Source organism: Amblyomma americanum, chromosome 8, assembly GCF_052857255.1.
Source record: "Amblyomma americanum isolate KBUSLIRL-KWMA chromosome 8, ASM5285725v1, whole genome shotgun sequence".
Taxonomy (NCBI): Eukaryota; Metazoa; Arthropoda; class Arachnida; order Ixodida; family Ixodidae; genus Amblyomma; species Amblyomma americanum.
Window position 1 is genome coordinate 21,605,705 of NC_135504.1, and position 71,095 is coordinate 21,676,799.

The following is a 71,095-nucleotide window of genomic DNA, read 5'->3' on the forward strand; positions in this document are numbered from 1 at the left end:
CATTCATTTCTGTTGACGATCGTCTCATTCGGGTCTTTAGACGAAACTGGCGCTAAGGTCTTTTTCTGTGTCAGATTCTTGCTGTTTCACAGAACAGGTAAGCTATCCCGTTTTACATCGCCCACAAGCAATTCCTGTTAATTGCTCAAATATGTTTACGGTACCTCTCGCCTTGAATGCGCAGCGTCATTTCTACTTGCTAATGTCAATGTATAAACCGCTGTATAATATCCTTTTTTATTTTACATATTGCTGTTAAACTATATAGTGTGAATGTTGCGATTATATTAGTATTAGTTTTTTCTTACCTATGTACCGTGTTATGGCGGAACTTATCCTTTGCCGACTGCAGAGGGACACAGACCTTTTTCGGGCGCCATAGCCTTTAGCCTCTGTTCCTACTCTTCTCGAATTTTTGAAATCAATAACGCTGCATATATTTGTAAAAGAACAGCCGGCTTCGGCGAACGCTGGCTAAAAAGTGCCAGTGAATGAAAGATGAGGAAGCCCTTGTGAATGAAAATGAAAATTGGTTTTAGGGAAAGGAAATGGCGCAGTGTCTCACATATCGGCGGACACCTGGACCGCGCGGTAAGGGAAGGGATAAAGGGGGGAGTGAAAGAAGAAAGGAAGAAAGATGGCATAGTGCAGGGCTCCGGAATAATTTCGACCACCTAGTGATCTTTAACGTGCACTGACATCGCACAGCACACGGGTGCCTTAGCGTTTTGCCTCCGTAAAAACGCAGCCGCCGTGGTCGGGTTCGAGCCCGGGAACTCCGGATCAGTAGCCGAGCGCCCTAACCACTCAGCCACCGGGGAAGGTAAGCCCTTGTGCAACAACTAACTTTTTATTAGAGCACTTCTTGCAACCCATACAAAAAGAAGAAAACGACGTTTGACGTCCAGCCTCTTGGGATCGCACACGGGAAAGCGAACCAGAAAGGTATTTGCCTTTGAAACCTGGAAGAACAAGAGATGCGGAGGTTGGCATACATCCCCTCTAAATGGCCGTCGTATGTAATAGACGACGAACGAATGCTTAATCACAAAAAAAAATTGAACAGATTGACGGACAAACAGCTTAAATATTGTCATGGCTTGACGTAGAAACGAGACGGCAGGAAACAGGGAACATACTAGGCATGCGCAGGTACGAACTATGGGCATGCGCAGGTAGAAACTAGGGAGACATTCGTGCGCCGTATCTTCTAGGCGCTAAATAAAAAAAAATCCCGCTTTTTTTATAACACTCCGAAAGTGATTGAACAAGCACCGATTGATTTCGAAACAACGGGATAAACTAGATTTTCTCCCTTGAAATGTAGCGCCAATATGCATTCGAATGCTGGAAACAGTGAAGAGAGCGACTGCGTACCATGAGCTAATTAATCTCAGTCAGCTGCAACTAAATGGCCTCAGATTCGCGCGATGGCATATCCGCGAAAAATCCGCTGACAACTTTAAAACCGGATATCACGAATGCAGCGGCGCTTGTGTTTCTGGAACGAAGTGCTGTCCTCAAGACGACACAAGGCCAGACTATTCTGTATACCTGTTCCTTTCTGCAACGTATCTGGGAGTACTGTCAGTCCCGCAATAATCACGCGGACAGCAAACGCGGAAATTAGCGCCGTGCAGTTTTTTTTTGGGAGCTGGAATGCGATGAGGAGCATTGAAATTTTGCCGAAAAGTACGAGAGTGCTCTCAGATGGTATGAGGTTATATTTTCCGTGTTCAAGCAAGTGCCGCTTGTCGCAATAGCAACAGACGTCGGCGACCCATCAGCGGAGAGACTAGTAGCAAATATCTCGGGCACTGCGCGAGCGACCTCCACTAGATGCTGATCGATTTTTATGGCGCAAGGGCATTTGTGACCAGAGCGCCATTGCACAAGGTATTTTTCTTCTACTCAAGGCGGGGTGAACGACCCATTTCCCAAGCATTTCATCGCAGATAAGCCGAGGACCAGACCACGGGGAAGCTGTACCCATTGTATCACCAGTGGGTACCCGGCGGCACTGGGGATCGAACCCCGCACCTCCCGCATGCGAGGCGGGTGCTCAGACCACTGGGCCACCACTGCGGTCATCCGCTAGATGCGGCCGCTGCGATTCGCCACAAGTAGGGTCTGCCACACGCTCGCGCCTCCCCTTTCATAATGGTGACGACAGTACACTGACAACGCACGGCACACGGGCGCCTTTTTGGCCTCCACTGAAACTCGGCTAAACTAAGCAGGAAGAGTGGCACGTGGGAGGGCGAGACGGAATTTTTCAACTCGAAGAGGGAACAGCTTAGTCAATAAGGTTTTACGGGGCTTAACATCCCAAAGCCACTCAGGCTATGGGGCAACGCTGTAGTAAACGGCTCTGGATTATTTCTACCACCTGGGGTTCTTTAACGCGCACTCAACATCGCACAGTACACGGGCTTCCAGCACTTCACCTCCATCAAAATGCGAGCGCCGCGCTGCAGGATCGAGACGAGTCTTTCATAACCACTGAGCCACAGCGGATGCTGCTTAGGTAGCAGGTTCACGTGAAGCCCTAAATAAATAGATCCGATCTACTCCACTTCCGGCAAATCCCCTTAAACCCACTGAATGAAAGCCGCAACACGACAGCGCAACACTAAGTGGGACTTGACAAGACGTGCACTCTGTCCCGTATATCTTTGACCTGTACATGTTCACATTTCCATCGTTTCGCAGGACCACCACGTTCATGGTCAGTCTACAGACTCACCGGGACAATGAGAAAGCAGCAGGGGAGCATTCTCCTCAGACGAAGTACATGGACGTCTGCATCGACTCTAGCACCTTGACTGCCTCCACGTACTGGCTGGTGGACAAGGTGTCCCCGCTGCCCCCAGACGACCCGCTGGACGAGCTAGACACGTCCAGCTTGCTGGCGATGTGATCCTTCGCGCGGAACGCGGCCAGGTGCGCGTAGTACACGGGCGCCGGGATGCTCACGCTTCTTGCACACCGGGCGTACGTGTGGCAGAGGTAGAAGCTCAGCTTCTGCAGCTCGTCCGCTGTGAAGTTGGAGTCGTCCCACACGACGTAGTAGTGGGCCGGCCGACTGGTGCCCTGCGGTCGCAGGAACCGTGCCGTTAGTAGAGGTTAGCTTGCTGCGCGCTCTAATTTTGAAGGACGCGCACGAGTCCCTGTGCGTGCCAACCGAGCACACGTTAATCTGGTATCCCGCGCCTGCCGCGGAAAGCAGCCGCCAATGCACGCGTGCAGATGGCGCCACATGCCGGCAGCTGTCCTGTCGGCGGCATCTGCGCATGCGCTCTGGCGGCCTACAAACGAGCAGACATCGTGGAATAGCAGCGCTGGCAGACAAGGACACAGAGAACACACGCATACAATTCCGCACATACAATTACACGTGCGCTACGTGGGAACTGCGTCGGAAGGGGCGTGTTCAGGCGTATACAAAGCGTCCAGCCACTAATTAAAGGTACGATGACTCGCGGCGAGCACGACTGCATGCAATTTGTGTTCTTTGTGAAAACATTCTGTGTCTCTGTGGCTACGTTGTTGTTGTTTGCCGGGATACAGAAGTCTCATTTAATGCCGGATTTAAAAACAAAACGTTTCTTCTCCCCGCAACCTGATCGGAACTGGTCACGTCATTTTAGCATTTTAGAAGTGAAGGGCAGCGTAGCCTATCCTCCCGCATCCGCGCACAAATACGTTTTGACACCATCGCAATTTGCTTCGGAAACCGGCTAGTGGCAGCGATACGTGCTTCTTTTAATTATTTAGCTCGGAAAGTCTCCGTTTTCAGAGAAAACAGCCTCCGAGGGGTTTCGAGTGCGGTAAGATATCGACACAGGTTTTTTACCTCTAGCAGTAGCGGAGAAGAGGACGCCTACCTGGATGCCGAAGTGGCTGCAGAGGAAGAAGTCGAAGTCCAGCGGGTGCGTGACCACCGAGTCTACGGTCGTGCCTGGTGGGACGTTGCGACACTTGCCCACGCCGTCGCGGTCGTTGGCGGGCATGAACCTCGTGTGGTGTCGCTTCTGGACCACGATGAACGTCAGCGCTGGCTCGTAGGTCTCGTTGGGAGACAGTTCCTTGCACGCTAGCCGGATGGCGCTCACCTGCGAGATTTGAAAGCCGAAACAAAAAAATGTCGGTCAAGGCTGAAAGGCCATTCGAATAATCACAATATCTACGTAGTTCAGGATGTGAACCAAACACTTTGGACTTCGGGAAATGTGCCGTAATTTACCTGATGCAACTGTCGATGGATCACATTGACGAAGAGATTACTTTTTAACAATGCCGCTATTAATTAATCCTCATGTGGGACAGAGGTAAGCACAAACTCCAACCACAAGCTTCTGTGTGGGTGTTTACAGCACTCGGGGAAAAAATGTCAAGCACATGCTCGAAACAGTGATATGATAAACCGCAACAAATATTCAGGGGTATCTTCAGTAAAGTTGTTTCTTTCAAATGAAGATTGAAGACGAGGCAAAAGACCTGCTTTAAGAACTGAAGGTTGACAACTGCACGTCCTAAAACCAAACGTGCTTTGCTCCGGATGTCTGTTTGGTACTGCGGCATACATACACAGCTAGTTACATCGCATTAATACCATAATCATCATCCTGACTAAGCCCACTGCAGCACAATGGCCTCTCATATATCTCCAATCAACCCTTACCTGTGCCTGCCGCGGCCAGCTTATTCCCACAAACTTTCCAATATCATCCGCAATCTGCGACATTTGCCTTCTCTTGGAATTGACCGATTATACTTAAAAACGATATTGAGCTTCCCATTCTGTTTCACTTTCGACAGAATACACATGAACTCGCTTACCTCACGGTTGCGAACTTCCAAGAACTGCCCTTCGCTCACGCCGTCTCTGTAGAAGATTATCCGCTCGGGCTTCTTTCGTGTAGCCCGGTAGAAAGCCTTTAGCATGTCTTTTATCATGTCCTTCAGGTCTGTGATGATCTCCACGCGCGCCTTAGCCTCAGAGTCTTCAATCTGTACTCGAACGGTGGAGTGATACTTGGACGGGATGGAGTCGATGCTTCCGACGCACGCGGCGATGGATGGCCTGATCTTGTCTCCAGGCGAAGGATGTGACACGTCTGCTCCGATGATGATTACGGGCTTCTGGAACAGCGTCGGCTTCTCCTTTGGGAGCAGACTATTGTTGGTGCCGCCCAACTTCGCGTTTATCTTTTGGCACAGGTTCTGGACGAGCGCTGCGCTGCACTTTTTGACCACGTTGTTGTCCAAGATGCACTGTGTGCGAAGAGCGAGCTCAGTCTCTGCCACCTGCTTGATCTCAGCGTAGTTCGTGGCTTTTGGGATCACAATTACAACCATCTGCAAGCCTTTGTGCTGCTGCTGTTGCTCCGAGAGAATGGACCGCACGGTCTTGCGGTTTGTGTCGGCGGAGCTGATCGCAAGCGGCTGCCCTATGCGCATGCCCAGTTCGTAACCGATGCGGATCAGCATCTTGACGAAGATGTCCAGGCTATCCTTCTGCGCAAAGCGGCTCAGATTGAGAACCGTCCAGCTGGCCATGGTAGCCGCCTTGTAGAAGCGCTGCCCTCGGAGGTCCCACGACCCTTCGCGCGGCTTGCTCACGGCGTTCTCAAAAACCAGAGATGGCGGGTCGAGCACTCTGCCCGTGAGCTGAACCGGTTCGGTGTTGATCTTGATGCCGAACTCTCGCAGGTACCCGTCCGCGCTGCTGACCAAGTCGCGCACAGACGTACGAATCTCCTCGAAACGCTTAGCTGGCGGCTTCGCCGTGCGCTTGATCATCTCGGCAGTCTGATTTTCGTCGAGCTTCTTCCGACAGTGCTGGCCTGCGACCAACACGCACACCTCCAGAGGAATGTAGACCGGATGCGTCGGGCTGCCACTTTGCACGCAAGGGAAGTGCGGGTAGGACAAGCGCTTGTACCGGCTCTGGAAGTAGTCGGCGACGGAGGTCTCTCGGCCTTCCTCCAACTCAAAACGGATGTCCTTCGCAGCTTTCTTCGTGATCCGGACCACTTTGTACTTGCGCGGGTACGGAAGGTGAGTCACTGTAACGCGGAGTCCCTTGAGCTCCTTGTTGAGTCGCACATGCTGGTTGTCGCGTAGGACCCGGAAATCTGCGGGCGTCATCTCACGCCGGCTGTCACTGAACAACCTGCACATGAAGGTGACCAGTGGAAGCGACTCGTAGAATGCTGTTGCCGACACGTCGACGTTAAGCATGGGTTTCCACTGGGCGGGCCGGACGCTAGTGTAGTAGCCGAACCACACCTCCCGGCCTCCTCCGAGGGCATTGTGGTCGTTGGGTCCCGGCGGTTTGAAGAAAGACCGGCCAATCGGTGCCAACTTGATCGAGGGGCTGTGGCGCAAGACGATGTCGATGGCCTGGAGGACTTCCTGGGGTACAATGGTGACGCGGTTTTGGAAGACGGCATGTAGAGTGTCCAAGTTCACGGTGGCCGCGTATTGGATCTTGATGATGAACTTTTGGATTCTCTTGTCTTCCTCCAAGTCGACTGTGAATGTCCGCTCGCGGAAGTTGAGCTGGCGGCGCGTGTAGAGGTTCTTGCGGCCATCGAAAGCCGGGATGCAGCCGGCAAGGTCCAGCCGGTACTTCTTTACAAGGAGATCGATGACTATCCTGTTGATCTTTGTGCTGAGGCATCGGTACCTTTTCTGCTCCGGGAGCTTTGTCTCCTTGGCCGCTTCCGAGAAGATGTCAACATCGTAGTGGTAGACGTTGCCATTCGGTATCTCGATGCTGAAGTGGTTGGCAATAAGTTGGATGGACCGGCCCAAGTGGCCCTCGGAGGGCCGCCGTGGGAAGTGAGAGGGTAGGGTTCGCATGAGCTCCTGCGCCGAAGTAGGTGGAAATGAGAATAAGGCACGGACCAGAAAGCGCGAATTGCCGCGAATGTTTGTCCCCACTAATTTTTGGCAGAATGGCCTTCATTCTGGACTGCAACGCACAAGTTGTTCAGCTATTTCTAGGAAAAGCCCGGCTGCACCTCATGTGCTCCATACCATCTCTATAAAGGTGTTCCGAAGTGTTTGAAAAGATTTTACGTAACACTGCCATTTGATGCATTTTGTTTTGCCCTGTAGAACGCGAATATCATGCACGAACCGAGGAAAATGACAGGAAAACACATTAAAGTCTCGAAAAATGTGCGCCCGCAGCTCCGCAAACCCAGCGGCTCCGGCTGCCGCCTACAATTGGCTTCCGCAGCAATGACGTCAGTACTGGGATCCGTTGCAGCGACTAGCAAACGACAAGCCATCACTGCGTTGCATTGGCGGCTGTACTGTCTAAAAACACAGCTGTTATGGACCGCTTCTGATGCCCTGCAAAAGCGCCTGGAGTTTTTCGGTACCCTCCTGATCCATAGCATTCTAAGGCGCCGCGATAAATGAGGCAGCAGCACAGCCGTAATGCCGCAATGAAAATGATTTAAAATACCGGAGGAGGCACTTTAAGGACTCCGCTGTATTGGTATAAAGCGATGGCGTTCATGGTTTAATGTTCATATATGCGAAATTGGTCGTGCTCCACTTTACATTCAGAGAACCGGTGGGAAACCCGATACCACCCCTAGCGCAGTGGTGGAGCGGTTATGCGATGCGGCGCTGTTCCAGCAGCTGCCTGTTTAAAATAGCCAATGGTGGGGCCTGTGAGACCCAGGTTGCTCTTGTGGAAGAACCTCTCGCGACCAATCGATTTCACTGCCACCTCTCTCTGTGGGCAGGTACTGACGTCACATGGTCACGTGACCTAGGTACCACACCTGCCACCTAGAATCGTTCTATGGGGATTTTTTTGTGGTTCTATTGCCCACGACCAGCGACGCCGGATTTTCTGCTACACAGAGGTTTTAGCGCTATTGCGTTAATATATAGCATTGCTCGTCGGTAGGCGCAGTTAATGCGTGTGCGTGCTTTTGGTAATCTCCGAGCAGTATTAGGGGCTTGAAAAAGAATGCTGCTTAAGAAAATGGTCATACGGCGGACAAGGAACGGGGACAGCCTATTAGGCGACAGCGCGTGTTTCAACCATCGGAGAGACACTGTAAAAGGTTGATACTCAGCAATTCCTTTCTTGAAGGCTGTATGCATGTGGCGGAATAGCAATGCGCTAATCCGTCCCTGGCTCTCAGATGCGCGCGGCCGGGCATTCACGTGTTCACCCTAACAGTGGACTACCCACGATTATCAGCCTGGATGCGCCCACTGCAGGGCAAATGCCTCTCCCATGTCTCTGCAATTAGCCCTGTCTTGCCAGCTGCGCCCACCGTATGCCCGCAAACATCTTAATCTCACCCACTCACCTAACTTTCTGCCGCCCCTGCTACGCTTGCCTTCTCTTGGAATCCACTACGTTGCCTTTAAGGACCAGCGGTTAACTTGCCTTCGCATTAACCTGTACATTGTAACTTGGCTATTGACTGGATTTCCTTTCCCGCTCCTAGAGCACTGCACACTCCAAGTACTACCATGAGACTTGCCACGAATGTCAGCTGAACTCACCTTTATCTTGAGCTCGTCGCTGGGCGAGGACTTGTAGCCGGCTTCGGGGCTCTGCTGTGCCGCCATGGGTGGAGTGTAGGGCGGCGACGGCGGTAGAACAGCTGCCACGGGCAGGTTACAGTTCACGGTGACAGCTGTGGACGCCGTCCGGGTGCTGCTGGCGCTGATGGTAGTGGCGGGAGCATAGATACTGATGATGCTAGTGGACGTCGTGCAGGGCGTCGCGGCACGGGTCGGACCTGTTAAGAGTTGTGAGAGTAAGGCCACATTCTCACAGCCGGTTTTTTCACTTGCTCCGTCGCCTCCGTCGCGCCCGCAGCCGACGGAGGGGGATGTTTTTGGACTGGTCCCCCCCCCCCCCAAATCGGGCGGCCAATAGCCCTGCTCTACGTTACCGTCGAGCGGCGGCGACGATGGAGCACCGCCCCACAAAAAACGTGCCAGTCACAGCGCGAGCCCGCCTCGCGTGACCCACGGCTTGCTTGCTGCGACCAAGAGATGGCGCTGGCGAGCGTCGTGACATCGGCGGCGGTGCGCCGGTGCATGGGTGCGCGGGAACGAAAAAAAAAAAATTTTCCCCGTCGTGAGATGCACATGTCTTGCGCCCCGAAAAGCGCCCGCTGCCAGGGGACAGAGAGCGGATGACGGTTTTATTTCATTTGACAACATGCAAGATGTTCCAGCTGAGTTTTATGTTTGCACTGAGCACGGGATAGACGATAAGAGAATTTTGATCTGGTGCGCTCAAGTAGCACTATTCATGCCGAGTATTTTTAATTCCTCGCGTTTTCTTTTCGATTTTAAAGAAAGCTGCTCATGTGGTGCCTTCTTAAATAGACTGTAGCCGGCTGTTTTTCAAGGTGACCTACAAGATTTGAAATGAACTTTTTGCCGAAGCCAATATTTAAATAGCTACCGAATCAATTTCAACTAATTAACCTGCTATCCACTACGAAATAAAAGTACTGCAGAATATGCTACGCGACCATCAGCAGCACTGAGTTTGTTTTAAACACCTAGGACGGACCGCCCTTTTTAAATACGTGGTTACATCTGGACACCTGCTGTATGTATACATATAAGATGTAGGTGTAAGGAAAAGAATAACCAAAAACATTTCAAAGGTAAAACATTACCAGAAAGGCGCAACCTACAGGCCAAGCAGACCACTTTTTGACGTTTTCCGTGATTAAAGCTGCGATGAAACAGTTCACTCGTTGCTAGCATTTAAGGGTGCATTGCTTCCAGTAGCCGATACTAGTGAAATATTTGAATTGTCTTGTAATCTTAATTCTTGATTTGTTGTATGAAGATCAATTTCGCAAATACCTGAGAACCATTCCTATATTGATAACAAAGTTCATTACATCCCTAGATATCTTCGATTTCGCTGACTGACCAGAATAATTCGAGTGTAGTGCGCATTTTTGTACCGCTAGAATAATAGCTTGCTATATTCGTATCCACCAGTTTTAGCGCCGTACGCGTGGTGTTCTTCGGAGCCCGCCGCAGATGCGCTTTTTTTCACGCAGGAAAGGAAATAAACACTGACGTAGAGTCAGTTGGTAGAAGCGAGCACCCGCCCAAAGTTGCCGGTGTCCGGCGCCTCTTTCGATTAGAACACCGCGCCCCTCCGTTGATGCCGCGGTTTTCGCCTCCATTGCCGCCGCGCCGTAGAGGAGACCGACAGTGAGAATGCGGCTTAAGGGCGGACCGCGACGCGCTGCTTGAGAGCTTGCGCAAACAAACTCTGGGCGGGCGGGTCGACGTGATTGCCGAAGTATTTGGTCACCTTTCTGGCTCTGTTTTTATGTCTAAGGCCCCATAACCAGGCAGTAAAATTTTAAAGCTCGTGGTGCAAGTAGTGATTTATTTGCAGGTATGGTGTCAAAATATGTCATCGTGGCTGTGAAAGGGAGCGCTTTGGTTACTGCAATTCACAAAGTGAACGAAAAGTGGCTCAGTGGGTGTGAAATGCAAAAAGGAGTGATTTGGTTGCCGCAATTCACAAAAGAGCGAACGAAAAGTGGCTCAGTGGGTGTGAAATGCAAAAAGGAGTGCTTTGGTTACCGCAATTCACAAAAGAGTAAACTAAAGGTGGCTCTGTGGGTGTAAAATTCGAAAGGGAGCCCTTTGGTTACCGCAATTCACACCAAAGTGAACGAAAAAGTTATTTTGGAATGTCGAGAACTCTAAAGATGCGATTTTTTTTACTTTGTAAAGGATAGACGGATCTTACAGCTCGCCTCAAAATACGCCGCTCTCCAGTTTACCTGGCGTTTTGTATAATTTCTCCTCGTCTTTGTTGGTGACGAGCGTGTTTTAAAGCTGATAGTACTATCATGAGCAAAATTCAGACCCCTGCCAGCGCGTGCCGATCCAGGCCAAACTAACGTTACTAACCTAGTCCAGTAACGTTTGCCAAACTGCACGCAAGCGCCGCCTGACGAAGCATTCCTGGTGCCAATACCGACGTAACGTTACTGGACTAGGTTAGTAACGTTGGTTTGGCCTGGATCGGCACGCGCTGGCAGGGGTCTGAATTTTGCTCATGATAGTGCGTCACGTGAACAACACATGTTAAAAACTTGCATAGCCTTCCCGAAAGACGGCTGTGGACAGGATTCAGGCTTTTCACAAATATGTAACGCCCTCTTAACCATAGCATCAACTCAATTGTGGGTCACTCTCTGCCCGCTCACGTTTGATTCCGCCTCGAAGCGATCGAAACAGCGGTGATTCGAGCGCCGTACGGTCGTGGCAGCGGAGACATGGGTGCTGTATACCAACGCGCCAAATCAGCGATAACGACTGAAGGATCACTCATCTCGGCTGATATCTGTAGCGCGTGTGCTTTTGGTTGACAAGAAAGATGTTGCCACTGGAATTTCGCAGCGGCAGTACTGCGGCACTATAGACGGTTAAAAACACACACACCATAACGTAACATTACATAACCAAACCTAGCGCAACCAAACCTAACGCAACCAAGCCTAACAACCCATAACCTAACGCAACCAAGCCTAACAACCCATAACCTAACGCAACCAAGCCTAACAACCCACAACCTAAAAACCCACAACCAAACAACCCACAACCAAACAACCCACAACCAAACAACCCACAACCAAACAACCCACAACCAAACAACCCACAACCAAACAACCCACAACCAAACAACCCACAACCAAACGACCCACAACCAAACGACCCACAACCAAACGACCCACAACCAAACGACCCACAACCAAACGACCCACAACCAAACGACCCACAACCAAACAACCCACAACCAAACAACCCATAACCAAACGCACTATAGTCTAGCCTGACAACCTAGCCTAAGAACCTGACTTTCCCAACAGCCCACAACCAAGACGACTAGCGAGTTCGATACCGGGTAGACAGCTGCAACGGCCGGAGCGTGCGGACTCGGACGCGTTAAAACGGCCACGGATGCGACACGACCGCACGCACACGTGCTTCTATGTAAAAGTTGAGTATACACGCTGCAGACGAAACGCGCCGTTCATGGCGGTATACGAACCGGTGGTGACCGTGCCGTTCCCCGAAGCGTCCCACTGCAGCACAGGTACGCGATTCACGTAGCACAGCGTGAACATGTGGGCTATTTTTTTACCAAGATTTCTACCCGACCAATTTTCGCCACCTCGTCAAGGCTGAGCACATGGGGATCGTATTAAAGTGCTTATCAGCACGGAAACCGGGTACAAATGCGGAGTGCACCAAACTGCGAGCAGAAGACCGCAGTAATTAAACCGGCAATAAAGGTGATAAGAGCCACTTTCAGACCCTCCAGCTTGCCCAAATGTGGTCGAACTTTAGGTGGGTCCGCGGCGGCAGCTTTTTCATTTTTGAAGGGAAGGAAATGAAGGGGAGGAAATGAAGCGGACAAATTTTTTCGCCCAAACTTCACTAGCCAAAGAAATCACATTCTCGAGCGTGTCCACTACCGTTGCGGGTAAGGCTTGGCTTCGTAACACGACTCACCTTACAGTATAATTGAATTTGTCTCCTGCGACGTACCGCACCGTTATTTTATACCTTACTCGTAAGTGCACTGAAGCATTACATAAACCATTACAAAACAGCGTGTGCTCACCGCCACGGCCTCGGGAGCTCCTCATATCCAGACGAGGGGCGGTGTTCAACGGTCGGCCACAGGTACTACGGAACGACCGGTCAAAGTGGGGCCGTGCGAGCGCTATCCGTGGTGGCGAAGAACTGAGCAACAGCAACAACTCGCGCACTACGGCTCTACGCCGCCTCTCGCAGGATCTCGTCCCACGAATGCGATCAGCGCTGGCCCAATCAACGAACGCGTCAGGTGGCGCTCACGTACAGAAACCGATCTACGCAGCCTTGCACTACGTCGTACTGATTTGACGATGGCGCAGTTCTTTTTTTTTTCTTAATTTCTACTGCGCCGCTGTCATCGAGCAAGATCTCGGGCCTCCTCCGTGGCTCGGACCGGCTGGCAGCAAAAGCGCCATACTATCAATGCTTCACGTTCGGCGAGGCGTGCTATCTTAGCCTCTCGCTTGACGCGATGACGCGGATCCGGCGTAATGTGCAAAATCGGCGTTCGTCGACTTTCACGCACACCGAAGAAGCGATTACAGCAGCAATATGTTCCGGCGCCGCATGGCGCTAAGCCTCGTACAATAAGACTCACCACCAAGCATCTATCCGAACTCGTAAAATAATGCTCGTTCGTGTCGGTTCGTTCGCCGATATAGAAATGCACATTGCCGCTTCTCGTAGCAAAAGCGATAAGCGACAACCAATGACTACGACTTTCGGAAGCCTGCCAAATCAAATGAATTGGAGGCGCATACGTGAGCGTCCGCTGTTGAATTAGAAAAAAAATACGGACGTCCACCAGCTAAGGGATGAGTTTAGGATTCCAGTACGGAGAGATTAAACAAGGCTGCGTGCAGGAAGCCTAAACGTCATTATAACTCAGTTGGTGCACGTTCATGTCTTTTGTAGCGAGAGCTACATTTCCCGCAGTCTCGCCGTTTCGCTGTGCGAGTATCCGAGTGACGTCAGAGTTGCACAGCTGCCAGCGCGGCGCGCTGACCGCGGAGCAGACGCCGCTCTCCTCAAGCCAAGGTGACTGCGCATGCGCGAGGAGCCGAGCGACGCTAGTGCCAATTTTTTCTAGTGTATATATCTCTGGCCTGTGTGTATCCTTTCATACCCTCTACTCAATCGAACGTTCCATTTATTTCTCTCGAAAAATGTCGCGTCGCTTTTAATTCGGATGACTTGTTATGAATTGAAAATTGGTTTTTGGGGAAAGGAAATGGCGCAGTATCTGTCTCACATATCGCCATACACCTGAACCGCGTCGTAAGGTGGGGGGTTAAAGGGGGACTGAAAGAAGAAGGGAAGAAGGAGGTGCCGTAGTGGAGGGCTCCGGAATAATTTCGACCACCTGGGGATCTTTAACGTGCACTGACATCGCACAGCACACGGACACCTTTGCTTTTCTCCTCCGTCAGTATTGCATTTTTGACCTTCCCTCTATTGGACATAAAAAATACGTCGTTCTGAGCGAACAAAAAAAAACAATACCGGCGAGATCTGGAGCTCTTTGTCGTCGACTCCCCTCTAGTCCGTCCCCAGTGTTTTGTTTGTGAAAACTGAACGTACTTTAAAGATCCTGTCAAGGCAGGAGTAATCTTGAGCCCTTCACTGTGGCGATGCTTTCTCTCCTCCCTCTCTCACTACTTATAATGAAAATGAAAATTTGCTATCGCTCCAGACCCGCGGCGGTGGCTCACTGGTTAGGGCGCTCGGCTACTGATCCGGAGTACCCGGGTTCGAACCCAACCACGGCGGCCGCGTTTCAATGGAGGCGAAACGCGAAGGCGCCCGTGTGCTGTGCGATGTCAGTGCACGTTAAAGATCTCCAGGTGGTCGAAATTATTCCGCAGCCCTTCAATACGGTACCTCTTCCTTTCTTCTCTTAGTCCCTCCTTTATCCCTTCCCTTACGGCGCGGTTCAGGTGTCCAACGATATATGAGACAGATACTGCGCCATTTCCTTTCCCCCAAAAACCAATTTTCAATTTCGTCGCTCCCGTGCTAAATAATAATAATAATAACAATTGGTTTTGAGGAAAGGAATTGGCGCAGTATAAATAAATAAATAATTGGTTTTTTGGGAAAGGAAATGGCGCAGTATCTGTCTCTCATTTCGTTGGACACCTAAACCGTGCCGTAAGAGAAGGAATAAAGGAGGGAGTGAAAGAAGAAAGGAAGAAAGAGGTGCCGTAGTGGACGGCTCCGGAATAATTTCGACTATCTGGGGATATTTAACGTGCACCGACATCGCACAGCACACGGGCGCCTTAGCGTTCTGCCTCCATAAAAACGCAGCCGCCACAGTCGGGTTCGAACCCGGGAACTCCGGATCAGTAGCCGAGCGCCCTAACCAGTGAGCCACCGCGGCAGGTCTCGTGCTTCATCATGAACTGATCACGCGCGCAACCTGTACATATTTCTTATTGTATCAATTGTTTGTATATATTACCTCTCTTCCTGTACCCTCGCCTCATTTTATTTCTCCATTCTGCTTGCTATCCTGCATTTCCGCAGCCTCAGATCAGGTGCATGCTTCAGTATCGATGGCAGGTGCCGGGGCTAGCAAAGACCTTATCCTTCCTTTTTATTATTTTAATAAACCACTACTAATATTACTATCGCTCCCCCCTATACTGCTCCTCGCTATCCCCTCACTTTCCCTCTCACCTCTACAGGCTGCAGCTGCGGTGCTTAAGATATTAGCACTTGCCACAACATTCTTTTCCTTCATATTTTTCTCTTTTCCTCCTTTAAAATAAACAACTACCACCAGGAAAGGAAAGCGCGCAGTAACCGTCTTACTCATCGGTTGACACCTTGACCACGTCGTGAGGGAAAGGAGGAGGGTGGGAGTGAAAAAGAACAGAGAAAAAGTAACCGCAGTGGAGTGCTTCGGAATCGTTCCGACCACCTGTGAGGCCAACAACACTGTTGTTCGTGAACGTGAAAGCACACAGGCCTGCCTTCTGCTTTTCGCGTTCACCAAAACGCGGCCGTGATCGAACCATGGAGTGCCCTATGGTTCAGCAGCCGAATCCCCCCAAAATACCGCGGTTGGCGCCCCGTGCAGGGATGTAGGGCGTATACAATATGATAAGTGGTGAAACCCTCCACTCTCCCCTGAAATCCACCCCAGTGCACCAAACAAAAGTTTTTGCCACCGCCACCTTGAATGCGGTAGAGTCATTTGACAAGGCCACGTTGAAGATAAGGGACAGCACTCAGCACTGCGGGTTGCCTTCGTTGGGCACCGCTATAGCTTCTTCGACCTCAATTCTCCTAATTCGATGGTTGCTGTTGTCCGTTAGCAAGGCTCTAATACAGTGTTGTGCGTTTTTATCGCTGACACTTTCAAAAAATTCCCCGCCTCAACCGCTGGCTCGTTTGCGGTGAAACTGCACACAGAGCTTGCGTATTATGGTAACTTTTGTATCGTAGCAAGTTTGACAATGGTACTAACTTAGTTCAGGCGCGGATGATGCGAAAACGTAAGCGTCTACGAGAGATCGGCGAGCCAAAACCCGCAGACGACGCTTTTTCGCTGAATGGCGGCTGTGGCGCCATCTGTTTTCGGCAGTGGAAAGCGTACGACAAGGCCGCCGAGACCAACGTTACTAGATGGCCGAGACGAGCGTTGCAAACAATAATCTTATTAAGGTAAAGCCTCTTTAAATCAGTTGTTTTGATATTTTTCCGCTCAATTAGCCGAAAATGTTGTAAGCGCTTCAGTTGAAGCAGACGCAAATGCCGAACGGCATATTCAAAGGGGCCCCGCCGCGGTGGCTCAGTGGTTAGGGCGCTCGACTACTGATCCGGAGTTCCCGGGTTCGAACCCGACCGCGGCGGCTGCGTTTTTATGGAGGAAAAACGCCAAGGCGCCAGTGTGCTGTGCGATGTCAGTGCACGTTAAAGATCCCCAGGAGGTCGAAATTATTCCGGAGCCCTCCACTACGGACCTATTCGTTCCTATCTTCTTTCACTCCCTCCTTTATCCCTTCCCTTACGGCGCGGTTCAGGTGTCCAACGATATATGAGACAGATACTGCGCCATTTCCATTCCACCAAAAACCAATTATTATTATTATTATTATTATTCAAAGGGCCCGCGCTCTGAAAACAGATGGCGCCACTGCCGGTTCTCAGCGAAAAAGCGTCGTCTGCAGGTTTTGGCTCGCCGATCTCTCGTAGACGCTTACGTTTTCGCATCATGCGCGCCTGAACTAAGTAAGTACCATTGTCAAACTTGCTACGATACAAAAGTTACCATAATACGCAAGCTCTGTGTGCAGTTTCACCGCAAACGAGCCAGCGGTTCAGGCGGGGAAATTTTTGCAAGTGTCAGCGATAAAAACGCACAATACTGTATAATCGAATATTCCCGGCAAACCATGCGTCACATTCTCACAAGCGTAACACCAATTTCGCTTCATCAATTTCAACCACACGTGTTATCCGCGTTGCATGGATCAAGAAACCCGTACGGATTCCGAAACACCCTTCATATTTACTTCGCCCAGCGCATGCAAGTCGTCCTTTTCCATTTCTAATCACTGAAGAGTAGAATTTTCTTCCGATTCTTCACCACGCTTTGACAGCTGTGGGAGTATAATGTGCGCCCTTTGTACTCTTAGAAGGGTGTCAGGATGACATCACCGGTGGTGCTCAGTATTCCAGAAATAGGAACCCTCGGGCATTGACTGCAGCGGGGGCCATGTGGTTTGAGCCTTCGCCTTGCATGCAAAAGGTGTGGGGCTCGATCCCCTGTGCCGTCAAGTACTCACCGGTGACACGATGGGTACAAGCTTCCCCTGAATGGTGCTCGGCTTCCTTAGGGGTGGGCGTAGTTAGGCTGGGGATGATGATGACGATGAGTTGGGAAATGGGTCTTTGGCTCAACCCCGAGTAGAGAAAAAAATTTTATTCTCCAAAGAGAAGGTGCGCCCCCCAACACCCTCGGCCGCAGATCAAGGATGTCAGGGGGAACGCTGCCTTGGATGCTGGCCGGGATATCTTGTTCCTCGGCGGCCTAATCAGCCAATAATAATAATAATTGGTTTTTGGTGGAAAGGAAATGGCGCAGTATCTGTCTCATATATCGTTGGACACCTGAACCGCGCCGTAAGGGAAGGGATAAAGGAGGGAGTGAAAGAACAGAGGAACAAATAGGTCCGTAGTGGAGGGCTCCGGAATAATTTCGACCACCTGGGGATCTTTAACGTGCACTGACATCGCACAGCACACGGGCGCCTTAGCGTTTTTCCTCCATAAAAACGCAGCCGACGCGGTCGGGTTCGAACCCGGGAACTCCGGATCAATCAGCCAGTCGGACGAGTTTCCGCTGGGTCTCGCGGTCAGAGCACCGCAGCAGGGAAAGGGACAGCGGGTGGGGAGAGGTCCTTGTGTCTAACGATATTCTCAGCAGGTTTATTTATTTTATTTATTTATACATACTGCTAATCCCATTTGGGATGGTTTCAGGATGCCCCGCCGCGGTGGCTCAGTGGTTAGGGCGCTCGACTACTGATCCGGAGTTCCCGGGCTCGAACCCGACCGCGGCGGCTGCGTTTTTATGGAGGAAAAACGCTAAGGCGCGCGTGTGCTGTTCGATGTCAGTGCACGTTAAAGATCCCCAGGTGGTCGAAATTATTCCGGAGCCCTCCACTACGGCACTTCTCTCTTCCTTTCTTCTTTCACTCCCTCCTTTATCCCTTCCCTTACGGCGCGGTTAAGGTGTCCAACGATATATGAGACAGATACTGCGCCCTTTCCTTCCCCCCCCCCCCCCCCAAAACCAGACCAATTGGTTGCAGGAGGGAAAAATAGGGTTAGTAATAACAGTTCAAAAAATACATAAGGAATGAGTGAGGTCTGCTTTACTTGCCTTCAATGCATATTTGAAGCTTCGTTTCTGACAAGTGGTATTCTCAGTATGTCCAATAAGGAATGAATTGAGCTCCGCTTCACTTGCCATGTAGCTGATTAAATTTCTATTTCCCTACGGGCGAGTACAACAAGGATATGAAGTGGATGCAGTGTTTGCACTTCCCAACCTATTCTCGCTTTTTGTGCGCTTGCACAAAGTACTGCGTCAACTAGCTGAAACAGTCGTTCAGTCTGCGGGTAGCTGCGAGACTTCGGCATTAGGATCAACAGCAAACCGACGCAGCTCGCGGACACAGTGCTCGACCCTCCATTGTTTGGTAACGTCATGAGGAAGCCGCAAGTAGGCACTTGTGAACTCCAGGGCCAGCGTTTCTACAAGGCAGCTACCACGAGACCCGCTGAAGGGTTCTCAATCTGAGCCGGTTTGCACAGAAGGAAAGCTACTTCAACTATATCAAGATGCTGATACGCACCGTCCAGGAACTGGACATGCGCATCCAGCAGCCGCTTCCGGTTAGCTTGGACGACCGACACAGCAGGATAAGTATTTAAACGTTGACCTTTTAGCGAAAATTGAGCGTTTTTATCTTTCGTCTGGCGCATGATCGTATTAGCTCCATAGCGCAAAACATATCAGAATTTACCACGCTTTCATATCCAATAATTTCAGTTCGAATAACCGCCGAGTCGGATAATTAAATGGCAGCCGGGGTTTGGTTCGTCAAAGTTCCCACTTGTTGCAACTAGCAGCGTTTTAGTGCGAACCTCGCCAGCACAACTAATCGGCCCAATATTGGAAATATATTGGCAAATTATTGACACCAGAGTGATACCAGTCATTCCCAAGAGTGGCCCGATTGCCTGCGCAGCTTGGGAAGGCACTAGTTCACGAAGTCTAATCGGCTGACCCAGTTTGCGCGGAGCTTGGCTTTTAGAGTAATCTCGGAGCATAAAAAAATAAAATACAAGTATTGCCGTGACTGGGCGATGTACCCACGGCGGGCGAACAGATCAGCTTCGCTCGCCACTGCACGAGAGCGCTATGCTATCGCCGCTACCGATCACACTTCACGTCAAAAACCCACACACACTCGTGCTGTGCATTGCACATCGCCGTCTACATCAACTACCATCTGCGGCGCGAACAGATCAAATCAGCTTAACCTCGGTCAGAGCTTAACGTGAGTCCAATATCCCAGCAAAGCAAAACCCATCCAGGAAAGCAAAACCATGAGCCAACCAAGCTTAACACATGTTTTCGCACGTCCACTCGGCTTAACTACGTCTCAAAACCCTATCACTTTTTTAGCATGTGTTGTAGCAGAACAGACTGGCTTCGGTCAACGCATGGCCAATGCAAGCGCCAGTGACTGCAAAACAAGGAAACCTCATGTGACGGCCACCTTTTCTTGCACATTTTTTTTATTGCAACTTATTCAAAGGCACACAAACAACCAACAGCGTATGGCGCCCGCACTCTTCGTACAGCCCATGAAACAACAAAAACAAGGAAATCCTTCACCTTTGCGAGCCTGCAAGAGAAAAAAAAAAGTAACAATTAGTGGCAGCTTGGCAGACTTACGCTCACCTTGAAATTGTTTCGTCGAATTTGAATCAAAGGCATCCCGAGCCTCTTACAACGAGCACCACCGATTAGTAATTGCTTATAACAGGCTCGCGGAGCTACAACTGAAATATACTGATCATGCATTTCTTGCAAGAAAATAAAGCCCTTATTTCATTGTTTCCAATTGTTTGCGATTGTTTTCGATCGCAAAGAACGGTTTTTGATCTCTATGTTCATCACATTGGTGTCCATAGAGAGTGGTGCAAAAAACAGTGACATGTGGCACATACAGCGATCTCATAGAACAGACTACGACATCCATGCTTCCACTCGAAAAGGCGAATTTCGTCTAAATAGGCAAATAGAAAACAACTCACCGCTATGAATTGAACTCTCACCATTATACACTATTCATGCAGTGAACACTGTCAGCCCCTTTGGAGGACATACTGCGCTTCACCATTTAATATCTTGTAGCATTACTTGTCATTGCACTTCAGCCCAAATTAGCTGCCCATTTATGCCTTGATCACATTTATTGTATTTTTTTGTTCTTTTACTCAAATAACGACATTTTCTGCGCTTCTCTCCTCGCGACTTTCTCACCCCAATTCCCTTCACCACGCAGAGTATACTCTAAACAGAAAAGAGTAAAAAGGGAGTACGAAAGGGGAGTAATCTGTCCTGTGCGCTAAGGGCAGCTTACTCTCTTTTTTACTCCCATATGGGTGTATATTTGTGTTTAGAGTGTAGCATGCCAGCTAAGATCTCTGGTTTAATTCAAAGGGTTCTCCCTCTATCGCAAAGGGACACCCGCAGGGCTTGACAACTATCTATCGGCTATGCAGTCTAACGTCGCGAAGGCTGCGGTTTACTAAGTTGAATTGTATTTTTGTGCAGCCATGAAATGCTCTCAAGAAGCGCGAATCCAGTTAATTTTAGTTCAGGTTCTTCTCTGCCTGCCCTATATACAGCATATATGAGTATAGTAAGCAGGGGCACAGGCCCCGAGAAAAAAGAGAATATCGCCGGACAGACTTAAGTCTGTAATAGAAAACCAACGAGGAACGCTTCGGACGGTAGCAAAAACATTAAAAGCAAAAAAAATGCAAGCCTGCAGGCGGGAGGTTGCAGATATATTGATCGTTGTAGTAGAATCTTGCAATATATGAAGAAAACTGCGCTCATAATACCCTCCCTATACCCTATGTAATACCCTCCCTGCACTGGCCTTTAAACGTTTTCCCATTCAAAAATGCTTTTCTCCAGAACTGTTGGGTTTGATGTCAGTGGAACGCCTCTAGGCTCACCGTAACCGGAATGCAGGGGCAGCGGAGAACCTCCTCCATTACACGAAGTACATGGAGGCCTGCAGTTCCTGCAGCACCTTGACGGCCTCCACGTATTGGGCAGTGGTCAACACTGCGTCCCCGCCGCCCTCAGACGACTGGCTGACCACGCCAGACGTCTCCAGCTTGCTGGCGATGTGGTGTTTTGCGCGGAAGGCGGCCAGGTGCGCGTAGTACACAGGGGCCGGGATGCTCACGCTCCTTGCACACCGGGAGTATGTGTGGCACAGGTAGAAGCTGAGCTTCTGCAGGTCGTCCGCGCTGAACTTGGAGTCATCCCACACGATATAGTAGTGGGCCGGCCGGCTGGTGCCCTGCGGGTGCGCCGAGGTGTACATTTATTCACATGCCCAGATTCCGAGTCCCCTGTCGGGTTGGGTCGCTTCGTATCTTGGTGTGTGGTGGTGCGGTGTGGTCCTGGTTGTGGTGCGATGAGATGTGGCGTGGTGTGCGCGCTTGAACTACGCTTATTTTATTAGCACACATTGCGTGGAAGGAGAGTGTTTAAACGGAATATACAAAAACTGGCAGTGCGTATGAGCACAGCACGTGTTCGCCTTACTCTTAATGCTGCATGCACAACATGTTTCTCTTTATTTGGCCTTAGATGCCCTCGCACCAATAAATACCATGAATAACTAATATTTCCTGGCTGGCTCTCATCAGCACATTGGTCGGTCATCGTCACCTCTGTCACTGTCCCGACTTCGGGACCGCAAAAAAACGAGGCATACAAGCTGACATGACTATTGGAAAAATTTTTGACGGTTTTTTGAGACTTCAAGGTCGCGTCCCGCTTTAAAGTACGAGCAACCAGGCCCCAGCCGAACATCAAGCGCTTCTCTTTTCACCCAAGCCTATGCATTCATTGTCTCAGCAGACGCCACCCCGAAAAGAAAAACTAATGACCACACACACATGACAGCATCATTCCGCACTGGCCCTAGAGGCCCCCCCCTGCGCAACCTCCGATACCGCTTCCTCAAGGCGGAACGATGACGTCTTAGTCACACACAGCGCTCCTGGTGGCCTCAACGTAAAGTGGAAAGCTTCCGTCATGGTTCGCAAATTCATAAACGAAAACACCGCCAACCATTTCTTCCCGCTGACAATAGCAACAAGAGTGGAGAAGAGGTCGCCTACCTGGATGCCGAAGTGGCTGCAGAGGAAGAAGTCGAAGTCCAGCGGGTGCGTGACCACCGAGTCTACGGTCGTGCCTGGTGGGACGTTGCGACACTTGCCCACGCCGTCGCGGTCGTTGGCGGGCATGAACCGCGTGTGATGCCGCTTCTGGACCACGATGAACGTCAGCGGTGGCTCGTAGGTCTCGGTGGGACACATTTCCGCACACGCCAGCCGGATAGCGCTCACCTGAGAGATCCGACAGCGGGAACAAAAAAACTTGTTCAGGGTTTAAAGGCCATTCGACAAATCACGATATATACTTGGTTCACAATGTAAACAAAGCACTTTGGACCTTCACGAACTATGCTGTCCTATATTATACAATTGTCCTTTGAGAAAAACTGTATGGCGAAGAGCAGCGTTTTTTTTTTAGGAATGCTGCTATGGGTGATACTCTGGTTAAACGAGCAGTTTCAGCTACCGTTCAGTTCAACAGAAGTGCAGCTTTTCCAACCGACGCTGAAATGAATAGCAGTCGGCTGCAGTTACACAGCACACTCGGCAGAATTGAGTTCACGCAGTTCACATTCTGGATCACGTTATCGGTTTATACATAACTCTAAGCATTGACTCTCTACTTGACTTCACTCAACTAAAATTTCTGTGCAAGCTTGGCGTTTGAGTGTGCCTGTAGTGAACAACCACACAGAGCCGAAAAAATTCAGTACAGGAAAGTCCGGCTTCACCGGTCAGCCGTTGTTTTCCTGGTGCCACTTCACAGGATTTTTTTTTTCTGGCTACGCTAATTCGAATATAGTCGGATACAACTCAAGAATGAAACCGCTTTTCCTCGTAAAAGGACCCCCTTCCAGCCAATGGCATCGGCTTATTCTCACAAAACGGCAAGGTTGAGAATGCATCGAGCACCGTTACAATGACAACAGTGACAATAGTCTCCCTTGTGAGGGGGGAGACTAACCCCTTTTATCTACCACTCCCTACATGGTTACCCGAGCTGGCTCATGTGATTTGGTCTACGCCATTGGCTGCAAGAGAGTCCTTTCAGGGAGAAAAGCTGCTGGGTTCTTGAGTTGTATCAGACTATAATGGAAGTTATTTAGTTGTATATATAGCCAGGATAGCAAAATGTGGCAGCCGGAAATGCCGCCGACTCGGCCGATGCAGCGGGTCAGTAGACAGATCTAACTGCGACCCCCTACTGAGCTCAGATCTCGACAGCAGGTGGCGCTGCCTTTTATTGCCCGTGCCACACGCACACTAGAAATAACCGCAGATATTTGTAGCGTTAAGTTTGCCTATGCCACTATTTTCGGCGCTGGCGCTACACATCCAGATTTAATGACATTTATTAACAGATGTATTGACATCACAGATATGCGACTATAACAGAGGAGATTACAATCGAATAAATGACGAACTTCAAGTGTTTTCTGATAATATCCTGATGCCCTCTTTTCAATATAGGTCCGTAGAAGATAACCGCGGGTTCAATTTAGAGACAAGCTCACAGAACTTGTAGCCAAACATGCCCCGCTCATCACGCTATCAAATCATAAATCTAACCCTTGGTTTACAGGAAAGCATGAACACATGAGAAATAAAAAAAAGATTGTACAAATATGTAAAGCACTATGTACGCCTTGCGCGCGAGGTAAATATAAAGCCTATATAAGACTGTATTGTCCCGCCTGTTGTGACGAAAAAAATATATATTTTTCAAAAGCCTATCCTGCGCTACTTAGCAATAATCCAAGCAAGTCCTTCAAAACAATACGTCAGAATAGTATCAGTAATGATATATCAATACATGACGTTCACAGCACCCCCTACTTCGATGCTGACTGCCCTAAAGCATTTAAGTCGTTTTTCGCATATGTTTTCCGCCAAGAATATAATTCTAACATCCACTATGTGCAAGATTTCGGGTACTCCTACACGGCACCGGTTGGCATTACACTTGATGGCTTAGCACACCTGACAAATAACCTAGAATCCTCTTCCTCTGGTGTTGATGAAATTAATTCAAAATACTAAAATATACCATTTCTGTCTCCAACATCCTCTTACTTCATATCTTTAAGCAGTCGATATCTACAGGTGAGCTTTCCACAGGTTGAAAAATAGGAAAAGTTGTACCAGTTTTCAAAAGTGGCAACAACCACTTGCACGAAGACTACCGATCTGGCCCTTTTCAGACTTTGCCAAAGCATTTGATCGGGTAGCACATTGCCAACTAATATCTAAGCGTTGTGCGCTCAAATTAAATTCTTAACTCTGTCATGGGCTTGTAATGTTCTTTGTAATCGCCAGCAGTTCACCTTCGTTAACAATTATTAATTTCCTCTCTATGATGTTACATCGGGCGTGGCGCAACGAAGCCTCCTCGGTCCATTACTATTCTTAATTTACATTACTGACCTGCCAGCAACAATCTCATCTTAAATACGCATATTTGCTGACGACTCCATTATTTATTGACCAATAACAATTACTAATAGCCACCTTGCACTTTAAAGTGACCTCGATCGCATTAACGACTGGTGTAAAACGTGTCTAATGACTTTAAACACTTCGAAGTGTAAGATAATTTTTTTAGCCGAAAATCAGTCAATTCGCATTTTCCCTACCACAATAATAACGATAAATTGGCTCGGACTACGCAGTATAAGCATCTAGGCATCCATATTTCACCAAACCTTTCTTGAGCTAAACACATAACCACCACTTTCGCTAATTCTTCCCTGTCACTAGTTTTCCTTCGCCGTAACCTGCAATGCACTACCCCTGATATGCGTGAACAAGCCTACATTACTTTTGTAACACCGCAGCTAGAGTACGCTTCATCCATCTGGTCACCTCATCGGAAATATCTAATAGACAAGTTGGAAGCTGTCCAGAATCGGGCTTGTCGTCACATTTCGCAAAATTACAGTTATCAGTCCAGTGTAACCCAACTAAAGATCGAACTTTCGCTCCATCTGTTGCAAATTCGTCGCGATATTGCCCTTTTATCTATCTTTCACAAATACGTCCATGCCACTGATTCACCGCCAGCACATCTGCAACGTCCCTCCTACTTATACCATAGATTACATAATAACTACAGCTATGCCGCATTTATAGCAACACACATGTTTTCCACTTCTCGTCACTCCCGCGTGCCAACCGTCTCTGGAAGGATCTTCCGGACTGCATCGCCCTGCAGGGTAATCATAACACATTTCGCGAACAGCTACTCAACCTCTTCGTTGATAACGCTCAGCACGTCATTTATATTCTCAGGATTCGTATAACTTCGTTTTCAGCAGGTTGAGACTATTGCCTTTTTGGTTCCGTGGATGCGCAGCTTTGCTCATTTATGCCTGATATGTTTTCTTTTGCTTTTGTATAACTCTTCGTGAATTAGCACCTATTTGTTCCATGACGCAGAGTTGTTTTATAGGTTTATCCCTTTTTATGAATTGCGATATCTGAACTCACCTGTCTTTTTGTGTGTGTTTTGCTGTACTTTTACTATGATCTTTTCACTTCTACGCTATTTTGAACAAACTTCTGTATTCCCCCCCCTTACAAAATCCCTCTCCGGAGGCCTGTAAGGTATCTGTAAATAAATTAATGATTAAATAAATAATTTAATAAGTCAAGGTGCCAATAAAGCCTTCAAGGTAGTAAAAAAATCATCTGAATATAAAGAGTGTTAATGAGCCAATATCTCAGCACTGTCATTCAAATATAATATGAAAATTAATTTGTAGAAAATGCCACTGTTTTTGCTTGACAAGTCGTACATGTAGAAATCGAGTGCCAGCTCACAGGCTAACAGTGCTTCAGAATTGTTGGTAAAAACTGTGCTCTTTATGAATAAACCATTATCCACTAGATAGTAACTTCTCACAAATAAAGTTGCATGTTTTTCTTCATGCGGAATGGGGAAAAGAGTATACAGTGCTCGGGCGAATGAGTTGTGGCGAACTCAGTAGGCTCCAAACGGCAGTTAGTCCGTCTAATGCCATTCAATACGAATGCGTGACAATGTTCCGATGGCGTTAAAACTTTATCACAAGTAATTAATGACATTAAGCATGACCTTGTGGCACTGGTATAACACCTCTAACTGTCGTTCAGTTCAACGGATGGTCAACTGCATAGCCATTAATATTGGCCGTGCGTAAAAGGGGTGAGACACAGAGCAAGCAAACACAAAACCCAACCACAAGCCTCAGTTTTGGATGTTTACCACCTTTTGATGTTTACCACGATCAAGCTGACGTCAACTAACACCGAGAAGACGTCTCCAGAAATGAATGTCCCGAATGTCCTGAAATTATTGCACTGTGGAGATCTATTCGGTGTCGTTACGTATATGCACAGCAAGTCCGCTTGTCATAAGACAAAAGGTTACCCAATGACGCTAGCGGCATTGAATGCGGTATAGCTGTCTTAACAAGATGAGAGTTTACTGGACACAGTATTGTAGTAGGCGCAGTTGCTTACCTCATGGTTACGGACTTCCAAGAACTGCCCCTCGCTCACTCCGTCTCTGTAGAAGACTATCCGCTGGGGCTTGTACCTGGTGGTGCGGTAGAAAACCATTAGCAATTCCTTAATCATGTCCTTCAGGTCCTTGATAATTTCCACACGCGCCTTAGCCTTGGAGTCTTCAATCTGTACCCGAATGGTGGCGTGAAACTTGGACGGTACAGGGTCTAGACTTCCGACGCACGCGGCGATGGATGGCCTCACCTTGTCTCCAGGCGATGGGTGCGACACGTCTGCTCCGATGACGATCACGGGACAATGTAATAGCTTTGGCTTCTCCTGCATCAGGAGACTATTGTTGGTTCCGCCCATCTTGGCGTTGATCTTTTGGCACAGGTTTTGGATGAGCGCTGCGTTACACTTTTGGACCACGTTGTTGTCCAAGATGCATTGTGTGCGCAGGGAGAGCTCAGTCTCTGCCACCTGCTTGATCTCAGCGTAGTTCGTGGCTTTAGTGATCACAGCCACAACCATCTCCAACTGCGGATACTGCTGGCGCTGCTCCGTGAGAACGGTCCTCATGGGCTGGCGGTTTGTGTCGAACGTGATGACCGCAAGCGGCTGCGCAATGCGCATGCCCAGTTCTTGGCCGATGCGGATCAGCATCTTGATGAAGTTGTCCAGGCAGTCTTTGTGCGCGAAGCGGCTCACGTTGAGAACAATCCACTGTGTCATGGACATCGCCTTGTAGAAGCGCTGCCCTCGGAGATCCCACGTACCGTCGCGTGGCTTGCACATGGTGTTGTTCTCAAAAACCAGAGATGGCGGGTCGAGCACTCTGCCCACAACCTGAGTGGGTTCGGTGTTGATCTTGACGCCGAACTCTCGCAGGTACTTGTCCGAGGTCCTGACCATGTCGCACACAGACTGACGAATCTCCAGGAAGCGCTTGGCTGGGGGCTTGGCCGTGCGCTTGATCATCTCGGCGGTCTGACGCTCCTCGAGTTTCTTCCGACAGTGCTGGCCTTCGGCCAGCTCGCACACCTCCAGAGGAATGTAGACTGGATGCGTCGGGCTGCCACTCTGCACGCAAGGGAAGTTCGGGTACGACAAGCGCCTGTAGCGGCTCTGGAAGTAGTCGGCGACGGAGATCTCACTACCTTCTGATTCAAAATAGATGTCCTTCGCAGCTTCCCTCGTGATCTTGACCACTTTGTACTTGCGCGGGTACGGAAGGTGCGTCACTTTTACACGCAGTCCTTTAAGCTCCCTATTCAGCCGCACGTACTGGTTGTCGCGCAATGACCGTAAGTCCGCGGGTGTCAACGCACGCTGGCTGTCGCTGAAGAACCTGCACATGAAGTCTACTAGAGGAAGCGACTCGTAGAAGGCTGTTGCTGACATGTCGACGTTAAGCATGGGCTTCCATTGGGCGGGTCGAACACTCGTGTAGTAGCCAAACCACACCTCCCGGCCTCCTCCAAGGTCATTGTGCTCGTTGGGTCCTGGCGGTCTGAAGAACGAGCGTCCAACCGGCGCAAGGTTGATCGAGGGGCCGTGCCTCAAGACGATGTCGATGGCCTGGAGGACTTCCTGGGGCACGGTTTGTACGCGCTTTTGGTAGACGCCATGCAGGGCGTCCAGGTTCACGGTGGCCGCTAACTGGATCTTGATGATAAACTTCTGGGTTCTCTGGTCTTCCTCCAGGTCGACTGTGAATGTCCGCTCGCGGAAGTTGAGCTGGCGGCGCGTGTACAGGTTCTTGCGGCCATCGAAAGCCGGGATGCAGTTGGCCAGGTCTTGCCGGTACTTCTTTACTAGGAGCTCGATGACTATCCTGTTGATCTTTGTACTGAGGCATCGGTACTTTTTCTGCTCAGGAACCTTGGTCTCCTGGGCAGTCTCCGACGAGATATCGACGTCGTAGTGGTAGACGCTGCCGGTCGGTATCTCAATGCTGAAGTGGTTGGCAAGAAGTTGTATGGTCCGGCCCAGCTGGCCGTGGGCAGGCCTCCGCGGGAAGTGAGAGGGTAGGGTTCGCTCGAGCTCCTGCGCCGTGATTGGTGGTAATTAGAGCAGGGCATGAAGTATGCACGCACTCTTTTGTGTGTTGAGCGTCCCATAAGTTTGGCCAAATGATCATCGATCTACACTACAATGCAGGACCGGTTCCGGTGAGTCTTAATGGAAAAAGCCTCCTGCACCCCGTGCATTGTAGCGAGCCCATTAAAGGACGGCGCTTGAACAAGAATATCCTCCAGTGAGAATGTTTAATATGTTTTGTGCAAGCGAAGTTATGTGCAGTCAAAATTTAAATTTCAGCGTCTTCGAGCCTTTCTATCTCTTTTCATCACTTTTTTAATGCTCACAGGTCGGCGCTCTTCAGCCAGCCCTACCCACTCGACCCCACCGCCGGTTGCCGACGCGTTCGGGAATTCCCCCCGGTAGAATGGGGTCAGGGAGGCTTCCTGAACCGCCGAAGCGACGCTTATTACTGGCAGCGGCCATAGCAGCTGCCTTACTTCTGAATCTAACCGACAGACATATCTGAACAAAAATGCGCAGGAGTGCGAGGCGGAGAAATGCGCGGGCATGAAAAAGTCACTGGAAAGAGCTCACCAACCTTCGCTCGGGATTATGGGTTCTGAATATTTGGTTCAGATGTTTATGACGAGAGAACGTAGTGATTGAGCGAGGTTATGTACCCGGTTGGTCAAAAGTTCCAGGGCCAGAGGGCTTGCTTCTTCCATCGGTATATCGTGGCATTTAAGATGCGAATAAAGCTATCAAGGTTCGCAGAGCATGGAACGATACCTCTTCCGCCCTCTACAGATATTTTGAGTCTTTGGTGGTGTCATGTCTGCCTGATAATACAGCTCAAAAGCAGACCCTTTGGCCTGAGAACTTTTAACTGACCCTGTACTTTCCTCGGATTATATTTCAGAGCCTTGTGCTATCTTGAGCGCATATGATAGGGACGATCGGGATGATTGCAAAATCAAGGAACCGCACTACGTAATCGCGGTGTTCATCAAAAGAGAGACATTAATTACTTGTTCTTTTTCTGCCTTAAATTTTTTTCTGCCTTACATTATCTATACAGTGAACCAAGGCCATGATGGTGCCACAGCTGTAGAAGCATTTCTTGCAAGGTTTCTGAATCACTCAAAGGGAAAATGTGGGCTATTTTGAATATGTTTAGACGTGGCATAGTGTTCCCATTCGCAACACATTTCTTAAGAGTCCCTTCTCTGTGCCTCAAAAACCGTTTTTCAGAATCCTGAGTAGAAGCCCTTTAAAACAGCAAAAACAAAGAATGCCAAAACCAAAACTCGGTTTCTCCCAAAATATGACGTCAAGATCGAGGCTTGTCGTCATGCATACTGTCACAGAACCTCTTGGTGCGTTGACTAAACTGGAGACTGTAAGCGACAGACCACTGTTTGTGTGAAATGGCCAAAAACAAAGGTCTTATTTTTTTCCGTCTTGACCAAACTCCGCGCAAATATCGACGGGCATGCAGCTGGTGACGTCACATGTCCAAGGTCGCCCACAGAAATGGTCCCGATTGGGGTGAAAAAATTGGAACAATTTAATTATTCATGATGAACAAAACTGGCGCCCGGCAGCGAAGCTCGGCACAAGGAACTACCGTAAAAATTTCGTCATTCGTGGAGGTCGGAAAGACGCCCCAGCCGCTCATTAACAGCAAAAGATGAGCAACATACGGGAATCTTTCTATGAATAGAGAATGTGCAGACGCGTAATTTATAAGAATCAACAGCTACAGCCCAAGGAAACATCAGTTTGCCAGAGTGGATGTTTGGGCTCGACGGTGCAACGTTTTGCTTGGAGTAAAAGCGCATTTAACGCGTGAATAAAAAAGACAATACACTCACTGCGGTGGCTCAGTGCTTAGTGCGCTCGGCTGCTGACCCGGTGTTCGCAGGTTTGAACCCGACCGCGGCGGCTGTGTTTTGATGGAGGCGAAAGGCGCCCGTGTGCTGTTTGATGTCAGTGCACGTTAAAGATCCCCAGGAGGTCAAAATTATTCCTCAGCCCTCCACTATGGCACTACATCATTTCTTCTTTCACTCCCCCCCACCCTTGTCCCTTCCCTTATGAGGGCGGTAGGGGGCACTGCACCATTTCCTTCCGCCCCCCCCCCCAGAAAAAAATTAATGTGAATTATCCCATTAATAATATTAATAGGAATAATAATAATAATTGCTTTTTGGGATAAGGAAATGACGCAGCATCTGTCTCATATATCCCTGCACACCTGAACCCCGCTGTAAAGGAAGGGATAGAGGGAGTGAAAGAAGAAAGGAAGAAAGTGGTGCTGTAGTGGAGGGCTCCGGAATAATATCTTTAATGTGCACTGACATCGCACAGCACACGGGCGCCTTAGTGTTTTGACTCCATAAAAACGCAGCCGCCGCGGTCGGGTTCGAACCCAGGAACTCCGGATCAGTAGCAGAGCACGCTAACCACTGACCCACTGCGGCGGGTTGGATTATTAGCCCAGCTAATCCAGGATATACAAAGCAAAAGCCTGATGACCCCCCCCCCCCCCCCTCCGGAGCCGGTTGTGCGCCTTTCCCTTTGTGAAAATGAATGGTCCTTGCAAAGTTGTCAACACCAATGAACTCTATGAACGCCTTCAGCTAACTTGTTTTGTTTGGTTTTTGAGGAAAGGAAATCGCACAGTAACCATCTCACATATCTCAGTGGACACATGAACCACCCCCAGAAGGAAGTGATAAAGGAGGGAGGGAAAGAGGAAAGAGAAAAAATTGAAAGTTGGATTTTGAGGAAAGGCAGGTGGAACACCTGTGGCTCAGTGCTACTAGTGGTGCATGCTCAGTAGTGGGTAGGGAGCGAAAGAGAGAGAAATGCCATGTGTCATCACTGCTCCACGTGCTCTCCAAGAATCATGCAAAATTGCTCAACCTGTGGCCAGTAAAGCTTTCACTTTAAAAACAATATTTCATATGCCGCCAGCAACACAACACTCGGCTGCCAGCATATAAGTACTGAACTCAAAGGCAAAACCTGAGGACGCACCAATTGCTTGAGCCACCCTTTATTCCAGGGGACGACTGAGGCCCTGAACCTCACAGAAGAAACTGAAAATTGATTTTCGGGGAAAGGAAATGGGCTTGTATCTTTCTCACATATTGGCAGACACATGAAACGCCCTATAAGGGAAGGGAAAGGAAGGGAAAAACCAAGGGAGTGAAAAAGGAAAGGAAGAAAGGTGCTGTAGTGGAGGGCTCCGGAATAATTTCAATCACCTGGGGATCTTTAATGTACACTGACATCGCATAGCACAGGGGTGCTTTAGCGCTCGGATTCGAACCACTCATTTAAATACGGTCTTTACGTCACAAACTTCGGTTTTAAATTTCAGCCACTCACCTTGTCCTCCTCATTGTTGACCAAGGAACCCGTAGCGGTTCCGAAACGTTGTTCTCGATCTTGGCATTGTCAGCAGCTAAATCTTATGTTTCACTTCCAGAGCGCCCTATACGTCATGCACTACCACGATGCTTGCTACCCATAGCACTTTTCAGCAGTAAAAACTAAGCCCTGCATAGTCGGCTGGAACTCCAGAAAGAAGCGACGGATGCACTTCAAAGGACGCCTTGCAGCCTACGGCGTCGGCCGATTCTCCGGACGCCGCTGTCGATCTGATCAAACGGTGGTTCATCTCCTTTCATATGCCACTCCCTGAGATGTCACACAGGTCCAAGAGGATTGACTAACCATGACGTCATGGGAACCAGTCGACGCCATTGGCTGGAGGGCCTCTTTCGAGAGGCACATGCCGCTTCTTTCTTGAGTTGTATTATACCGGAGTTCGGTTCTCGTACCGTCCGCTTAAGTCGATGTTTTGGAGAGGTGAGGTTTCCTCTTGCCTTGAACCTAACAGTTTAACCTCTTTGTAATGAAGCGGTTTCATACAAAACAACTGATATAACGAAGAAATTATGATTGCACGTGTAACCTTGTCCCACAGGGGCTATAACGAAGCTACAGCTATAACGAAGTAACCGCCGGAAACCTTCAACTTCGTTGTAAAGAGGTTCAACTGTATTTGGACCGCTGGCATAACGAGATGCACAGCATGGTTTAAAACGAAATAATGGATATAACGAAGGAATTACGATTCCCCTCGGGAGCTCCTTCAACAGTGCATATAACGAAGCAACAGCCGGGAACGAACTTTCAACTTCGTTATAACGAGGTTAAACGAGCTACATGACATGGCTCAAGATGAAGCCCTTTTCGAAAAACAGTACGCACCTTGATCCTGACATCGTCGCCTGGAGTGGCCTGGTCGCCAGCTTCGGGGGTTTGCTGTGTCACCGCAACGGGCGGCGTGCATGGTGGCGACGGTGGTAGGGCAGCTGCTGCCGACTGACTGCCACTCACGGCGGCTGCTGCGGATGCAGGCAGGGGGCTGCTGGAAGCTATGTTGGCGGAACCCGCAGCGGCGGCGGCCCCGTAGCTGGGACGGTAGGCGCTGGGCTGAGCGGGGGGCTGAGCGGTGGGCTGAGCTCTGGGCTCCGCGGCAGGGGTCGGGCCGCGGCTGACGGCGCGCTGCTGCGGGCTGGGCGCAGCGCCCTGCTGTAGTGCTTGCGCGAACGAAACCCGCGGCGGACCAGCGGGCGACGGAGCAGGAGCGGTGGCACCGGCGGGCGACGGAGCAGGAGCGGTGGCTTGGTTTCCACCGCTGGCCGAAGGCACCGCTGCGAGCCGAAAATGCCCATTTAACGTCGGCTTGATATATCGGCTGCGTTTCCGATCATAGCGATCGTTACGACACGCATATATACACTGCCGAAAGCAGAAGACTGGACAGGCGTCGCCGGAGCTCCGTTGGTAGAGCACCGGACGCGAAATTCAGAGGTCGTGGGTTTCGGATCCCACCGGCGGCATGTGATTGTTTTTCTTCTGCTTTCTAATGAATTATATTTAAAAAGTTCCGCTTTTTATGGGGGTTTAACGTTGCAAAGAGACTATTTAAAAAGGCATTGCCCTATTAAGCCCCCCATGATGAACACCACAAATTTTTGAAAAAACATCCCTTATCCTTCTTGGTTCGGTCACTGTTGGCTTGCGTCATGTATTTCTTAACGAGCCCCTCTCGTCCCTTCCCTTGTCTGCTCAACGGGAAAATACAGCTGGTATAGAGTACTTAGTCGATGGTTTGATAGAATGCCGTCTGGCCAGGTCAGCAGAATGAATCTTCGGTTTACTGAGCATGTGAAAGTGGTCAGCTGACTGCAGTTAACATATTTGGCATGGTCAGTGACCAAAAACTCAGTATACTGTGGTCGAGAGCTGAGGTCGGAACAGCCGTCCCAACTCAGACAGCTGTGCAAGCCGATAATGGCATGCTCCGTGACTAAACGCGACTAAACATGCAGCTCCCCCAAACAGCGTCGTATAGCCCTTGCACTGAAGAACTTAGTGCGAGGCAATAGCTGTCGCGCAGGGTCTTAATTTTCACACAAATGTGATCGGCCCTCCCACCACAGCAACGAAGAAGCGGCAAACGACAAGCCCCGCCGCGCATTCAATATACTTGCGACACACGCGCACGCTTTTCGTCTAGTTGTATACGTGAGAATAAAAAAAAACAGTTTTCTAAAACAACAACAAAAAAACAACTTGGCTAACCCTGGAATTCAGCAAAAAGCAAGGACGCTTGCAAAGTGCCTCAGGCTCGTCCATGGCAGCGCCTGCATTCACGGCCGTTCTATAGTATATACACACACGACATGGCTTAGACGTAGTATCACCCAATGTCAAAGATCAGAGGTCAACTAAAGGTCATGGGTCAAGGGTCAAGAGCGACGCCATAACTGTACCACGTACGCTCATACACGGCTAACGTGGTTGGGCTGAAGGTCGCCCAAGGTTATTCTCCGGCCTATGCGACGAATGCTTTACCAAACGTGGTGAAGCTTTTCACTTCGTGTTCAACTGCAGTGACTTCTTCAGTTTCATTCCGTTTAGGACGCAGCTCGCCCGTTCCTGCGTTCCACGTCGTAGTCGCTGTAACATGTTACCTGACAGATGACGTGTCACGGAGTGTGACAGGTGACGTGTGTGCAGGTAGCAGCAGAGCGAAGCGCCACCTGACACGGCGAGAGGAATGGACAGCCGGAAGGCGGCTGCTACGGGACGATGCCAGAGGGTGGCTAGCAACGTAACACGACACCTGCCAAGCGGTAGCTGGCGGCTTGCGAAAGACCTGGGCTGAACTTTCGAATTACCGTCTGTCCAATCAGCCTTCAATTTTTTTCATTTATATATCGGGCGTAAAGAACGCACCTTTCTTACCGCGGAAAACGCTTGAGAATGTCAGCACATGCTGGTTGTGGGAAATGCGCTTCCCCAATTCCCTTCCTTTCCTCAAAATCGACGAAGTCCACAACATCGTGAACGCCAATGCCAATGATCACAACGAACGCGACGGTGGCGGCTGAGTGACGTCATAGCTCTCACGTGGTTTCTCCTCGCTTCAAGGTCAAACTCGTCAAGCTGTTAATCCGCCTTGAATTCACCCGGCAGCCCCCCCCCCCCCCCCCCCCCCAAAAAAAAACGCAGTCGCGAGAAATAGCGACCACAATCCGGGGAGCGGTATTTTTTGAAAATTGGTTTTTGAGGAAAGAAAATAACGCAGTAACCGTCTTGCATATCTCGGTGGACACCTGTACCACGCCGGAAGGGAAAAGATAGAAGGAGCGATTGAAAAAAGAAAGGAAGAAAGAGGTGCTGTAGTGGGGGTCTCCGAAATAATTTTGACCACCTGGAGATCTTTAACCTGCACTGACATCGCACAACACTCGGGCGCCTTTGCGTTTCGCCTCCATCGAAACGCGGCCGCCGCGGTCGGGTTCGAACCCGGGTACTCCGGAACAGTAGCCGAGCGCTCTAATCACTGAGCCACTGTGGCGGGTAATGCGGATAGCCCAAGCCAAAAATGCGGCGGTAACAAAGTAATGAAGCAGAAACACGATACCCGAAAGACGCGGGTTCGATCCTGGCCGCGGCGGTCGAATTTCGATGGAGGCGAAATTCAAGAGGCCCGTGTTCTGTGCGATGTCAGGGCATGTTAAGGAACCCCAACGTGGTCGAAATTTCCGGAGCCCTTCACTACGGCGGCTCTCATGGACTAAGTCGCTTTGGGACGTTAAACCCAAATAAACCATAAAGAAATCGTAAATGCGCTTAGGGGATTAGGGTGCGGAGCTACGGAGGTGTTGCTATGCACCAAGAACGGACTAAAACGAGACGGCAGCGCTCGGAAACGTGCCGTGGATCAAGGCACTCATCAAGCGGAAGAGCGTTCCACAGCACCTGCTCCGTGTCAGGTCAGCAGCATGGCCGGAACACACAGGCGCACGGGAGACGCGTGCAGAAGCACAGTGCGCGTGCGCAAGGCGAACGTTCGGCAAGGCATTCTCGGCAGGAACGCGCCGCCGGTCACAAATGCGCGGCTCGGCTGGACCCCGTTTTATTGGTTCTATAAAAAAAAACGACGTGAAGCGAAGCGACGCGATCCTTTGTATTGGGTTACGCGTTTCGGTTAGGTATTTCACATAACCTGTTAGCGCTGACGTTCGTAGCATCCCTGGAATTTGGTAATTTTGTTCATTCCGCATACATTCTATCGTACAGCAATCCTACCGCTACATCAAGTATTCCCGAGACTGCATCATTAATGCAAAACGTTCGTTGTCCTAACAAGAGGGACTAATATTAATGATATCGAAAGAGTGCATTGTCCACAACGCGGGTTGGAGCTTGAGCAAGCTGAAGGCTTCGCCATTTCACTGAGCGTCGGGGCTTTGTTCGAACAAAGCAAGGCTCTTCACAGCCCGAGGGCATCGCGCCCAATACCGGCGTTGCATATGTCGACACTGTAAGAACCACGAGGACCGGAGACGCGCAAAGGGCCGCGCGAGCCCGAAGCTCGAGCGACGTACGCAGTCCAAAGGCGACTTCAGATAGGAGCGAAAACGCTAGCAATTTCTGCCGCCGCGGCGCACAAAGCCGTTTCGAGCCATCGCGGTGGGGGAAGCGGCCAAAGTTAAGAGGTTCCAAAAATATCTAAATTTTTCGCTGCAACGCGCTGCTCGATCGCTATATTCGCTCAGTCGCTTGCACGTGAACCAACCTTAACGCGATATAAAGGCTCTCGAGGTCGCTTCGGCTCAACCAAACCAGGCATTTTTTTTTTTCTCTCAAGTCACGGTCACTCACGCTCAAATAAAAATGACGGTGCATAATAGCGAAAACAAACGGGTAACGAAGCTCGTGAATTTCGTTCAGCCTTCTCGCAAAAATTTTATGCTTTAGAACACAATCATCCTAGCCCACGAGGTTAGGCCTAAAGCGACCACCATGTGATGACGCCAGATGAACAAAGGGATCGAGCGCCCAAACGACAACGGCGGAGGCCACAGAACCGAAAGGAAATTCGCTACGCACCTGGAGGTCCACCAGCTGAGTCGTTTTTCTTCTTGTCTTTGCGCTTTCCTTTCCCCATTTAGATAGCGGGCCACAAACACAAATGGCAATCACCTGAACAGACGTCTTGACTGTGTGCCGAGCCCCTGGAGAAAGGAAAAAAGGCTGCGCTGTTACTCTTTTATGGTGACCTTTTCCGCTCCGCGATTGGCTCATATGCGACGGCACGAGCTGCACGTGTTCCGTCGTCATTGGCTGCTCTTGGAGACGTCAGGCGCGTGCCGGCGCTTCTGCCTCCAAGAACGCATAAAGAAAAAAAAACTATGGAACCAAGGGAAATCGTCGTACGATACCGCGTTACCACAGCTCCTTATGGCAACGCAAAGTCCCGGCGCGTCTCGAACACGCGCGCTGTGGAACTCGAAGACAACAAGTGGAGGGTGACTCCGCTTCGAAACCCAAGTAGTCCTAGAAGCTACTTTGCTGAGAGGGTCTAGTTTGGAAAATACAGAGGCGCATACCAAGCTCACGGGCGTACAAAGTGAGAAAATGGGACGAGTGCTGCTAGCATTCATTTCCAATTTTGTCCAAGTCCGTGGTTTCAGCTCACAGATCCACATGACTGAGCCGCCGCAAAGCGGCAAATAAAGAGCTGTAGCGATTTGTCAACATTTCTGGCTTTTATTTATGCCTCTATGTATTTATTTGTTAATGCATCCGTTTATTTCATTTTATTGCCACGTGCTAGCGTGGTTAAGTCTCGGAGTAAGGAGTGTGTTGCACTGCCCACATGTGAGGCGACAGTCTGAAAAATTGGATTTGGGGGGAAAGAAAACGGCGCAGTATCTGTCTCACATATCCGCGGAACCCTGAACCGGACCGTAAGAGAAGGGATAAAGCAGGGACTAAGAGAATGAAGGAAGAAACAGGTGCCGCAGTGGAGGGCTCCGGAATAACTCGGACCACCTGGGGATCTCTAACGTGCACTGACATCGCACAGCACACGGGCGCCAATTTCAGAGTTTATGTCCTGTCGTTGCGGTGGCCATTGCTCTCGAAGGACGCCCCGATGCACGGTTCGCCGGTCACAACCGTAGCACTCGCTCGGCAAAGAGGAGCCGCCACACTTTGACGTCTCCCTGAGTGCGAGGCGACAAAAACAAACTCAAATCGGCGACGCTAGCCCAGGCTTAGCTGCCGGAATAACTAAAACGCGTCTCGCTGGCGATCTCCGACGCTGGCGTTTGGTGGTATTGTAAGATTATCGCAGACATCCATTTCCGAGGTTGTACATTCCCTAAGGTGTCCATGTTGTTGCGATTGCAGGACGATAGAGGAAAGTGCACGGCCCTGCTGACGGGCACCAGCTATGCCTAACCACTGCCACATGCAAAGGGCAGTTCAAAGAGATGTGAGGGAAACTACTGATAGGAAAATGGTGCGTTGCATTAACTGCGTCCCCAGAAGCGACGACGGCTGTCTCACCAAAAGAGCCTCCTTTACATCCCTCCTTTATCCATGCCGGACGCAGCTGCAGCGTAGGGCATTTGGAACACTACAGTGGTGCGTTGGTATCTAGTGTATCGGCGCCCCGTGGATTTTTACGCTACTCAATCGAGTAGCTCTATTTCAGACACCTCAGGGGCCCTTTATATCGCAAAAGCACCCGTGTACTGTGCAACATGCGTGCTCGTTGTTGTTGTTGTTTCCTTGGTCACATGACACATAACCATGACGGGGGATTGGCCAGGGTTCAGTGGGGATACCCCATAAAATAGGAAAAACTGGAATCAAGGTAAAGATTGTACCTTGGGTGAAATTTCAGAGTAATTCAAAAGAAAAAGAAGAAACAAAATATCGGGAGAGAATATGTGAGAATTAAATAATGAAAGATGAATATACCCAAATGCTTTTTTGAATGCGGAAATTTTGGAGACATTAAGCAAGGAAATCTGCCGGTAGCTGTTACATAATTGTGGAGGTATTCATAAACTTGATGCAATGCAAAACCCCTGGCACTCGCGCCAAAAGAGAGGAGGAGAGGAACCGACAAGGTGAGACCCAATTTTGCAATGGGAATTTTTAAGTGTGTTCTCCACTGGTGTGCAAACCTCTAGCAAGAGAGTAAGAAATGCTCCAATGTCTCTACTTCGCCACAAGCCGCACAGAGGTTTGTGGGACTGAACCTGCATCTACATAAGTACAGATTTATACGGGGAATCCTGCACCGCATGAGTGTCATCGTTACCTCACACTACCGGGTTTTACACGCACGAGTCTTCCATGGGTACATGAGGTGTTGGTAGTCGACAGTAGAGAGTAAGGGATCGTTGCACGCGGCGGTTATAAATTGAAAACGCTGAAATCGAGTCATTCCAAAGAGAACAAGATTAGGAACGCTACAGACAACTGGTGCATTTAGAGCTGCTTTTGCCAAAAGGCCTGCTGCTTCATTTTGTAAAATACCACAATGGCCTGGTATCCAAACGCAGCGCACCTCTTTCACCCATCCAGGAAGAAAAAAGTTTAGTGAGCGTCTCAAAAAAAAGTCTCGTGTGGACTCCAGCGCCAGCAAAACAGAGAGACAATCTGAGAGGAATACCACCTGAGAAATAGTTGTGGGAATTGCCAAAGCAGCCAGCCCCAGAGCCATAAACTCTGCTAGAAACATGGTTGTGTAATCTGGGACTCTGACCGAAAAGCTCCACGAGAGAGCCTCTGAGAAAATACCAACCCCTGCCTTTCTGTCGACCCCAGACGCATCTGTAGCAATTTACAGTATGTTGCGGGTACTGGGCAAGGTGATCCAAGAGGATTCCAGTTAATATCCTAGCAGGCAGATGCTTCGCTTTAGGTGGGAAAATGAAATCAAAAGCAATATCCACAGGGGGCGCTGCCCATCCAACTCTGCATACAAACTTGAAATCCACACCAATATTGGATAACAGATTCTGAGTAAATACAACCTGAGGTAGACGGAACCTTGGCCAATGAGGAGTGAGAAAAAGGGCAGGGTGGGAGACGAAAATAGGAGCAGCCACACCAGGAGCCGACTCAAATGCTCGCAAAAAAGTCCTGACAGTTAACAGGTGAAACCGGGAGGTAAGGTCGGGAATACGAGCCTCCAAGTACACACTGCGGTAGAAACTGATTGAGGGAGACCTAGGCAGAGGCGCAGTGCGCGCCTTTCTAGCAGCAGCAACGGATGAAGCTTATATTTAGGGGAGCCAGAAAAAAGTATGCAGCCAAATTCCAAAATGGGTCTGACATAGGCTTTGTAGAGAAGTACAAGCGTATCCCGGCGCACACCAAATTTCCTATTACTTATCCGTAGCAGCCTACCTATTGCATGCCCCCCTCTCTCCACGTTATTTTTGATGTGGGGCCGCCAATCCAAAGTGGCATCATAAATTACGCCTAGATACCTCAACGATTCTACCAGAGGTATGATGTCCGAGCGATACCGTAGTGATATATACAGAGGTATGTTGGTTTTAAAAAGTAGTACGCTGCTTTTGTGCACATTTAATACCAAATATAATGTTTCCAGCCAAACCTCGAGCGCACTGAGGTAATCCTGGAGAGAGCGATATAGGGCATGAATGTCTGCTGCAGAAGCAAAGAAGGCTAGGTCATCTGCATAAACATATACTGTAACTTCAGGGTGAACTGGAATGTCGCACATCAACAGATTGAATAGAAGTGGCGAAAGTACAGAACCTTGAGGCACGCCTCTGGTTTGGGCATAGGTGTCTGAAGTGAAGGAACCGTCAGAGCAAAAGAACTGCCGTCCTGTTAAAAATTCGTGGATCCACGCATAAATGTAGTACGGCGTGCGTAATAATGCCAATTTAGAGAGAAGGATCGAATATTCAACACTGTCGTATGCTTTAGCAATGTCAAGCGTCACTAATGCTGATACTTCCTTCTTGTGCATAGCAAGGCGGATTCTGCTCTCCAAATCGACATGGGCAGACCAAATGGAGCATCCCCAGCGAAAGCCAATCTGGGCAGAGCTCAATGCATTCACTACTGAGATATGCGCGGATAGGCGGCTGTGCACAATTATTTCTATGAGCTTTACCAAATTGGATGTTAGAGCTATCGGCCGAATGTTATCAATATAAAAGCCTTTCCTTGAATCTTTTAAGAGCAATATTATTTTCGCCACCTTCCAGGAGTACGGCAGCCATGCAGTTTCTAATGATGTATTAATCAGGTCGAGAAGGTCCTGAGTGAAGTCTTGCGCTAGTATTTTCACCATATCGACTGTAACACCACCCCAACCTGGAGCTGAGGATTGCATCAAAAAACCGCAGTTGTTAACTCTGATTTGTCAACGAAAACATAGCATGAGCAGGGGTAGAGGGCGAACAGAGGGACTCTATGCTGCTCCTGAAAACGTGAAGCAAGCCCTTGGGCAATTCGTTCTAACTCAACTTTCGCCTCATGTGGAGAGAGCCCCACCGAGCTGGTTAACTGCATGACTGAAGTGTTCACATTGCGTTCCATAAAACGATACAAGGCCTTCTTATTTTTTGGGTTTGACAAATATGTGTTCAAATTTTGATTGTAGTCATCCTTTGCCTTCGCTGTCGTTCTTTTAAATGATGCCGAGAAAAATTTATAGTTGATCCAATTTTCCGGGCTTTGATTATGCGATAGAGACCTCCACGCTGCTTTCCAACGACGGAAAGCTGTCTCACACTCATCATTCCACCATGGGGATGGTGATTTATTGCAAACAGCAGAACGCACAGTGAACTGGGAGCTCTCCATAGCCTGCAAAACTGAAGAAAACACACGCTGAGCCCTGCTGGTCCTACATGAACAAGGATCAGATGTAAGGGAGACGCGCAAAGATGTGTAGTCTGCAAGATTAACTAATTTTCGGGCAGAACCATGCTCTCGGAGGGGGCTCACCAATATGGTGAAAGTAATTGCCAGGTGGTCACTAGATGTGCCACAGTCAATCGTGGACCATGCCCCTATACCTACTCCTCTAGTTGCCAAGGACAAATCGAGAACTGAGCGCGAGTGTCTGCGGATGAAGGTTATGGCCCGAGAGTTGCAACACTGCACATCATTTGCAGACATCCATGCCCATAACGTATGTCCACGTGAATCAGTATAGGAACCCCAGACTATGTCGTGGAAGTTAAAGTCCCCAGCAGTGATTACCCTGCTCGAGTTTGCAAGTAAGCTGTCTAGGTGGTCTGTTCTACATACTCCATTTGGAAAATAGACGTTTGCAACTGTGACTGTAGAGCAGTGCGGCAAAGTGAGATCTATAGCTAGAAGCTCGCAATCGGAATCCATTACTCTTTTAGTTATTGATGCCCGATGGCACAATTTTGACGAAATCAGGGTCACCCACCCACCGCACCTACCATTTATGCGGTCCGCACGGAAAGCACAAAACCTGTTTAAAGAAAATGACTTAATAGGGGATAGCCAAGTTTCTTGGAAGAGCACGATATCTGGGTTATGAGAAGACAGAAGAATTTTTAAATCATGAAGAGAAGGTGCAATAGAGCGGCAATTCTATTGAAGAACCTTTATACCCGCCATGGTGCCTATTCGAGAATGGAGGCTGAAACAGCCTCTTGAAGAATATCTGACTTGGAAGATACACTAGGAGAGCCTTTCTTGGTCTTGATCTGGGGAACGGAGGACTTAGGAGGAGAGGCTGAAGCGCGACACTTCTGCATAGGACAAGCCATTTCTACATCATTAGTGCAAACAGTGTTGTGAGAAAGACTTAGAGGGACAATGTCGAGAGGCGGCACATGAGACAGCACCTGGGGTGATGATGTGGCAATGAAATTTTGAGCACAGGCTTCCTGTGATGTTGGAGCTGGTTGAACTACAAGCTGAAGTTGAGAAATATCCTGATTTGTAACAATATCAGACAACGCCAGCTTGAAGCTGCTGAGCATGCGCTCGGCCACCACTGAGAGTGCTTTTTCGACGGTTGCCACTACTGAGGCAGACAATGTGGCCTCGAGGTCAGGAGTAGAGGAACGCATTATGCTGGCATATGAATGTTTCCAGCGGTTAAGGAGCGCTTAAGTGTCTGCCCGCGAGCAGCGATTCTGCTCAATTAATTCCAATAAACTTTGCTCCTGTGACCGACTTTCACAAGTGGCATCATTGGCGCTGTGACTGTTATTGCAAAGACAACAGCTTGGCTGCTCAGCGGTGCAGCTGTCGGAAGAGTGACCTTCACCACAAACCCGGCATCTGGTCGCCGACTTACAGGCTCTACCACTATGTCCAAATCTCCAACAGTTGGTACATTGTAGGGGTCGAGGATGCAGCAGATCCACGCGGTAGACAATTGACCAAACCTTTAACTCCGAGGGGCATGTGCGACCAGCAAAAGTTATGACTGACTCCGTAGATACACATGCTCCAGCCATCTCGCGAGAGCAGCGGTATACAGCAATAATTCCCGCCCTGGCTTCTTGGAACTCCTCCAAAATTTCTTGAATTGAAGATGGCGGGTCCACTCCTCGGACAATGCCCTTGGTGCACGCAAGCTGTTCAGGAATGAAGGCTTTAACCGGCATAGAAGCGAAGATTTTACATCGGAGCAGATCCGACACACACTCAATGCTTGCCGACCTACAAACAATGCCACGCCTGCCAAAAGGTCGCACTTCCGAGATGTTGAGATAGTGACCAGTTAGATTTTTCAGTTGTTCCTGGATTGATTTTGGATTCTTCATTTTCAGAATTCCATCTCCAATCGGTACAAGCGCCACAGGGATTGTATCAATCCCATTTTTTAGAAAATAATTTAAAGGCAAGCTTTCAGCCGGCAGGCTGGCGAACCAGGCTGCCGAGCCTCCTCCCGGGGAGGTGAAAGACATGCCTACACACAGTGCGCCAGCAACCTTACATCACCCGAGACAGCCCAGCTACCCTGAACCCTGGCAAAAACCCCACTAACGTGGAACGGCCTCACCAAAGGACAAGCCCGGCACCACCAGGAAACGAACCAGGCAGGCGGTTATGGTTATGCAGGCGGTTATGCTCGTTGAAGAACGCCAAGAGGTCAAAATTACTGCGTAGCCCTCTATTCCGCTTCCTCTTTTGCACTTCTTTATTTTTACTTCCTCTTTCGTCCCTCCCTTACAGCGCGGACAAGCCACGCAGGAGAGTGTTACGCTAAGCCTTTCCTTTGCCAGCTTACTCTACCGACACCGTGCCTGTTTGGAATAGTGCACTGGTTACGAGGCCACAGAAGGAACAATCTCGGAGGCACCGTTTGCCAAGGCCAAGTGTCACTTTATCGCTCAAGGACACGTGGATATTCCCTTGTCTGCAACTTTCCGGTTATGCCACATTGCGCCGACAGCAACACCGTTGGCGCAAGGGATAGCCCCCCACAAAACTACAGCTGAAAAACATCCACCACACCTGCGATCAAAAGAAAAACCAAAAGGGGACAGCGTGACATTCGAAGCTAGGGATGATGGGTAGAAGTGAATCTGAATAGTGTCACAGCAACTGCGAGAGATTCGAAGAAACGCACAGTTGAAAATGGCTTACTGTAGGTTTAACCAACCGGGGGACAGGAGACCTCTCGGGAGCGGACACCCCCGCCAAGGCGCCTTGCCCGTACGCGGAGATAACAAACTTTTATCGCGGGCTAAGTTGCATGTATCCCGCTCTTCCCCCCGACCTGGAAAAGGCGCAAGCCACGACACTCAGACGCCTACTAACAAAGGCCATTCTTGGCCCCTACCGATTATGTTTAATCACCAACTGTGAATATGACCCTTCGTGCCCGCACTGTGGTGACGGGACGCATGCCACACAAGACCATATATTACGGGAATGCGCTAGCAAACCCGCTCTGACGACACTCTTGCCAGCTCCCTCGGCGGATGAATGGGACAAACTCTTGACCAATTCAAGAAAAACAAGGCAGCTGGCCCTCATCACGCGAGCTCAAAAGGTCACCCCCGGCTTGCTGCCACCCTGGGCTCGCCCCAGCCCCACCTAGTTCCTTCAATTTTGTGGCAATAAAGTTTTAACCACCACCTTACTGTAGCAGAACGCTACGGCGGTACCAACGCTTCTATTTTAGAATGGACGCTGGATTGAAATGGGTTGTTCCACCGAGAAGTGAGACAGTTACTTCACCGTTTCCTTTCTTCAAAACCAATTTTTCGTAGCCCACCGCTACGGCATCGGGTCTTAGCACTTTGCGAACTGCACGACATTCAAACAGGAGCCGTCTTAAAGTGTGTTGTGGCAGCACAACGCTGCGGCAATGGAGTCCCACCATAATCTAGCATTACTAACATAAAAAAATAACGAAAACATAGTCATGTGGCGCTTCCTTGAAGCTGGCGGTGCTATGGTCGGCAGCAGTGTTGGAGCCAGCGTCACCTCTTTCCCGAAAACGAGCGGCCGAGCCTACGAGTTCCTTTGCGATTGTCGGCCCATCAACCGCCACATTCGGACTGCTAGCTGCAGTAGCAGGTATTGCTATGCTGTGATGGTGCCGAGAATTGCAAATATCCCATTTTCTTTCCTGATTTTTTATTTGAATTCTTTATCTAGGTTGCAGCATGGAAACTAAGTTACTCAGAACCCAATGGGCAGGCTGTGATGACATAACAAGGTCAAGCGAACTCGCTCGACAAATCTGCGAATTTCGTGACACCTGACTTCGGTGGGGTTTTGGCGTGACAACTGTGACGCTACCCCATTAAATCTTTTGTTTTGAACAAAGAAAAGACCCAGCAATGGCCTCACTTCAGCACCTCAACTGCACCCTGACAGAAGGGATGAAAAAGGGAATGAAAGAAGGGAGAGGGAAAGAAGTGGTGAAGTGTAGGGTGGTGGTGGTAATAACTTTATTTGTAGGAATATTTAAAATGTCCTGTGCTTTTCCCTCCAAGTTATCATATGCAATGAACATTTAAGTAGACACCTAGTTGAGTCAAGTTCCCCTTCTTTTGTAGCCACACGGCTAAAATGAGAAGGAAAGCTTTTCTTTGCACTTCTGCATACACTATTTTCTTAAAGGACCACTGACCACCCTCTGGTCGAAAATATTTCCTACCTCTCTCGTAGCCATGCATCGTCCACAGAAGGTGCGGCCGCAAAAATTTTGTGAAGACTTATTGATAGTGTAGTTACACCCATCGTGATCAAGCTACTTCCTCATGCTCCTCTCCTTCCGTTCCCTCCCTAAGGCTTTTCTCTTTGACGCCTGGTAGAGTAGGCTGTGCCTGGTCAAGTGAAATTCGCCCTTCCTCCTCAGATGTATGCAGGAGGTGTGGTGTCTGGTGGGGTACATCACATGTCTACATCATGGCCCCGCCTTGAAAAGAATTCTTTTCTTGCATTGCATGGGAGGGGGGGGGGGGGGGGGGGGGGGGGGGTGCGGCGGAGTCTCTGTTTTGCTCCTTCGGTCTGCTCTCCTTCCTCACTCCAGGCTCCTTCAGCCACGGTCATTCATTGCCTGAAGTAGCCTTGGACCGTGGACTTAGTCATCCGGAGTGAAGTGTTCTCCAAGCCACCACATTCTTGAACGTTGGAGCCAGACACGACTAAAGGCAAAATTTTCTGGCAATCTGTGCCAGATCATGGTTCAACTTTAATCGCTGCGTGCACATCCAACGATGAAACAGCGTCGTTGCATTTCCCCGGCCACTGAACGATCGAGAGACGCGATCGGCTCGACCAACTCAACATGTTAGCGAGCGCATCTTTTCATACACCTGTCTGTTTTTTTTTTCAGTGAAAACCCCAGTTAGGGAGCCTCATTTTCATGCATGTTTGTATGTGCATATATATATATATATATATTGTGAGGCCTCCCCACTGTTTTACGACCACAGAGGCGGGAGGAGTCGCTTTTGTTCGAAACGCAGGGTGAAGTGCGGACCCGGGAACCGTCCAGCATTTCTTGGAAACGCGTGTTTGTGTTTGCACTTCTCCGTGCGTGTTTATGCGTTATATGTATTTGTGTCCCTTCTGTGCTCCTAAATTCCTGTTGTCTTTCAATGGAGCCAAGAAAAACCAAGACAGTGGCAGTGTAGACAAGATGGACAAGCAAGAAGCAGTGTGTGTGTGGAGCGGTCTACTGTGCGAGCAAAGGAAAGGCTCCATGACACACGACATGGCACACGCACCGAACAAGCTGAAGCATACATGAACTGGCAGGAGTAACTAAATACCTCGTTTTTTGGGGGCTATGGAAAGTGTGCGCACAACAAGCAGACGACGCCACGAACCGGCTACGCCCACCCTTTGCCCGTCAGTCAGAACGACGCAAAAGTGGAATGGCTTTCGCGAAAGTTTTGAAGAAGACGTCAACTTGAACCAGCATAGACAATGAGGAATTTGGCTTCTCGAAGGAAAGAGCGAACAAGCTGCTATTTGAATTTTTACTGCTTTTAGGGGCGCACAGGGCTCTAGTATTTTGCAGAGGTTATCTTCAATGCCTCATCTATGCACTGGGATTATTTGTCTAAAATGCCCAGACCCCTGGTCAGTGGCCCTTTAATAAAGAAAGAGTGTCAACAACAAAACACAAAGAGGCTTTTTGGCAGATGCTTTTACTATGAATAAAATCTAAAGATGTTGCAGATGATAACAAAGTACCACAGTCAGATCTTGAAGGCAGCTAGCTGCTCAAAGTCAATAACAATCTTCTTTGTCTCAGGTATGTGTCGCCTGAAAAAGAAAACTGAGATGTGAGCGCTTACTTAAAGCAAATAATCTACATGTGAAATAAAGATAGACGACTTGTCTTTGCTCATACTGCCAACTGCCAAAAAAAGAAGAAAACGACTGCATCACAAAAAATACGATGAAGAATGGAGTAAAGAAAATGAACTTCCAACATCACTGCTACGAGCGATGCCCAGAAATGGTGTCAAAGACAGAGGAATCATCCCGATGTGTGCAAAAAAAAATTAGCTTTTTGTCAGAGAAGGCATGCAATCCTCCCCATTCTAGTGATCCGTTCAGATTTTAAAATTTTGTGCATGACACATCCTTTGCTTTTCCTGACAATAACATCGCATTCAAGGCCTGGGGTGCAGTTCCGTGCATCAGGGCAGACCAAACACTGGCAAGTAGTGACTAGCAGGGAAGTCAATGTAGATTTCTCCTTCACATGCCTTTTTACATTGCTAGCATTTACTCTTAACCTTTCCTTCATGCATCTCCAAGTTTTTATGGGATGCATCTTTTCACAGGTTAGAGGAATCTGATAAACGATGCCTTTCACAAACAATGAAAGCCCACCTGCGGTTTCTGCCACAATTTCGTTGCCGAGTCACCTCAGGGTTGGGCATTCTGCAAAGCTTTGAGAGCTTGTTGGGTGCAGAGAACACCATGTTTATGCTGTAACGCTAGGCAAATTGTACTGGGCAAACCTTTATACGACAGTGCAAAAACTTGTGAATGTAGGGTTTTATTGTTATCTTCTGCCTGCTCTGTGCATAAGCACCACATGATTGTGGTTGTGTGCAGACCTTCTGAAGGGACACTAAATGAGAATACTAAGTCACACAAGACTCACACGGTAGGTTTACTTGATAGCAAATATATGCGACTTTTACCGACTCACAGGGTAGGTTTACTTGATAGCAAATATATGCGATTTTTACCGACTCACAGGGTAGGTTTACTTGATAGCAAATATATGCGATTTTTACCGGAAACAACACCTTTAAGCCAGAAAAATGCATGGAAGCGAGGAACATATGACGCCGCCACAGGAAGATTCGTGCAGCGGCAGTGAGTGATGTATTCATGACCAAACACTATCCCCCCCAACCCCCGAAACTGAGATCAGCACTTCCCCACCCCCACCCCTCAATCTCTTAAAAGTTCCTCTGTGCATGCACTTCTTTGGCAACATGATACGCAAAGTGTATGGTCCCTGTTTTTGGAATAGTCACAGAAGAAAAATACAGTAGGCCCTATTCGAATTTTACACCAATTATTCGAAAAGCATTTGAAAACTTTAGAACATATTCGATTCTTTTCGAATAATTTTGAACATAGACTACTTGATTCGGTATTTGAAATTTCTGAATACTTGCACACCTTTACTTTTGAGCAGAAAAAACAATAACATAAGAAAACTAACACTGTCCACAAGGATGCGATTACTTAGAGCAAACAGCCCAAACTGTGAGTGCAAGATAAATCTATCTGATGGTTAAAATGTCTGAAGAGTCCACCTTCTTGAGAAAGTAAACATTCCTAGCAGTACAGACGTTTTCACTCACGGCAGATATTCAATTGTTCTGCTCACTGTATGAGAGGAGTAATCAATCAAGTGTGAATGCCCAGTAGACATTGGGTTCAAAAAGGATGTGGTACAGCTGCTTGACTTTAGCTGTGCAATCACTATAGGTAGCAGTGTCTAGAGGTTTAAGTGTATATGATAAGAATTGACAGTCCCCGCCATGGGTAAATACTAGACCACTTCCAATGTGAACAGAAAAACAGTGAGGCTCTCATGATGCATTTGGTGCTTCAAGAATATAGAGTAGGCCAGCATCCACTCACATTCTAAAGTGTGTTAGGATCATGACAAGAGATGCAGCAAAAAGCATAGCAAATACCCTAGTCACAAACAGAGTGGCAGAAATCACAGTGGCTATGGCCTTGTGCTTCTGAGCAAGTGTTCGCCCTGTATTATAAATAGATGTCACGTCAAGCAAGAGAACGTAGGAGTATACATATCTGAAGTGATGCACCTGCAAAACAAAAAAAAAAAGCCTGCACCACAGCAGCTTCATCGTGTAACTGGTCACCAAAGTAACGACTGTACTAGTACATATAAAGGATGACTGCGCCTTCAAGAAAACTTGGGGATAAATAAGGGAGCAGTGCCCTGCCTAACCTGAAGGTCACGCCAGCCTTGGTGAGGATGAGCCTTGATGCTGCGTAGATGGGCTCGTCAGGGTGCTTGTTGTTGAGGAAGACCACTTGACGAATGCCTGACTGGACGACCATCTTGGCGCACTCGTTGCAGGGGAAATGTGTTGTGTACAGCGTGCAGCCACGCAGCTCGAAGCAATTGCGGTTGAAAATGGCATTCATCTCAGCATGGCACACTGCATGGGGCAAACAGACACGGAACACTCTCATATATTGCTAGGACTTATGTTTGTTTCCCTATTGTATGAAGGGCTGTTAACACATAACCTTCCATCTGAAGTGCTAAACACTGCTTGCCCATAAAAAAACACTGTTGTATGGTGTTCCAGTTAAGAAGAGCAGATGTAGTTCTCTGAACAAACCAGTCTATTCCTCATTCTCCTCTCATGCTGCATGTGTGTTCATGCTACAACCTTAACCTCTGCTTAGTCACAAACCCTCACATGCTGCAGGCTTCCTTGGTATGGCAACTACGCAGACTTCTGTATTTATGTGCTGGATTTCAAAAAATTCCGGTGCGCAAACTACTGGCCTAATTGAGAGCAGACATCGCTCACAAGGTAGCAAATTATGGTCTATGTTCTTTGAGATGCGCTCTTTTAGTGCTCGCAGGATTCTGTCTGCACTTGCACTGTACCTATGCTCCTTTTCATACGTAGCAGGCAACGCTGCCAAAGTTGGTGTGCCTGTTCGCGCAGGCTAAGTTCGCGCTCAAAAATTTGTTTGCCATACGAACACCGTGACCACAGACATATTTCGTTGCAGCATATCTCATGTACCGTGGATGGCAACCTCCTATGCTTTGTTTTACCTCTTGCCATATATATATATATAAGAGGAAAATAGGCTATTTTCTTTTCTCCCTTGTCTTCTTTTTTAACCCCGATATGTTAACCATGTTTTTTATCACTGCTATTGGTATCTTTTTGTATTTAGGAGTTCATTCCCTTCCAAATAAACCGGTTGTGAAAAAGGCACTAGTTCTGTGGTCTTTCCGTGCTCCGTTTTGTTTCTGCCCGCATTTTTATCTTTTTACTCTTCCTGCCAGCAGCTCAGGCACTTAAGATGAGAGCAATTACCGAGGCCGGCAACATATTTTCCTTCCGTTTTTATTTTATCTCCAGAAAGAGCTTGAAATACGCCAGCCCACAAGCGTTCTCAGCCGCAGTGCCCGTGTTGTAAAGAAAACAAACATGTAGGAACAGCACACAAATGTCACAGCTAGGCATTGAAGGGAAAGGTAAAATGCTAGAAACAGCAAGGAAACAGGAATGAAAGCCATAAAACAATTCCGGCACACTGGGCAAAGGAACGCCCAAGAAAGCCATGACCCTTTAAGTGCCCAGCGATTCACCAGGGAGCCGTGGGGTTCGACACCAAGCATCCAGCACTTCGAAGCAGAAACGGCCGCCACCATGCAGTTGCGAGTGGGCGCCCATACCGACTATGCTGCACTATCTGAAAGTGCAACAGAACACGACGCTGACAGGCACTCGTCAGGGGAATTGGAAGGAGGAGGCATCGGAGGTAGATGTTCGCAACCTCTCTACAACATAGCTCTTCCCCTGTTACGTGCAGTACTCGCGCACTATCTTTCACAGAATTTCGATGCGCGGAGGACGAGGAACTTGGAAGGAATGCCGAAGCAGCCTGCACGAATGGTATCGACGATGAATATAGATGGGATTGTAACGTGACTGTGTCTCCTTTGCTACGGCTCATCATCAGCATCAACCCGCAAGTTATTGTATTCTTTTTGCTTCATTCCCTGTGACGAAAAAACTGGCTGCCCAGGTGGCAAAGAAATTAATTTTAAAAAATTCAATTTATTTGCCACCTCCTCACCATGGCACAACGCATCAGCTAGTTGGTCGAGACATATGATAGCCTCCTGAAGAACTATCTGCGCAAAAATGAGTACAGCGGCTCGAGAAGAGCACCTGGGTCTCGCAAGCACTGTCGGCGGCTGTGTTTGAAACAGCCACCTGAATGGGCAGTGGCGCATTGTTCAGCTGCTAAACCACTGCGCCAGTAGTGGTGTGAAGACTCCCCATGATCTATGAATCCATAAAAGAGAAAAAGTGCTCATGCGGGAGGGATCTTAACGCTAGTAGCGTTGGGCAATTTTTGTAGCGAAAGCTGTGTTGGCCACGAACTAGCAGTTTCGCCATGCTCGCATTCCCACCGTGGTTGCACCACACCACGTGACCAACCGCATGACAACTAGCCCGACAACCAGACTAACCTGGACTTGCAAACAAGATTAACCAAGGCTAACCAAGCTATATCTAAGCTTTTGCTACGTATATCGTGGCAAAGCCCAGCTAAGCCACTGCCAATTTTTTTTTTAATGCTTTGCCATTTTGCATCTAGGCACTGCAGGGAAGCCACCGCAGCGGTGACTGCTTGTGCCCTTTAGCCAGGCACGTAGGCAGGAATTTTTTTCTGGAGGGGCCCAAGGAAATTTCTTAAAACAAGACATTGTCGACGCCGACCACAACATAGAAAAAATACACAAAACACGTTTCGGCTCCCACAGTATGGGAGCTGTGTTCCCAGTAAAAACGAGAAGCGGATGCGCGAGTTTATGTATGCTTGAAAAGGGGGTGCAGGGAGCGTGCGTAAGCAGTTATCAGATTTCCGCAGTTTCGGTTCAAGGTGTGACAGCTCGTTTGTATCGTCAAAGATTCCAAGCGATGGCAAGAAAATTTCTTCTTTTCTGTCGCAAGGACACATGCCTTGCCCCAGACGATAATGTGCTGTTTCTATATGGAGTGTTTGGTGATAGCACTGGAATCTACTTTTCTGTTTTTAACGTCGTTTTCATGACCTTTTAGGCGCTTTTCGAAGTTACCAGTATCGCCAATGTATACGAAGTCGCAGTTGGAGCAAAGAATGCTGTGGACCACACGGGGATATTTTTCTTTTGGAAGAACGTCCTTTACGTTGACCAAAGCATGTCGCAGTTTTCTTGCGTGCCAAAGCCTCACTGATTCCAGGGTTGTAGGGAACAGCGGCACGTTTCATGGAGGAAGACACAGCAGTTTTGGCGTTTTTCTACCAATACCACGAAAGACGTCTGATAGTCATTGTGTGAAAGTTCTTGCTGTACCATGTCAAAGTCATTTGCCCCGTCTTCAGGAGAACTGAAAATGCGTTGGCTCTTTTTTAATAAGGTGGCAGCAACCGATCTTTTATGTAAGGCTTGGTGGAGGGATCTAAAGTTGAGATAACGCCCCCCGTGTGGGTGGGTTTAATAAAAGCGCTGAATGATAGTTTGCCACTATCATGTTTTACCAAGACGTCTAGAAAAGGAAATGCACCATTCCCTTCAAATTCCGTGGAAAAATCAAAGAGCGTCCTCTATGGAGTTCAAATGCGACGAAAAGGCAGGCAAAACGTCCTTTTGAATCAGTTATCCGTTATAGCTATCCGTTAGCCCTGCCTCTCCCTTGTATGCTATGTGATATCATTCACGACAATACCTTACTGACTAGTCCAGCTGCCCATTACTGTGAAGGTACGCTTTTCAAGTAGCTACTTCATACAAGAACGAGCATTACAATTACCAACCTGATCAAGTTTGACGCCGTAGAGCAGAAAGTGTCTCTACATACCCACTTCAGGCAGATCATTTTTCTTTTCCTGAACACGCAAAGCACACCAGGTAGACTAACTGCTTCCACTAATTGAAACTACTCTAAACTGTGCCTAAATAAGTTCAATTGCGGTTATTTGCAACAGGTGGCAGGAGTACTGATTGCTGTTGGCAGGAATCGCGAGATGTGCAGCATAGATGCTCGACAGCAGCATAAATCACCCTCTGTGCTGCACCTTGCTTCAAGACGCATCACACAAAGAAGAATGAGCGAAGGAAAAGAATTTGGGTTCGAGATGTCATAATGAGTACGTGAGTTCCAAGGAAATAGGAAGTGGATTCTATGCATTCTATACAACAGAAGTGTAGCATTCTTTCAGTGAAAGAACTCCTCACTGCATTGTTGGCAACGAAAAAATAAATTCAAGGCGATATTATAAATAATAGGCTGTCAAGAATCAATTGAAAGCAATAAGAGAAACTGCGGGAGGCCAAGTGCCAGCACAACTCACCGTACAGATATTTAGTCTCCACTGGCGAGTCACTTGACTTTCCCCAAGGCATCTCGTCATCGCTGAGTCCATTGGGCATTCCATTGTAGCCTGCGCCAACAATCCTATTCTCTTCATTGACGATCACACAGCCAACCTGCATTGCATTTAAGTTACTCATTAAAACAGGCAAAACAGTAAGCCTACAAATGAAAAGCCGCATATGAGTTGTAGCCTCCAACACAGTGTGTTCTGGAAAACGTCATGATTGTCCCTAACTGATCTGTGTTTGGTCTTCTTCAATGCGTAGCTTTCAAATATCTCTTTTGTTCACACCATTAGCATTTTAAAAAATACACGATTAATGGCAAGTTCAACTGCCAAGGCAAAAATAAAACATGTTCACAAGTCTTTAAAAAAAAAATTAACACTGTCATGTGGTGTGAATGCCTGAGTGTGAGCACATTGTCCATGCTACAATGCATGTACAGCACGTACAGCACTGATCACATCTGCAATACCAAGAGATAAAGAAAACCTCTTGGATGCAGAAGCAGCAGTTTAGTAGATTAATGATTCTTCCAGACAGCCGTCACGAGGACGGTGAAAGAGAGCACAGAGACATGGATGAAAGAAAGAAAAACATGGGCACTAACTGACAGCTAGATGTATTCACTTATTTATTTAACTGTGCGCACTTCAGCAAAAAAAAAAATGCTATTAGTTGTTTGTCAGCGTCTTTTTGTTTTCTTCATCCATTCCTCTGTGCTGTTTTCTACTTTCAGCCATGAATGATTTAGCCCACCTTGGTGCCTTTCTGCAGCCATAACTAGCAATTCACCAAAGTCATATCCACCACAGCTCCAATACAACAAATCCATATATGTATGTAAAGTTCAATGTCTCAAAGCAATATATTGGCTATGAGGGATGCTGTAGCGCAAAACTCCAGATTAACTCGGACCATCTGCAGTTCCTTAATGTGCGCTGACATTGCACAACACGAGGCCGTTTGTGCATTCTGCCTCCTTAGAATTAAAAAAGAAACTTATCAATGAGGCTTTACTGTATTAGCTAAAAGCTTTGTACTAACAGGAGCATTTTTTAAACCTTCATTTTGAGAAACTATAACTTTTGAGAAGTAACCAGAAATATCCGAAATGTGAACTGACCCTGACAGATTATTTGTAAGAGTTAATCCTACGTATTTGCAATGGTCAACTTCCAGAATCGCACTACTGCCAAGGTAATAAGTGAATATGCTGGCACGTTTCTTTCTCCTGAGACATAGTAGAGCAGTTTTTTCTCTGTTTATTTTCATGCCGCATTCCTGGCACCAACCATCAAGTGCCTCGAGAGTTCCCTGTGCGGAAGCACATCTATGCATAAAATCTTTTCATAAACCGCACAAATCTGCAAATAATGTGATTGAAGCATAGTCTGAGCCATTCAGCTACTGCAGCCAATCACCATTTGATATTCTATAACTCTGTAACATCGCAAAGGAACAGCGAATCAAACAGAACATAGCCCTATGCAGGACAAAGCCCTGGAAAATGTGTTTACAGTTCAAAAGCTCACTGCAGTGCCCAGCAATCTAAGATTGTGCTACTATTTTTCAGTGCACTGAGGTGCCGTCAGCAGAAGCTCCTCATAAAAAAGTAAGCGCCAACAAGAAAGATGGGCTTGAATACCTATTCCCAAAATGGTATTTAAAATCTCTGTCAAACACATCTTAGTAAACCAACTTATGCAAGTTTTTGTGCTCTCTGTGGCTCAATCCTGTTTGCATTCTGAGTACTACGTGATGAAGAGGAACTTCAATTTCATGCGCAAAACAGAGATATGACGACACAAAAAGAACCATGTTTTTTACAAAGCATTCCTAAAGCACATGTTCCAACAGTAAAAACAGCCTAGGCTGATTAGTTTGCTACTAGTTAGTTTAACATTTTCACTGATGGTAATGTGTTCTACTCTTACTGCTGATCCTGCGACATACAGGCATATCAAAATGAGTGGAGGTGAATTCACCTTCAATCTTTTGTTGTCAGATACGTGCAACTGCATGAGGCATTAATTCACTGCACGGAATCACAACTTGTAGGTCTTTTCCATTTTTTACTTCTCATGTTTCTAACAAAACTCCCCCATTCCCTGCAGAAGTTCAGCACCAAATGTTGAATAAAGTTGTGTTCAGGAAAATGTTCACTATTGGTGGGGGTTTAAATAGTGTTTCACTTTGAGGAGGAAACCTGCGTGAGGTGATGGAGGGTTTGATGTGGAAAGGGTGCCAGGATGCCTGTGAAGGAGGATCAACCAGTTGACCAACAATACTGTGATAAAGAAATACCCCAGCTCAGCAGAAAGGAATTCAGGGGTGGGGAGGGTGCAGAGATAGCGAACATGGACTTGAAAGGCTGTGTGTTCACGCATGGGCAGCTGCGACAGGTGGTATGGTATGACTGGTTCTACTGAAATGGAAAAACCTGCTACTTTAAAGAGTTTTCTTTATTGCAGAACCTGATAGCGATGCTAACGGAGTTATCTTTTGAATGATACAAAGAAAAAAAAACAAAACAATATACAATGCTTAAGAAAGAAAAACTTTGACTGGCAAAATCTGAAAGACTTACCGAAAACTCACGAAAATATTTAACATATCCTGTCAGAAAATAGGAGAATAAAAAATCGAATAACAATTTTGTGCTTTACTATGCCAAAAATGAATATTCAGCTAGGCACCTCTTCATGCTAAACTTTCTGGTCAGCAAAAAAAAAAATCAATTGCTCGTGAGCACCGCTTTGGGCTACTCCGCAGTGTAGTGCCAAGGTGGACCCGGGCCGTCTTGCAGATAACTGTGTCCGCAACACTGCTGGTGACAGTGGCACAAAGTAGTGAATCTTCTCGGCAATGGCGGAAACGAAAATTACCGATGAGCAGCTGTCGATAGTCTGGGCTGGGAGGAGTAATCCTACGAATTAACGCCACCTACAGAGTCAAGCATCGATGCTGTGATCTTGAGGATACTGTTGCTGTTGAGTAGGGTTAGTGTGAAAATATGCCACCTTAGGCGCCATGCTTAAGCAATTACTCTATGCTGAAAGGTTTCGTGCGAGGTTAAAAATATTCCCTCATGCATCTGACGAAAAAAAACGGCTCTGAAACTGGAGCACAGTCCTTCTGCAACATACTGAATGACTCTACATGTCCAGAAGCAGCCCGGATTGCTCAGAATAGGACATTTCACGCCATCGTTCAAATTGAACGTTTTTAATAGGCTCCGTTAACAGCGAGTTAAAGTGTGCTAACACCACCCAGCACACGAGCATTTTTGCATTTCGCCTCTATCAAAATGTGGTCACTGTGGCCTGGATTCATTCCCGTGGCCTTTGGATCGCCAGCCAGATGGCAAAACCACTAAGCCACTGTGGTAGACAAACGGCATTTGAAACGCTTGGGCAGCGCACGTAATAATATGTCACGACCAGGTGTGTTTATACCTGTGTATTAGGGTCTTTGCTGCGCATTGCTGCCAGGTAAGCTGAAGACATGAAGTAGTCCTGCCATGAAAGGTAGTCGCTTCGCTTTGTGCATCGTTGCCGACAATTTGGCTCGGAGATTTTCAGAAATCGGGCTGCACAGTCACTCCTGCAAGTTTTGAGAAATCATACAGGGAATGTCATGAACCTCGACTTTAGGCATTCTATAAACGAAAATTATTAATCAGATCAGATGATAATAAGCAAACACCACTGCTTCAGAGAACTGGGACATATCTTCCAATAAATTCTCCACATAAGATCAGCTCTGCTTTCGCGCTCTACTGTGTTTGCTTTATTGCATCATGCAACAATTTATGCCACATTAAATCTCCAGTATAATGGTATACAGGCAACTTTCCTTTGAAATTATGAAGCATCAAGGATTATGACACATAGTGGCAGAAAATCATCTGTCAGGAAGACATTTTTTGGGCTACTATTATATAAGCTCTCTATAGCAAAGCTTATACAAACACATGGGCTGGCATATTAAAGAACAGATCGCTTATTATTACCAAGAGACAAGAGCTGCAAGCAAACATCTAAGAAGCTTTGTTGGTTACCAAGTGACGATACCACCCATGATGTCGTGGAGGTTTTTGCATAGATAATAAGCTGAACAACTATAGCATACCTTAGTGCTCAAAGTGGAAATAGATTTTTAAATGAATGCCGCAACTAACTTCTCTTTAAGATGCATCTATGGCTGTCACACAAAATGCACATCACGCACTGAACCGCAATGACTTCCAACTTTTACAATTTTTACACTTTTGAATATTGTGAGAAATATAATGCAAATGCTGTTACGATAATATTATTTCAGCATAACACTTTGCACTTCCTCATTTAGATGCAGAGGTATGAAACATCCTTGCGCTGTGCGTCACCAGGAAGATGAAACTCACACAGGCGGCCGAAATGAATTCAGAGCTCTCTCTCCCACAATGCACGCACGCACACAGAGAGGGGGACGGGTTAATTGGAAAGATATGAGAGGCTTTTGCCCTGCAGTGGGCGTAGTCAGGCTCATGATGATTATGATGAGTAAGTCCAGTCCGGTTATGTACGCAGAGCGAATAAAGAAGCCAAGAGAGGCTGGGTGAGTGCCACACAAACATTCACTAATACAACTGTTTAAATCTTGGCGCGGAGGTCGGCCACGACCGGACTGGAGAGGTGCCGGCCGTGAGTCGGCGAATATACTACAAGTATTTCCGATAGGTGGCACCACAGCACAGCAGGGCAGCAGCACACAGGCAACTAGCAACGCGCTCGAGCCTGTGTCAAATTGAGAGGCAGGCATGCAGGCGCACGTCTTTACTAGCTTTAGGAAAGAAAGGTGCAAATATTTTGCCACTAGAGCCGCTAGCATGTCGGGGATACTGTAAAGGGTGGCCTCCGTAGAGCGCATTGCAATAACATCGCAGTAAACGTCTCAGCCGCCTATCAAAATCGACCTTCGCGAAAGGCCACGACAGAGAACACCTAAACATTTCGTCCGTATGATAAAGGTGGGCACATGAATTAGCGCGTGAACAGGACATGAGACAGTTATATGCTGAACAAAAACACGTCTCCAATGGCTTTTGCAAGCGTTACATAAGTTTCGAGACGCTTACAGTTCTTCTGCTGCTCTACTTTTTTCTTCCTCCACCGTTGAGCTCATTGCGTAAGGTGTTTAAACTACGTATTCTATTTAAAAAACAGGACAATGTCTCGTTAAACGCTAACCGGCATGATTGAATCGCGCACGAAGTGTACGAGGCTTGGCTATCAGCTTCCTTTAATGAACAAGTCGCAAGTCGGCTAGATTTTTTTTTAAATTTAGACGAAGGTTATCCTAAGGTAATATTAAGCTAAATATTTGTCGCTTTATAATAAATATCTGTTCAAGTTGAATGCTTGTTATAACATGTGAGATATTTGCGCACAAACGAACGGAAGGCGGCGATTCAATCAGTTGGTGCCATATGAGCGCCAATTTTGAATTTTAAGAACATGACCACCAGTTTTATGATTTCCATGAGGCCTTATGTGGCCTGATAAATGGCAGTATTTGAACATTACTTAGTGGGATTTCGTGTAAAGCCGACGGTCATGCAGGCGCACACAGTGTCAATCACCGTAGTGCTTTTAGCATCCGGTGTTGTGGACTTGTGGCAAAGACGTTCAGTTCTAAAAATTCCCTCAGAAATAGTGTTTCGCTGTTACTTTCTTCCGTTAACACTTTACACGCCAGCACAGATAGTCGCGCAAATTCTGAGTTCACCACATATTTTTATGACGCAGTATTCTTGAGTCGAGCACCGTCACAAACATAAACTCTTTCAGATAAAATAGGCGAATTGTGAATTGTGGGCTTCTAACGTCCCAAAGCGACACAGGGGCTGTGAGGATGCCGCTTTGGAGGGCTCCGGATAAATTTAAATTTTGTATTTCACCTCCACCGAAATACATCAGTCGCGGCCGGGATCATACCCACGACCTTGGGATCTGCAGCCGAACGCCAAAGACACCGCGAAGGGTTTTAAAGGAGGGTTGGGCGAGAACCGCAGCCAAAAGTAGGGCATCTTAGCAGGCAAAAAAAAATATATTGAACTGTTGCATACATTATTCAAGAGAGACTGAAACCAAGGAGCATAGGGGATTTTTTTCTAGTTTTTTACCAATGGGAAATAAAAGCAGAAGAAAAAGCAACCACATGCTGCCGGTGGGATCCGAACCCATAAAATTCGGAGGCACAGACTGTAGTGGCCCTCCACACACAACAGTATAAGAACTTCCAGCTTTCCGCAAAGACGATGACGAAGAAGATTATGAATTTTAATGGCGTAAGGGCAAGGGCAGCGCAAAGGATCAAAGACCCATTCTGCCAAGCATGTAACGCTAACGATCAGCGCACCAGGGCGGAGGAAACCTAAGCTTGTATCCATTGTAACACCAGTCGGTGTCCGGCGGCTGTGAAGATCGGGGTCAGGGCATAGTGGCTTTAGCATCTGGCGGATGATCAAGCCACTAAGCCACCACTGCAGTACGAAGACGAAGAAGTGGATTCCATTGCGAAAAGTGGAATAACATTAACATTCTATCTCGATTATTCTCTTCTTTGGGGACAAGCGCCATGGGATATGTCCTAAAACCGGCGTGTGATTATCCGCGTAGTTTAATTATTTCGTCAGGGAGACTGCTTTGATAGGTATAATTCAGAATTTCTTTTAGCACAAAATTCAACCTCGACTACCCAATGTTTGACAACTGTTTTGCTGTGCAAGGCACCCTGGCCAATTCCCCACTGTGGGTATGTGCCACTCCAACAAAGGACAACAATAACAACAACAACATTAGGAGCGAGGCACGTTTGACACGTCTAAACACGCTTCTGAACTCTTCAGCAGCGGAGCGACGCAACAGTGTTCTGCCGTGTCGCTAAGCTGGGGATTGGTTCTTTATTGAACGCAGAGTGTGGAAAAGAAGAATACTGCAAACCTTCGCGGTAGTAAGTTATCTGTCGTGAAACGGAATTAACTGCTCAGCACAACGGTTCGCTGTTATCTCACGTGTCCGCCCTTGCTGTGAGAGTCCTTGATTAACCGTGTCGCAATAATAAGACACTTCCGGAGTGACAGGATTTCCCCCTTTAAAAGAACCAGAGAGGGACACGGCCCATATACTGCAATTGATAAGAAGCATGACCACACAGAACACTTCGGCAAAGCGTTTCCTAGCGCTGTGTCCACCATGAATTTCATAGTACTGCACCTACAGGGAAAGCTGGAAGCGTTACACTTCATCTATTTTGGAGAATCGCAGGAATGTAGGGAAGACGAGGTTTCGTATCTGGCCTGGCTAATGTAGGGCAAGAACTGCGGATTCAACCGTAGATTAAGCATCTACTCGAGGGAAACCCTGAATAAATGCTGTGAAAGTTTCCATACTGGCCTTGCACCTGCGTTAATAAAGTGAAAAACGCACTATTTAAATAATTAAATCTGCGCGCAGAGGATAGCTTAGCTGCGCAGCCGCCGATTCCGAGAGAGGAATTACGTTTCCAGCCCCACACTAGCCGAGCTAAATAAGAAACCCCATACAAATAATTAGCTGTGGTTTAAACGTTGGTTAGCCCTAGCGAGAAGCGAAAGCTTCCTTTCCATGGCTACATTCACAAACGTCATGACTTGCATGGCTACATTCACAAACACTGCTGACCGGATTGTCTTTAAAGCGTCGATGAAATGCCCGACAGGGCAGTTGCCACCTGCCACGGTGGGCAGATCGTGGTGGCGTCAGTAAGTCACATGACCTGACACGTGACACCACGTGACACCTGTCACGAGACTATACTGACGCTTCCCTCTTGAAAACTATAGAGTAGCGAAGCTTGCGCTTTAAAATGGTGTATAGACGCTCTATATAGAGTTCTTGTAGGCTCTATTGCCTCCCTGTAGATGATTCTTTTTGCCAATTCAGTCTTTAGAGTGCCTATGAACAAAAGTCTACTAAAAGTGTATGGCCATAAATGTATAGATTGTCTATAGACTGTCTATAGGACATCTATTTCCTATAGACTGTTCTCTATGGTTTGTCTATAGAGAGTCTATAGAATTTACAGAGAGAAGTCTACGGACAGTCTGTAGACCGTCTAAAGAAATTTTTCTAAGGCCCACTGTCAACGAAGTGCTCTTTAAGAAACTCGTATAGGGGGAGGCGTCAGCTTTCCCTCTGGGTCGATACTGAGTAACACTACGATCTCCCCTATGTGTGCAGTCCACTCCCTGCTTCGGCCTCGGGAACGCGCAATGCGGTCGACGCGAGCACGAGGCCAGCATGAGCTGGACACGCGGGTCGTCGATAAACAGCGCCGCTGCGACACGCAGACCACGTCCCATGACGGTGCCTTCCCTGGCCGCCGAGCCAAGAGTGAAATCTCCGTTTCCTTCGCGCCTACGTGGTAGCACATAAAATCTCCGGCGCCAGTGCCAGGCTGCAATTCTTGGCGCCTGCGTTCGGAATTAATGCACGTGTCCCGTGCCGCATGACGCAGCCACTTCAGGGCTCGTTGCAGCTTCTGGGGACAAGAGCTCGATAAGGACAACGCGGCCTCTGATAAGCACGGTCTTCTGAGAGCTGGAAGAAGCTGGCGTTGTGTGTTACGGGGACTGCTGCACTCGACATGCCAGTAGGATGTCCTAAAACTGAAAAAAAAAATGATTCATAAGAGGTATACGGTTTTTGGGCATTGAGGAGACATGCGTCGGGATATGTGGGGCTCGTTTATTACATACACATGAAAAAAAAAAGGCAACAGTCGCTGAAACCAAGAAAAGAAAAGGAAATATTTTCCATCTGTTTTTATTGCGAAAGCACTACTTCACGGGGTCAAACAAAATTCTTGTGGCGACCCTGACTTTGTGGGTGCCGAAATAAAATAAATACCGTTGCGACTGAGTTTCGAACCCTTGGCGGCGGGAACGGATCAGCTTCGCTGGCCACTGCTCGAGAGCACTAAGCTATCGCAGCAGCCGATCATTGTTTTTTTTTTATTGCATGAAAATAGTACCGAAAAGAAAAATCTAACATGCTTAAGCCACAAAGCACCAGGCCAACATACCCCTGCACGACCCCACCATCCGAAACAACAGCAGCCGATCAAATCTCGTGTTAAACTGCTACGCACTGGGGCACTGTGAATTGCAAATCATCCTCTTCATCAACTTCCATCTCCTGCGCGAAAAGATCAGATCAGCTTAACCTCGATCAGAGCTTAACCTGAGTCTTAATATCGTCGCCAGACGTGCCGACGACCCAGCAAAGCAAAACCATGAGTTAACCAGGCTAAACACATGCTTTCCCACGCATACTCGGTTTAACAGCGTTAAAACCCTGCCACTTATTCTCTGAGGTCGTAGATTCGGGTCCCACCTGTGGCATGTGGTTGTTTTTCTTGTCAATTATATTCTTGCCAATTCTTGTCCGCGTTTATTAACACAGTTGAGAAAAAACATAAAAAAACATTACATATGATTTCTTTCCTTTAACTGTTTATTTTCATAGTGTTTTGAATAGCTGGTGAGGGACTGTCGGCGTGAAAATGATCTCAAAAAATGATGATGATGAGCATGGATTTCTATGGCGCAAGGGCATCTATGGCCAAAGAGCGTCATGGCACAAGGTGTTTTCGATTACTCAAGGTGAGATCAAAGACCTATTTTCCAACCATTTCACCCATTATAGGCCAAGCATCAGGCCAGGGGAAAGCTTTTACCCATTGTGTCACCGGCGGATACCCGGCGGCACTGGGGATCGAACCCCGCACCTCCCGCATTCGAGGCGGATGCTTAACCACTCATCTTAAAAAAATGAGAAGGGCGATGAACGGACACACAGCGCGCTTGTGTCTGTCTTTCTGTGTCTTCTCGAAACGTTTTTTTAGCCCTGCACAAAAATTAAGCCAATGGATCAAAATATCAGTGAGGGGTATTTAGGTTTGGTTTAAGGGGTTTGACGTCCCAAAGCGATTAAAGCTATGAGGGACGCCTTAGTGAAGGGATCCGGAAATTTCGACCACCTGGGGTCCTTAACGTGCACTGACTTGATCCAGCAAGCGATTAATGATAATTACACAGCTTTCAGAAGCGAACAGTGCGAAGAAAAATAAATGGCAATGGGCGCTGTTTACTCCTAAAAGCAATGCCAAACCAACTAGCCCAAGTTGCGATTTTCACTGAAGCGATCATCATCATCACCGCCATCCTGACTACGCGCACTTCTGGACAAATGTCTCTCCCTTGTCTCTACAATTAACCCTGTCCTTCGCCAGCTATGCCCACCGTATCCCCGCAAACTTAATCTCATCCACTCACCTAACTTTCTGCTGCCCCCTGCTAGGCTTGTCTTCTCTTGGAATCCACTCCATTACCCTTAGGGACCATCGGTTATCTTGCCTTTGCATTACATGCCCTGCCCAAGCCCATTTCTTCCTCTTGATTTCAACTAGGATCTCATAAACTCGCGTTTGTTCCCTCACCCAATCTGCACGCTTCCGGTCTCTTAACGTTACACCTGTCATTTTTCTTTCCATGACTGGCTGCGTTGTCCTTAACTTGAGCAGAACCCTTTTCGTTAGCCTCCACATTTCTGCTCCGTAGGTGAATACTTCTATGAACCAACCAATTAACTCAAGTGATAATTACATTCATTGTTACTTCCCATGACCAGTTTCGGCTGCAAACAATCCGGGCTGTGAATGCGCCATGTCATGTTAAAAGCAGCTGGTTACCGCGTGGCTGGGCTCGCAAACCGCTGGTGAAGCAGTTCGACAGACCAGCCTAGACGCGTGGACAAGGGCGGGACCATCTCTGGCATCGGCACCTCTATAAACGTCATGAATTAGCCCCATCAAGTAAACATGCTGTCATTGTATCAGCATACTGAATACGTGAACTTTTAAGTCGAATTAACAGCCATCACAAAGCACGTTTGAAATTAATGCTTTGTAGAAGCAGCCTCATTAATAGTTACAAAGTGCTCAGAATCATGCAGGTTTCTCGACTTAGCAATTTTTCTTGAATGAACCTGTAGCCTAGGGACCATTCAACCAAGTTTTTGGTCTTGTTAGTTGCATGCATTTCGCACTTATTTTTCGTTTCTTAATTTTTATTGTACCTGAAACGCCTCGTTGTAGGGCATTACATTAGGATTGAGAATGGAATTCAAAAGTTAAAACATCGCCAGTGGCGGGTAAGGATAGCGCTTATCGGTTAACTTTATGGGCTATGTAGGCAGGAAGGTCATTTTAATTTAGACAGTCATCTGATGAGGGGGGGGGGGGGGGGCTTTAAAAACTACGCCTGGCTTCAAAAACTGTGACGTAGCGGTTTCTCCCGAATTCTTTCCTTCCGCCATGTTCTGACCAAACCATCAGTAGACAGCATCGTGACGTCACCGAGGGGGCGAACGCGTGTGGCGATAAAGAAGAATTGAGATGCTTGACGCCGCTTGCGTGGAGTCCCCAGGTTCCAGGAGGCGCTTACTACGTCGCGGAAATGCAAACAGGGTTGTATTACGTAGGTCCCGTATTTTGTGCGTCGCCCTCACACTACGCTTGCAACAAAGACCGCTCGGCGGATAGTTTATAAGCACAGATAAATCTTGTTTGCTTCGAGACACTGGTGTAAAGAATGCCCCGCTTTTTTGTTGGTTAGTTTTTTTTTTATTTCGCCTGTACGTGTCCGTGCATCGCACAGACGTACTTTCGCAAGCCCCTGGACTGACGCAATCTTCTGGACAAGAATGAACTCTGGCTACTGCCAGCGTTATCTCGGACCGGCGTTTCCAGGTGCCCCATTGCATCATAGCTGGGCAAACCGCAACCTCACACGCCCTCTCAACTGCTCCTGATAAGCGTCGGCCCGGATAAGCCCGGTCGCCAGCGAGCTTATAAGTGGACCTCCTGATACGGACTTGTGATGAGAGCCTGATGCTATGTCGGTCGGAAGTGCAGTCGTTTTCCCAATGGCTATACAGACGTGTCTGAACGTGCGGCGGAGCCATGTCGTCTGCTCGAGTTGAAGTCACGCTTCATGACGTCATGTGACGTCGGAGTGACGCAGCTCGGCCTTTTGAGCTAGGACGGGAGTTGGCCTCACGTTCGCTGTCGAGACAGGCGAAAGTGTGGAGAGGAGGGCCTTCAGCCCCTCTTAACTCAATCGCTAAAGCGCGATCGCAGCCTATACTGCAAGCCCCGCCGCGGTGGCTCAGTGGTTAGGGCGATCGACTACTGATCCGGAGTTCCCGGGTTCGAACCCGACCGCGGCGGCTGCGTCTTTATGGAGGAAAAACGCTAAGGCGCCCGTGTGCTGTGCGATGTCAGTGCACGTTAAAGATCCCCAGGTGGTCGAAATTATTCCGGAGCCCTCCACTACGGCACCTCCTTCTTCCTTTCTTCTTTCACTCCCTCCCTTATCCCTTCCCTAACGGCGCGGTTCAGGTGTCCAACGATATATGAGACAGATACTGCGCCATTTCCTTTCCCCCAAAAAACAATTATTATTATTATTATTATTATTATTATTATTATTATTATTATTATTATTATTATTATTATTATTATACTGCACGGAACCGGAAAGAAAAATGAGCGGGTATTAGACACTGCACGAGCTCTGTGTTTCAACTCAGGGTTTGAACAAGCTGCGCGAATGTCAAAGGAAAAAAATTGAACAATGACAATCTGTAAAAGTTCGATTAGTTTTCTTTCATGCTCCTACAAGCATACTGATTTCTGACAGTATATTGCAAGAAGCGTGCTTCCCGACGTATTTATCAACGCAAAGCGAAAGTTCCAGCTAGTTGAGATGCTAGATGCATTGTGGATGATTAACTCACTGCAAAAGATTACTGCAAACATAATACCAGGTGTTTGAGGGAAAACTTTCAGAAATTTTCAAAAATAAGCTTTTTGGGGCAAAAATATGGTTTTTGCGGTATAGTATTACCAGTGTTGGTGGACAGCGGAAAGACGGTGAATTGTCTTGAGTAGTAAGCTAGTTAACTAATTTCTCATATCGAACTTTTTAGCTATCACAGGCGGGCAAATGGTTGAATTAGACATTTGTACCTGGTCGTTAGTAATAGCTATATCAGTTTTTTTTTTAGAATTTCGAAAACGCGATCACCCTCGCCGCTGTGGCTCGACAAAATTTGGCCGCATCGTGCGAAAATACTACGTGGGCTTTCGAAAGCATGCAGGCAAAGCAACCTCTCAGGTGCACGTACTTAGTCGAAATAGCCACATTTTGTCGAGCCACAGCGGCTAGCGTAATCGCGTTCGCGAAATTCTAAAAACTGGTATGGCTAACGACCAGCTACAAATCTGTAATTGGAACCAGTTAAAAAGTTAGTCATTAAAAACTTGAACAGCTTACTATTTAAGACCGGTTTTCCGGTGTCCGCCAACACTGGTAATGCTGTGATGATAATAATAATAATAATTGGTTTTTGGGGAAAGGAAATGGCGCAGTATCTGTCTCATATATCGTTGGACACCTGAACCGCGCCGCATGGGAAGGGATAAGGGAGGGAGTGAAAGAAGAAAGGAAGAAATAGGTGCCGTAGTGGAGGGCTCCGGAATAATTTCGATTACCTGGGGATCTTTGACGTGCACTGACATCGCACAGCACACGGGCGCCTTAGCGTTTTTCCTCCATAAAAACGCAGCCGCCGCGGTCGGGTTCGAACCCGGGAACTCCGGATCAGTAGTCGAGCGCCCTATCCACTGAGCCACCGCGGCGGGTTAATGCTATGCCGCAAAAGCCATATTTTTACCCCAAAAAGCATATTTTTGAAAATTTTTCAAAGTCTTCCCTGAGGCGCCTGGTATTCCTAATGCTGCCGAATCTTCGGAGAAAGGCGAGAAGCCCTGGAGGTTTTCTTTTTTATTTGGCGTTAAGTTCTTGCCAGGCAGTTGTACGCCGGTTGCAGCGCGAAAGTACTGCTTCCCGTTGCAAGTGTTTGACCTCGCACACACGCACGCACACACAAAAAAAACTGCGCTTTTGTTCCTTCTACAAACGATAACGCACGTTTGCCGAAGCACTCAAGCTGCCAGCAGTGTAGCGCAGTACGCTTGCACTCGGTACCGAGGAAACAAAAAAAAATAAAAAGAGGCCATGCGAATGTGGAAGCGGATGGGTTACTTTTTCCGCCAGCGTTCCGCTCTTTGAATATATTTGCATGTAAAGTGCCATGTACAGGTCGCACATTAGTCATTTTCTTCCAGAAGTGAAGTTACGTGTTTGCAGACCGTGTTCTCCGAGTTTTACACTTACAAAATGGTCTATAGACAGTCTATAGACTTCTTATATACTCCATTGCTTTCTTCGAAATATTTATTTTTGTCCATTATTAGTCTACAGACAGCCTTTAGACAAACGTCTGTTAAAAGTATTTGATCATAAATCAATGCATTGTCCATAGACTGACTATACTATTTCTATGGCCTATAGCCTCCTCTATGGTTTGTCGATAAAGAATCTATAGACTTTATACACAGAAGCGATGCTCGTGACGCCATGCCGCAGTGGTATCGAGGGAATCGGGGTGCCCAAGTTTTGGGTCTGGCTTGGTTTTTGGGATTATGGGATGCGTAATAAGGGTATAATTACACATTAGCACCCACCGGTAACATCTCCAGGGGCAGCGGCGGATCGCTTAACCTCTGGACCACTGCGCTAGCCCTTACAAAAATTTCATTAGCGAGTCTATAGACTGCCCATAGACTTCTGTCTATAAATTTTATAGTCTCTCTATAGACAATCCCTAGAGAATAATCTATAAGCAATACAAATCCTATGGACATTCTATAGAAAATCCATAGATATATAGCCATACACTTTTAGTAGACTTTTGTCTATAGACAGTCTATAGACTATGAATAGACAAAATATGTATAGGAAGGCATTAGAGTATATAAGAAGTCTATAGGCTGTCTATAGACCATTTTTGTAAGGGAGTAGTGGTATGAGGACTGCCCGCGGTCTCTTAGTTCCTATCGCATTGTATACTCAATTAGGGGAAGATTAAGCCTCTTTCAAGATTTTTTTTTAATGCGCATTCTGGCATGAATCGCTAGTGCTGCAGAACTTAAGCCGACGCTAACTCCAGGCGTTTCTACGTCGTAATCAGGGAATAAAATTTTGCGGAGTCGGGTCTTTCATGGTGTTGGGAAAACGAAAAAAGCAACGCTTTATCAAGGGGGTGACTATTCGGCTGGTCTTAAACGAAATGCATTGCCTCAAGGTGCTGGAGATCGGGCAGGCTTATTATATGACAAATACAGGAGTAACTACTAATTTGAATCCAAACAAGCTCAGCCATACGGCTACAAAGGAAAACTGTATACCTTTCCGGTGTAACCATTTGGCTGTGCCTGAGTGGATGCTAGAGCGGAAATGCTCCCTTATTTGCAGTCTACTCCGCGCTGGGGGACTCCCCTGAACTCACTGGACTGCAGTGCTCGAGAGTAATGATAGGTTTTGTATCCGGGAAGCTGCAGTTTAGCGTGTATTCATAAGTAGGATAAAAAGAACGGCATTGTATGCCGTCCCCTAGTGCTACAATCACGCCTGTATTTTCTGAAAAATGTATACAGAAAGGACAAAATAAAAAAGTCATGGAGAGAGCGGGCGTTAACTCCTTTACGAGGTCTGGCCTCCTACCGGAACACATCAATCACTATTACGGCCAGCAGACAGAGCGTAACAGGGCCATCCAGCCCCGTGCAAGACGAATATATATCGGCCCCAGCTGGCTTCATTGAACGTGGACGTGTTTTTCGTACTAATGAATGAGGGCTGTAGACATGAGGTGTCACTGGAAATGCCTCCCCCCCCCCCCCCCCAATTCAGACCATTTTGGAAAGTTTCATTGGATCGCAAAACCTTTATTTCGTCAGAAAAGGCAAAATGCAGAAAGTTTCAGTCCCGCCGCGGTGGCTCAGTGGTTAGGGCGCTCGACTACTGATCCGGAGTTCCCGGGTTCGAACCCGACCGCGGCGGCTGCGTTTTTATGGAGGAAAAACGCTAAGGCGCCCGTGTGCTGTGCGATGTCAGTGCACGTTAAAGATCCCCAGGTGGTCGAAATTATTCCGGAGCCCTCCACTACGGCACCCCTTTCTTCCTTTCTTCTTTCACTCACTCCCTTGTCCCTTCCCTTACGGCGCGGTTCAGGTGTCCAACGATATATCAGACAGATACTGCGCCATTTCCTTTCCCCAAAAAACCAATTATTATTATTATTAAGTTTCAGTGGTTTACCTTTACTGCTCTTTTATTTTTAGCGAGTTTGCGTAGTTCTCCGCACCTGAAGGAAATGCTGTCCGCATATCTCGCGTGGCTCCATGCGTATTTCTATTGCGCTGTGTTCCTTTTGAATGCAGAGCTGTCGCCCAGCCGGTTGCTAT

The 71,095-nt window shown here is 47.9% G+C and overlaps 3 protein-coding genes and 1 pseudogene across 4 annotated transcripts; all 4 read right to left on the bottom strand.

The window, feature by feature from the left end:
- Positions 1-835: 835 nt before the first annotated feature.
- LOC144101075 (protein argonaute-4-like) lies at positions 836-12,844 on the bottom strand. Its single transcript, XM_077634082.1, has 6 exons — positions 12,671-12,844; positions 8,548-8,786; positions 4,843-6,876; positions 3,888-4,115; positions 2,747-3,093; positions 836-962 (listed from the first exon to the last, which is right to left on the bottom strand). The coding sequence occupies exons 1-5, from the start codon at positions 12,693-12,695 to the stop codon at positions 2,782-2,784; spliced, it is 2,838 nt and encodes a 945-aa protein (XP_077490208.1). The 5' UTR covers positions 12,696-12,844; the 3' UTR covers positions 836-962; positions 2,747-2,781.
- A 7,103-nt stretch (positions 12,845-19,947) lies between these two features.
- On the bottom strand, positions 19,948-21,931 carry LOC144101076 (protein argonaute-1 pseudogene; annotated as a pseudogene). The gene is made up of 2 exons (XR_013307932.1): positions 21,421-21,931; positions 19,948-20,075 (listed from the first exon to the last, which is right to left on the bottom strand). The product of XR_013307932.1 is annotated as a protein argonaute-1 pseudogene (transcript).
- A 354-nt stretch (positions 21,932-22,285) lies between these two features.
- On the bottom strand, positions 22,286-46,673 carry LOC144102214 (protein argonaute-2-like). The gene is made up of 4 exons (XM_077635526.1): positions 46,655-46,673; positions 33,394-33,839; positions 27,100-29,133; positions 22,286-22,830 (listed from the first exon to the last, which is right to left on the bottom strand). The coding sequence occupies exons 1-4, from the start codon at positions 46,671-46,673 to the stop codon at positions 22,387-22,389; spliced, it is 2,943 nt and encodes a 980-aa protein (XP_077491652.1). The 3' UTR covers positions 22,286-22,386.
- Positions 46,674-48,138: 1,465 nt separating this feature from the next.
- On the bottom strand, positions 48,139-59,915 carry LOC144101077 (deoxycytidylate deaminase-like). The gene is made up of 5 exons (XM_077634083.1): positions 59,757-59,915; positions 58,093-58,240; positions 54,610-54,745; positions 50,462-50,675; positions 48,139-48,273 (listed from the first exon to the last, which is right to left on the bottom strand). Exons 1-5 carry the CDS (start codon positions 59,801-59,803, stop codon positions 48,207-48,209), a joined length of 612 nt encoding a protein of 203 aa, XP_077490209.1. The 5' UTR covers positions 59,804-59,915; the 3' UTR covers positions 48,139-48,206.
- Positions 59,916-71,095: the final 11,180 nt, after the last annotated feature.

What these genes read in the sequence shown, in the direction of transcription:
- LOC144101077 (XM_077634083.1), bottom strand. Translation starts at nt 59,803, where the DNA reads ATGAGCTCAACGGTGGAGGAAGAAAAAAGTAGAGCAGCAGAAGAACT. An exon ending in AGTAGAGCAGCAGAAGAACT is followed by an intron (nt 58,241 to 59,756) that starts GTAAGCGTCTCG and finishes CAAAACTTGCAG; the next exon opens with GAGTGACTGTGCAGCCCGAT. An exon ending in AAGGCTGGCGTGACCTTCAG is followed by an intron (nt 48,274 to 50,461) that starts GTTAGGCAGGGC and finishes TTTCTTTTTCAG; the next exon opens with GCGACACATACCTGAGACAA.
- LOC144102214 (XM_077635526.1), bottom strand. An exon ending in GCGACGATGTCAGGATCAAG is followed by an intron (nt 29,134 to 33,393) that starts GTGCGTACTGTT and finishes ATCACGGCGCAG; the next exon opens with GAGCTCGAGCGAACCCTACC. An exon ending in TGGAAGTCCGTAACCATGAG is followed by an intron (nt 22,831 to 27,099) that starts GTAAGCAACTGC and finishes CGGATCTCTCAG; the next exon opens with GTGAGCGCTATCCGGCTGGC.
- LOC144101075 (XM_077634082.1), bottom strand. Translation starts at nt 12,695, where the DNA reads ATGAGGAGCTCCCGAGGCCGTGGCG. An exon ending in GCGACGAGCTCAAGATAAAG is followed by an intron (nt 6,877 to 8,547) that starts GTGAGTTCAGCT and finishes ACTTCGGCGCAG; the next exon opens with GAGCTCATGCGAACCCTACC. An exon ending in GCAGCCACTTCGGCATCCAG is followed by an intron (nt 3,094 to 3,887) that starts GTAGGCGTCCTC and finishes CTGCGACCGCAG; the next exon opens with GGCACCAGTCGGCCGGCCCA.